At 40.6% G+C, this 72,089-nt stretch overlaps 1 protein-coding gene and 1 pseudogene across 1 annotated transcript; both read right to left on the reverse strand.

Annotated features, from left to right (window-relative positions):
- Nucleotides 1–27,958: 27,958 nt before the first annotated feature.
- LOC148030095 (adenylate-forming reductase 06235-like) lies at nucleotides 27,959–30,057 on the reverse strand (annotated as a pseudogene).
- A 6,009-nt stretch (nucleotides 30,058–36,066) lies between these two features.
- Nucleotides 36,067–51,371, reverse strand: LOC148030096 (uncharacterized; the record flags this gene model as incomplete). Its single annotated transcript, XM_087687362.1, is given in 2 exon segments — nucleotides 36,067–36,563; nucleotides 50,867–51,371. Coding segments are annotated over 2 exon segments (1,002 nt in total), but the record flags the coding sequence as incomplete, so codon positions are not given.
- Nucleotides 51,372–72,089: the final 20,718 nt, after the last annotated feature.

The following is a 72,089-nucleotide window of genomic DNA, read 5'->3' on the forward strand; positions in this document are numbered from 1 at the left end:
TCACCCATCGAACGGCGTCTTCTAATCACGGAATCATGATTATATAAGGAGTGGGGTTTAGGGTGTCTTCTTATCCAACCCATTCCCAATTGCACTAGGCTGACAACGTTCGATCCTAGGGGTTCAACCTCAATCCAAGTTTCATCTTTTGAACGAGCGATCTTTAGGATAGAAACCCTAGATCGTTTCTTGTAAGCACATCCAATTGTCCCTACATTCCGTGAATGTGGGCAAGACCCTTGGCTATGCGAGTTTCGACTTGGCAACAAGTGCGAAACTAGGTCAAGTCCTTAACGTGCTAAACCCTAGTTAGCACTTGGAGTATATTGTATTGATTTAACCATCCTATGCAAATCCTTTGCGGTTTAGGTATTTTGGGTAATCCAGTTTACTTGTCTTACGACAAGGACGAACCAATCCTGGGGATGTTGATTTGATCTAAAAGGGGAAAACTAGTCGCATTACGACATAATTCACATAAGCACGTGATTCATTGCCTCTACGTACGACTAGATTCACAATCCCTAACTTTACTTGCTAAGACCAAGACACATGTTAAATTATGGCATAATTTCCATTGATCCTACTAGGACTTGCATTCACGAATCATGCCACTAAGCTTTTAAGGTTTTATATTAAAATGAACCATGCAGCCTTTTCCTAACTACATCTCTTAATGAAATTATTCATACGATGCATGGGCATTATGCAATCTTCCCTAACTACTATGCAGTTACATGAGATTTATGCCAATTGAAGGTAGAGTTAACCTACTTCATGCAGCCTTAGAATCTTTCCATGCTTTGTAGTTTCCTATGGTTGATAACGACTTTTTAATGAATCATTACGAAGAAGATTTGTCTAAAATTGCAACATGCAATTTAATCTTTCCGTGCATAATCAAAGGTGTACTACAATAATTTTGACTTTGTAATGATAGTCATTAGTTGTTCTAGATTTTTTACTTTGCAATGCACAAAGGCTACTTGCTAAAAATGCTTAGATAGCTTATATTCTTTTTCGTTCATTCCATTGAAAAATACAAATGACCGATCTTCAATCGTGAGTTACTCCCTTTAAAATAGCCAATGTATTCCATTAGCATAAGTGCATCCTAATTCCATGAAATAACCAAGCATAATTGCAATACTTTGATGTAAATCAAAAATAGGAAGAAAACCTGGACTTGTAGGCTCGATGAGATATCCACATGAATATTAGGAGATGATCCTCCTACAGTTGCGCCTTGTGACATTTTAGGGGCCATCGCGAATTGGGCTTCTGGTTTGCCTTTGTGGGTTCGAACTTCTTGCCTTGGCTCGCAGTCTTATGATCTTGGGCCGTCTCCCTCATACGCGAAAATTCCTTTTGAAGTACCGCTCCTTGACTTGTGGAATTTGGCTTTGGAAGGCCTTAGGTTCTTGAGAAGGCCCTTGTGGCAAATGGAGGCTTGAGAACTATTCTTCTCCTTGAAATTCCAAGGGAAAAAGGGGTAGGAATGGACTTATGTGGAATCCAGTGCGGAAAGGGACTAAGGAAGCCCTCTTCTTTTCCACAAAGACCCGGGGGGGTAAGGATGGGCTTATTGGGGAACTAATGGGAAGGCCTTATAGGCTTCCTCTTCAAAGCTCGGGGGGGTAAAGATGATTGCTGGAAAGGGGGCTTTAAATCCCGGGGTTAATATGGACTTATGGAGATCCAATGGGAAGGGGGGCTTAGAGAAGCCCCCTTAGAAGCTTCTAAGAAGCTTCTAACAGTTCTGGCAGCTAGGTGGCACCGTGGAGACAGATGACTTGGAGGCTCGATGGTGGCCTTTTTAGGAAACGGCGGTGGCTATCAGGCCTCAGGCGGCCTACGACAGGCCCAACGGAGCTGGCAGAGTTGGCGGTGGCTATCGAGCCTCAGGCGGTGGTGTTCTCAATTGGTGGCTCCCTCTCCTCCTCACGGCACAGCACGGCAATTAGTTGCTACTCTCTTCCTTCCTCCATACACAACAATCGAAAGCAGCTTTTCCTCTCGTAGTCTCCCTCCTTCCTCCTCACAAGATGACAACCTCTACAATCTAACAGCCTCTCGCGTCCTCCCACAAGTCCATTACTCCCCCCTAAAGGGGGTTTTTATAGTCTGGGGGAGAGGGGACCTCCCCCCCACGTGGTGCCTTGCATGGCCCTCTCCCTTCCTTTCCTTATGGAGCTCCTACTAGCCCATCCCCTTCCCTCAGCCACGCATCAGCTGGGGAAGATAAGTAAAAATATTTTGAAATTTATTTCAATATTATCCTCTTAACCTCCTCCCAAGAGGGAGTTCAGCTGCGGTTTTGAACCTCGGTCACGGTTTACCAATGAGGAGTACTCCATTTCTCGCATACGGTTATAGATCAATTGTCGGCAAATCCTCACAAACATTTAGTAGCAGCACAACATCAAAATCACAAACCACATTTACCACACTTGCTAAAAGCTATGATTGATTAGATCTAGGTCTATTAGAATAGCCTTTAGCAATAGATGTACACACACTGCCTTGCTCATGGAAAGAATAAAAAAATTTATTCCTTAAGGCTCGCGAGGTAGCTAAGAAACTAATTTCCACTGAGATTTCTCATGAGCAACCACGCAAGAAACGCCTCATTATGTCTTACAACAAGGGCGCATTCCTTGCCACCATGATCCATGAGATTGAGGAATTAAAAAAGCTTGCTGACAATGAGTCCTCTTTCTTGCAAAAGTGATATGCTCGCGACTTTAATGGGAGTAAGAGGGCTACCAAATCATGACCAATGTTGAGCAAAGAGGTGCAATCAAGACTTCAAAATAGAGACCAAATTATGTGGCTCCAACCTCCTATAGGGTGTAGACCACCATTCGCAACCGGCCCCTAGAAGAGCACATCTCATGACTCATCTCTACTTAGATCGCATTTTGATAGAGGAAGAGTTACACATTTCAAAAAAAAAGACTCTGTTAATTTCCTAATGGATGTCCTCATCTACCTCACTCATGTATGCATCCGACCTTTCGACGTGGACCCCTATGCTAATATGGAGTACAATCCGAACTTCTACTCTTGGCTCATGCAAAGGTGAAGCACCATGAGCATGCGCTGAATGCCCTTAACCCTTCAAATACTAAGAAGGATTCTTCTCATCTCCCAAAGGGGGAGAGGGTAAAATATGGAACATAAAAGTAGACTAGAAAAAAATAATGGTTAAAAAAGAACTTGGAATTATGGGAAAGTGATATAATTTCTTTTGTGGAGATGAGGGCCTAAACAAATTCAAGTTTAGGCATATCCCAAATTTGGAGGACGTAGTCATGGAGGAGCAGGCCATAAGGCGAATCGTGAACCAATGCAAGTTAAAAAGTATGTGGAGAAGGCTGGACAGAGGCTGTTAATTACAAAAAGTGTGTGGAGTTTCCTTAGACCTTCAATAGGAATCGTAGCAATGTAACAGTGTGCCAAGGAAAAGACAATCGCCAGGTGGAAGTTGAGATAACCCTAGAGTTGGTGGAGAGGGTGTTGGGCCTAGCCAACAAGGTGGAAAGACAGCCAAAAAAGGGATGGATATAGCATTCTTGGAAATGACAAAGTTTTGGTCCACACTAATGATGGCATCAGCTTGGCAAGTATCCCTGATCTAGAGGTCTACATGCAAGCCAAAATGGTGCATGCTCTATTTTCTAGCCAAAGGTACAATGCATTGATGAGCAGGATCAATATGCCAATGTTGGAAAGCATTGTGCCCAAGTATCTAGATGAAGTAAACTTGAATGGATTTGTGTAAAAGACCACTGAGACTTCAGCAAAGGCACTGGCCATAGGAGAAAGACTCGCAGGTGGAGAGTCCCTGGCCTCCACAAGGTAAGAAGAAATACGTCATCCTCCAAGGCCTTGACCATAGGATGAAGACTGGCAGTTGGAGAGTCCCTAGCCTCCACAGGAAAAGAAGAAATACGTCATCCTCCAAGGCCTTGACCATAGGATTTGGTGGGATCTTTGATGGCCATCATCAAGGAGGCATTGAGGGAGGCCCAAGATGGAGAATAAGTCAATGAAACACCAGACAAGTCACCACCTCACCATGAGCAAGAGCACTCCAATGAGAGAACGGTGAGTGACAAAGAAGAATAGTAGGAAGCACAATCTAGCCATGGTGGAGGGGACAAGAAGTAAACGACAAAGACTCCACATGAGAAGGCTGAAGAAGAGAGCAAGAAGAAAGAGAAAGCAGACTTACAAAGAGCCCAAAGAGAGTCCAAAAACGCTGAAGAAAAAAGAAAGAGAAAAGAAAAGGAGGAGTCAAAAAGGATAAAATAGAAATCCAATAGGGTTGAAGACGAGAGAAAGAGCAAAGTAGATGAAGAAGCCAAAGAGCTCAAGAGGAGAGACGAAGAAGACATAGCCATGGCCATCTACCTATCAGTGGAGTAGCCCTCCCTAGAGAGGAGGAGATGGATGCCATGATTCATCATGGAGAAGAACACTTAAGGACAAGCTCTCAAGTACCCAAAAGCATGCCACTCTCAGTAGCAAAGGGCAAGGGCAAGGGCATGATTGATCCTATTCCACCTATCCTAGTGCCTACAACCCAGTTACCATAACCACCCAAGGCTCTACACCCAGAGTGAGCACTAGCAATATCATGGCATGGGTGCAATTCCTCATCAATAAAGAGATTGCATAGGAGGCAAGTGGAGGAATCTCAGTGAGACTGGAGTGAAAAGACCGATAGCTGCTGTGGATGCAAAATCCAAACAAGATCCTAAGAGACAGAAGATAGAAGCATCCACAATGACTACTCCTACAGCAGTGTCCTCATGCATTTACTATGATGATTACATCAAAGAGCTCCTTTCATAGGCTAGAAAGAGGGAAGAGGAAAAGAAGGTATTGTTGCTAACCTAGAAGCTGAAAAGGATGCGTTAGCAGCCTTCTAGCTCAAGAAAACCCGCCAACAAGTGGGCTTGTGTCAAAAGGAGATAAGTGAGCTGAAAGCCAAGCTCAAGGGGCCATAGAAGGAGAAGAAGGCATGTGGCAAGCAAGGCTTGCTGAAGAGACATAGAACATCATGAGCCTACAAGGACATTATGATGATCTAGTAGTGATACATAAAGACCTGCAAGGGGAGATGAACACAATATTAGTGAGTTTGAGAATCTCCAAATTTCAAAATTTTTAATACTAAAAGTTGGCACCCGAATAACATGCCCATAAGTTTCTCAAAACCATATGATGTGACCTATCATTGGAAAGAGCTTGAAAAATGGACTCTATTGAGCTATAGAGCACTCGATTTGGAGTTACAATGTTTAAGCTATGACAAATCCAAAGACTTGACCACGTGTCCCAAACTTATGAAAAATTCCCAAATTCCCCAACATGCTGTTAGATGGAGAAAATCCAAGATGTCGTGGAGGAGTTAGCAATAGAAGAAGAAGAGAAGGGCTAGAGGTATCAAGAGTACATATAAATTTTGAAGAAGAGGATAGCCTTAAAGCTAGAAGAGCACAAAAGATTAGAAAGAGAAATTGAGGAACAAGAGCAGAGGCTAATGATCCTAGCTCAAAGGCAGAGTGAAAGATTGGAAGAGATGAACAAGAGAGCAGATGAATGGGCGGGCAGAAACAAAATAAGAGTCAAAGACCTTCCGCACCGTCTAGCTCATGTAGAAGGTGACAAGGTGCTGTAGAGAGTAGGGCAGAGGCTGCAAAAGTAAGCTTAGAAGCCCAACAACACACCTTTCTCAATACTATCATGGACATCACCCAACAAGAGGAGGAGGAGGTTGTTGAGTCATTAAAAAGAAAGCTAGGAGTCACTTGTATAGGGCTCTAAGACAGGGGTTGCATATGCTACCACAAGGCAGTAGGAGTCAACCTAAGCTTATAGGATCAAAGGAGCTATTTGCTAAGGGCCCAATTGACTGTACAAGAAGTGGATGCCCTGGGATTCATTGAGGGATTACCATAGGAACAGAGAGAAGAGGAAGGAGGAGTAAGACCGAGCTATGAGATGGGACAACAAGATGATGAGCTAGTCTCATCGCCTCCCTCTCACAACAACGTCAAGTACAACATGAGGTGAACACCTCTGCTGAGAGGAAAGCAGAGCGCAAAAAGAAGAGAATGAAAATGCTATAATAGGCATGAAAAAGTCTACAAGCTCAATCGGTAATGGTTCCAGTTGTATAATAGAACCAAGAGAAGACTGCTTCCCCAACAAATTGGAATGCAGAACTCATAGTTTTGGAACAATAGGAGAATGGCCACAAAACTTTTGACTTTAACTTCCAATTTCCCACCACATTGAGTAGAGTGTTATCAATCAAGGTGGTGAAAGAGGTGATTAATGTGGGAAGGAGGTTGGGAGATAGATGGACCTCTAAAAGAGAAAAGAATCCTACCCTATGGGAAACATAGACTCTCAACTACTAGAAGAACAAAGTTCTAGAAGTGCATAGAACAGTAAAAGGCTGTGAGTGCCACAGCCAAGTCTGGGATGGCAACACGAATTCTTGGATGTCATTTTGCAACACCCTTCCCTTCGAGAGAAATAACCCTACCTACATGCCATATCCTAGAAGGTTTAGGGTGGACTACAATCTAGATATCGACGAGAGATATGATTTCCCAAAAATATACAACATGAAGGCCACCAAGCCAGAGGATGATGTGGCCTTCAACCAGAATGAATTATATACTTCTATTGACCATTTCCTTAGTGATTTTTCCTCTTGCCCAAACCCTATCTTCCTCACTACTTGTAATTATCTTAGACTCCCTAGGGTAGTGCTAAAGCAAGATTCTACCCTACGAGAGTACCACCTCTTGTCGCTCTTTTTTTATCTTAATGCCGGCATATATAGCTGCGCCATGTCTAGATTGATGATGCAAGCTACTCTCTTACCATCCTTTTGCATGGCCCTCTTAGAGGACATCAATGACAACCCATTCACTCAGCATGGCCCTCTTAGAGGACATCAATGACAACCCATTCACTCAACATGGCCCTCTTAGAGGACATCAATGACAACCCATTCACTCAATGTAACCACCCATTTCCTATCCACCACTCCTCTTAACATTCAAATGGGCCTAAAAACATACATCCAAAGTAGACAATTTCTGAGCAAATCCACTAACCCTCCAACTTCTTCCTCACGTGACCATGATGATGAAGATTAGTTCTTTGTTATAATCCAAAAAAAAAGAGAAAATAAAAGAAATGAAATGAGAAGAAGAGAAGTAAAGAATAAGAGAACAAGAGAAAGCAAATGAATTACCTCACTACATGTAGGCGACAACCACTACACCTAGGGGTCCTCAAGTTAAGTGCATTCGCTAGCCTCGGTCAACCAGCTCTGCCCCTAGCCCCCTAACCCTTTTTCAATTCCCCACTTCATGCTTAGGACACATCAAGGGCACGACACACCTCCTAAGGAAGTCACCCTCGTTGATGGTTAGACATGTCTCTCTAAACTGCACCCACCGCACCTCCCTTATGCACGAATTGGGTCCTCAAGTGTGTGAAAACACCCAGGCCTGTGGTTCAACCCAGCTCCGAGTTCCACTTGCACGAGCACAATGCACCACATCCTAAGGTAGCCACACCCCCCAAGTAGTGCACCTTTTTATATTTTCAGGTAAATACAAATGTTGCAAACCACCAACTTCCGAGGCCCACTCAATTCGCTCTTAGCCTCCACCATGTCAATTACTTAATCAGCTTCTCCCTACGATCAATCTTCACAAGGCCCCATCATCATTGAGTCACAACCACCCTTCAGATCACTGAACCCTCATCAACCCAAACCCGCAAGTCCCTTGGGACTAGCACTCCTTTAGGGGGGGGGGGGGGTAATGTTAACCCTAATGCAAAATGGGAAAAAGAAAATTCAAAAATATGGAATAATGAAGAAAAAGGTAGCCATGCAAGGAATAAAATATGAAATGCCAAAAGCGCAAGGGCAACTGCAAAGGTCAAGTTGAAGGTAAATGCGCATTTTATAATTCAAAGGCACCACTAAAACTTTGTAAAAGAGCGCTAGGCTCCTTCTTGTGCAAATTGTAAAACATAGACATGCATAGGTGACGAGATAAGGTAACTAGAAGGTAGGCAAAGATGACCTTGGAAAGATAACCCTGCCATGTAAAAATGGGATGGCTCCTAAGGGATTGAGGGCTTGTCTATAAACTGGTCCTTGTCAAGGTGAATGAATATAAGACCATCTTCATGGCTTGGCACCATGCTAATTTTGGCAAAATGGTTAGCAATAGAGTGTAGACTCATAGGCTATCAGAGAACCACTACCTATCCATTACATTATGCAACATGCGAGTCTACTATTTGCAATTATTAATCTGAAAGAAAATCCTTCACAATTAAGTGTAATCTCAAAAATGTAGACATGTGGGAAAGGAAACAAGCTCTCATCAAGGTCACCCTTGAGACAGTGAAAAAAGAATTAGGGATAAAAGGAAATTCAAGAAAGTATGTGAAAAACCCAAGGTTGGTGGAGATGCCAAAATATTGGCAAGATCTAGTTCTTATTAAAAAAATAGGAGCTATTAAGTTGCATGTAGAATGAGGAATTACAAGTCATTACATAGGTTTTTGATAATATTTTCTCCAACAATAAGCCCTAGATTGGAAAAAGTAGAGTGCCAAAGTGGCTCATAGAAGATATACTAACCAAAAAATGTGGATAAGGTAGTACCTTAACACTTTATGGATAAAATGAATCACAAAAACTCTTACAAAGGCCCAAAAGCTTCATCCTTGTAAAGTCCGTTATCTAGAAGCTAAGAATACCATCATTAATTATGGTGGTGCTATGTCCCATCTTATTGCTTTACAAGCTTGGTATATTTGATGAAAAATAAATCAAGCCTATTTCACCATTAAGCATACACTATGTAAAAAGAGAAAAACAAGAAAAGGGAGAATAACTAGGGAAAAAGAAAAGACAAAGGCAAGAGAAAAGTGATGAGGAAGAAGATAGAGCCTAAGTGGAAAAAGTTCTTAAGCTCCACGTGAAACCCTAGAGGATAAGCTTCAGAGATATAGAGACAGGAAGAATCTAAGGACACGTTGATTATGGATTTCAAGATAAGTGAGGTCGACTAATCTAGGGAGCTCCTAACCACATGATCAATGGAAGTACTTATCCAAAGTATAGAGAGATGTGCCAAGGAGTGGATGTGTCAGTTGGACATTAACACCTTTAGAATATCCTATCAGATTATGAGGGATGTAAATAGGTATGTCACCATGAATTATCGAGAACCATGGCCAAGACAACTAGAATGGAACTACCTAATCCTTGAGGGGGACAAATGAGCCTCATGCACCTTCAAGTAAATCCTCTTCTCCGTCCTTATCCTTGCTGCTATGTTGGACGATATAATATCAAAAGGAGAATGAGAGGTACAACTTTCCAAGAATTCCAATGCCAAGGCCATTGAAAAACATACTCTTTCCAACCATTTGACCTCATCCCTTCATTCGAGTATTTGTAAAGAGATTTTTCAACTCTCCACATCGTACCTTCATTATGACATACAATTACCTATGTCTCCTTATCATAAGACTCAAATATCTTATCATACTATATGAGGAGCATCTTCTACCACTCTTTTCTTGGATGTCAATATAGAAATTGCACTACAAGATACATGCCATATACGATGTCTAAAGAAATGTAGATATTTGTTAAAAATTTACCCCCATTGTCACAAAAATCGTTAGTATATGCGTCCCTACAAATATTTCACTATTTGCAATGACATAAATAATGATGCCTCTCGATGTATTTATCGATGCAAATAGCAACATGTGCACTAAGTTTGTGATGATAAATAACAATGGTTACAGATAAAAAAGAAATGGTAGGGCATGCTATCCTTCCATCCTTCCAGCCCCATGTTTTTTAGAACAATGTTCGATAGAGAAATTATACATTGAGTATAGAATTATCACCAAAACACATATATCATGAGATGCTAGGAAGAAAGAGTCATCGATTAAATATTCAAATAATTACAATATCGATGATGATAACTCATAGAACTATATAGAACAATGAAGTGGGAGCTCACACTCAACCATCAAGACCCACGGACCGCTCATTGCTTCAAGCAAGCACAAATAGCTATCTCTCACTTAGTCGATGTGCTTTTGATCCCACATGGGTGTAATGACCTTACCTTGATGCCTCAATGAGTAGCCTCCTCCCTCAAGAAAGCCAATAGCTCCATGATTCAAGATGCGAGCTCAAGCAACCTCAAGCCTCCTCCTTTCAGCTCCATCCTCCATAGTCCTGCGTGAGACAAGAGAAGCGAAAGCCCCAAGCACACACAAGAAAGCAAGAACAAAGGAAAGGAAAAGAGAAGAAGAAGAAAACCACTTTAGCCACACACCAAAGAATGAGCTTCTCATTCACTTTGTTCTCTTTCCTCTAAAGCAACACACAACTATTCATGAGTACTTTTTTTCTTATAAAGTTCAAAGTATGCTTTCTAATTCATGTGTGAAATGATTTTGTACCTTTGTTTCGGCATGTTGTCGTGTTGCTACGGGCACACTGTGTGAAAAACTCTAGAGTGTAGCTTTCTTATTAATCTAGATATAGGGGTTGGATTTTTAATGGATAATCAAGAACATGGACAAGAGATGCTCAATCACCTCATTGAGAAAGTACAACCATGATCATAACAATCATAATTGGGTATCGAAATCATGAAATTATTTTCTCCTAGAGAAATGAGAAATGGTTCTCATATCATTTTTATGGGTAGCGCCCTTGCCTTGGCCCACTTAGTCACGCATGGCCATGATGTTGTACCGAGCCTACAAATATTGTGTACCTGGGCTCATAAGTTCCATCAAGTCTATAGTCCACTTCTGGAAGGGTTGGCGTCTGATCACTAGTATAAGTTCCATTTTATCCATTGATACTCATTACAATGCTTGACAAATCACACACCATCTTTAAAAAGAGTGGGCCACCATACCTACAAATTAATGCACTTTTCTGATTGTAGAGGTTGTGTCAAAGTATCCTCTAGTGATATATAATTGGCCAACAATCAATTGGTAAGGTTAGGTTTTAATTATGATGTACGTGAGTCATTCTTTCTCCATTGGTCATTCTGATAGACATTTTTCAAGGATTTGAACTATGTTGTTATCCTACTAAGGCATTAAGTTGACCTTGAAGAGTCGAGATTATTTATGAATATGGAATATGTGAGAATCAGGGAGTTAAATAGTCACTCATGATTAATAGTCCACAAACACCATATTAAACAGTTTGGGAATCGGTTATGTAACTAAATATTATACCATGCTTCAAATTGGGACTTGGAAAGATAAGATATATAGTAATTAGGGTAGACTCCACTTTCAAGTAAGGGGATAAGGTTTGATCATGTGGCCAAATATTAACTAGATTAGAAATTCTCCCAAATTGGGACTTGGAAAGACAAGATATATAGTAATTAGGGTAGACTCCACTTTCAAGTAAGGGGATAATATTTGATCATGTGGCCAAATATTAACTATATGAGAACTCCCAAATTTCCTAATATAGTGTTCACAATGAAGTTGTTTTTTTCTTTCCATTCAACAACATAAAAATTGAATTTCAATAACAAGAGAAGACAATAAGCAATGCATCTAGTAGCACAAGGTTTGCTCACAAGATAAAGCAAAGCTTGATGGTCCACAAAAAAAGTTAAGTGCGTAGAAAGAAGATAATGTCAAAACCTCTTTACAATGTAAACCATTGCTAAGATTTTGTGTTTTATGATTGAATAATTCACCTCAATCTGACTGAGTTGTTAGCTGGCAAACCTCACAAGAAAATCCATGTTGTCATTACTAGGCTAGTGTAACACTACTCCAATTGCAATCTTGGAAGTGTGAATGTGTACATGAAATGTGATTGTCTAGTCTAGGGACCTTAAAATGGGTGCTATCATGTGAGCCTTCTTCAATGCTTCATAGAAGGCTTGGTACTCCTTAGTACATGCCCAACTAACTAGTAGATTATAAATTAGTCGAGTAATTATGGCATAATTGAGCACAAAGATCATCTATGAACACCTCAAGCCACTTCCTTTAAAACCTGTCTTTAAAACTCGTGCACATGAGTCTTTAAAAAGTTGCACATGCACTTATTCAACCCAAATGACATGACAATATATGCAAATACTCCCCATTCCATAGCAAAGGCATTACAACCAAAAATGCTTTAAAAAAGGCACTTGTAAGAAAATGATTAAGTTACTAATTAGTTGAGAGTTTGGAAGAATGAAACCATCAAATTCTCTATCACCATTCTCTTTGGCCATTCTCTATCAGTATTCTCTTCTTTGCACTTACTTTCTTGTGACATTCATTTGTGATTGATTTGCCAAAATTTTTAGCAATAGCTCTTCAAATAATTTAGATTCAAGCACATCCACGTACAGACTTACCATTCAGATAGATCCAATTTATACATCTTAGAGAGGTATAAATCATCAAGTACTAAAAAATGAGATGCAGCCTAATAGATTGTGGATATAAGGAAAGAAGCATATAGATTTGTGGGTGGATGGAAATATTTATCCCAACAACCCTTCTATAGGTAAAAATCCTCTTTTTTTCAATATTCATGACTACATAAGATATGTTGGATAAGCTTATAATGGGATGCTTGGCTATTGTACAAGGTTATATGCTCTATATCTTGTTCATACATGGCTCAAATGCAATAAATAAAATAAGCATTATTAATTCCACAAACAAGAATTTTTTAGCTAATGGATAAGATTGACATCTTGGAAAATGCTAATAATTCATTGCAAGACAATCTAACATGCTTAAAGGAAACTCTAGTAGGATTTTGATAGAGAAAGAGACCATTAAAAATTATAACTAGCTTGTGTGTGGGAGTAAAGAAAAGAAGACTAAATCGTGTAAGGAAATATATCTCTAACATATCGGCATTAATATCCAAGATATTAAGGAGAGAATCAATATTTCAAGAGAGACCATGAATAAGAAAGATATTTTGAGGATTCTTCAGTCACCTTAGAATGTGGATTTGAGAGGTCCAACCCTCAAAGAATTGGTAAAGGACTTAAAAGACACAATAAAATCAAATGAAATTATAAAAACATGTGATACTGTGGGTATTAGTTGAAAAGATTATCATGCTATCTCTAGATTATGGTTTAAAAATCATAAATGTAATAGAATACATATATTTTTGGGTTGCCTCGAGCCCTTGCAATATCGGTTGCAAGGACTGCTATGAATCGTAAGATTCCACATGTTTTTGGGAAATACATCCATATTGAAGGGTCTATGTCATATGAAAAGCCAAAAGGAAAATCTATTGTTTTGAATACAATGCACTTAACAATATATGGGTTGATCTAAGAAAAGTGCAGATTGCAATGGTCCACATTTATAAAATCACAATAGAGGAATGCCATGGTGTTTTGAATTTTTTTTTTGAAGTTAGATGAAGCACAAATTCAAAAAGGATAAAAGATGGAAAGAGTTAGTATTTGCATCATGAATAGGGTATTGGACAACAATGTTGGGGGTCAAGCACCAGTGCATAAGTTTTAGTCCAAGATGGAGATTTGGTGGGTTGGTGCAACTCAAGTACCAATTGAGAAACATCAAACATTGAAAATGTTATTTACTCATACATGTATTTCAAACATTACTAAGCCTCAAAGTGAAGTAGAAATGTTGGTCGTTGATGGGGTTGTAATTTTAATGTTGAATGGTATATGAGCGCTAACTTAAAAAGTATCAAATATATGCTTGAAATATGCAATGTAAAAAATGTAGAATATCCTTTTATTTATTGCATGAAAGTGTTGGATCTAAAGATTGGAGCAGATTGCACCCCACAAGGAGAGCCCCAACTAGAGACTCTATAGATTTGAGTAAATTTAGAAACATAGAAAACATATGGGATCCCATTCTTTCAATTTCTCTTAAAAAAATTCATATTTGTACTTTGCATCTAGAGATTAGAATAATTGACAAACATCTTAGGTTTCATCTCGACTATGCATATTGATTAAGCCCTTCTCTTTATCATATAAGTGTATTGAAAAATGTGAGACATTACTCTCAAACATGGATTTTCATGGAGGTCAAGTTCACTTAAGAAAAGATCCAACACTTTCAAGAAAAACAAGAGATGTCTTGGATGATGTTTCTATGGGAGGCTAAAAAACCAGAGGCTTTTTAGAAAACCATATAACAAAATAGGTGAGTATTACTTGGGAGTATTAGAGAGAGTTTTGTGGGATAACCATAAACGTTGGAAGCATACTGCGATTTGCATCTCTAAGGATGGAGAGTTGGAGACACCTCAATGTTTTTCTAAAGCTCCTCAAGTAACAAAATACAACATATATATATCCAGAAGAGTTCAAATGTTTGATTACAAATCTTGTTTAAGCAATAAAGGTGGCATGGGGAGAAAAGGATATCACGTTTTATTTGGTAAGAGAGAATATTTAATCCAAGTTTTCTTTGATAAATTTTCCAATGGTGTAAAATGATTGTTACTCTCTTGTATTTGTAGAATATCTTTCATATGGCCCTTACTTTGTGGATAAGTAAGGCCCCCTAGAACTTATAGTGGCCAAGGCATGAAAAAATCTCATTATCAAGCATGTACAAGTTTTTTTCAAAGCACAAGACAACATGGAGGAGGAGTTAGGAAAAGAAATGCTCTTGAGGAGATATTCAATTGCTTTTTTGGACAACAATTTTAAAGAACGAATACTAAACATGACAATGAAACATGAGATTTCATTATATTCTTCAAGATAGAAAAGTATTAAGCTATCTCTCAAGAGCTTTTATATCTTCATCCTTAGGGATCTTCCCTCTATAATATACACATTTTATTCTCTTGTAGCCAACTATGGATTTTATATTATTTTGATTTGCCACTAAAGAATAAGATGAGAGGGCCAAAAAGTATCATGCTTTTGAAGTAGAGAAATTATTACTCTAACTATAAATCCTAATTGCTATTATCTTCTCTAAAAACATCACCTTGTGTGCATTATACTGTAACCAAGAGAAACCAAGTAGCCTTGTAAGTTCCTTAATATATAATATAGGCCATGTTGCTTCCTTTGAGAAGATGTTATGGAATACTAAGAAAAGATGAGGATCAATCCTGGCAAAGTAATGGCCAAGTGCAACATCTTCCAATGAACTACCACCAACTCTCAACCCTTTGTGATCTTGTCCTAAGAAGTTATCAGAATCTTCAATCTCCAACTGCAAAATTAAATACGAATATCAAACAAAAGTCAAAATTAAACATATCAATGTATCTTACAAAATTTGAGATAATAGTACAAATTGGTTTTCATCATGCTCTAGCTTAGTTGGTTTCCATTTATTAATTGATGATGATGTCTCATTGGTATCTTGCAATTCTTTAACATACTCTAACTGCTCTCTTCCAAAATTGGAAATTCTAAGTCCGTCTTGAAGATAGTTAAACTCCTCACATCAGTAATCCCCAACTCTTTCTCCGTATCATTTGCCTTTTTGAAACAAAAGAAAGGGATTCCCCTGCATCAATAAACTTGTCATATGTAATTTCAGTATATAGTTTAAGTAACTCTTCATTGGATTCATTTTCAACATCAACTATGCCATTTGCACCATCAAGAGCCTCTGTAATGGTTACTAAAAAATAATCCTCCCTAAGATTAAAGCCTTTGGATGCTTGATAGTAGTATATATTCCTTTTTCTTAATAGGAAATTTGGAAGGGAATGGATAGTATAAAAGAAGGGGAGTGAGACACAATATCTACATTTACATGGCTTTCTTTAATTACACCCATAGCTTTGAATTGGGTGACACTAGTTTATCAACAATATATGCTTATTTTGTTGAGGGTCCAAACATTCCTCTAAATCCTTTTTATTTGCCATCTCATCCAAAAGGTAGATGCTATAAGATTTTGCTCCCTCCAATTGTTGTTCGTAAGATTCAATTGGATATTTAACAAGAAAATATACAATAAATTCATTTTCTTTCAACATAAGCTTGCATTTCTTAGAATGAGCTCCACACTTCCTTGTAAATAGTGACTTCTTTGAAAGTGAGGTCCCAATAGTTATATAAAAATATTCATTTGTATTCTTTTCAACCACAGTAATGCTAGACTTTCAAACTTATCAAAGTCCTCCACACAAAACTTTTTACAAGAACTTGCCACATGATCAATATCCCAATTAGGTTTTAGAATATCCTTTGCAATCACATAGTAAGATAACTCTATGCCATTCTAAAGAAGAAATTCTAGGAGCATTTCTAAAGGAGAAACCTCTGTGATTTGTGACAATCCAAGAACTCTCAATGGTGAGTTACCTTTGCCAAGAGAGTTCTTAGGCATTCCCACACTTGTTGTTGAGAATGAAGAAGAAGTACATAGAATTTTAGGAGCATAGGCAGCACAAATTGAACCCCTTGACCACCCTGAAGAGAATCGTTTTATTTTCCTCTTTCGTGTGTCCACATTTGGGGATCCTTGAATATCTTTTGCATCACACATCCTACGGTCCATGATGTGGCATGAAGAGAGGAACTCAAGCACATCAAAAATGCATCCTTGCTTTGTCTAGTGCAATGTCAATAGAACACAAAAATAAACTTGCACGCCTGACAAATGGCTCTCCTCGCTTAGTATCCTCTTCCAAATAACAAGAGAAAGGAAAAAGCATGAAAAATAAGAGAGAAGACTTAGAAATAGTTGTAAAATGGTAGGATAATTAAGGTGCAAGATCGGGTAAAAAAGTGTACAAGGGCCTTGCCACTTGTATTTATACTCCATTGGGGTACCTTGTTACATGGACGGTAGATCTTGGAGAAGACAAAGGAAGAGCTTCACAACCTAGTCAGGTACTCTTACTCACACACTCTCTTTCTCACTTCCTCACTTGCTCTCTCTCACAATGAGAAGCCAACAAGGCAAGGGAAAAATTGGCACACACAAGAATAGCCATTTCCATTATCCTTCAATCTTTTTATACACATTTTCCAATGTTAGGATTTCCTCTTGACCCTTGGGCATTACACCCATCTTTTCACCATAGACTAGTCTTCTTTATGCACCTAATTAGTATATCCATGCTAGTGCTTTAAATGAAATTACAATCTGCATGGGAGATAGCTGAACTTTTGATACATCACATGGTTTCTACCAAAAACCATTAATAAGCTTTTCAAAAGTTCTATGGCTTTCTTATTCTTCTCTTTATTTAGGTTCTTTCATTAAAATAGTTAACAGATGGCAATTTTCTTGAAGGTCAAAGGTGTTTCGAATTACATATGAAGGCTAAGATAAGAAGGATTAGGAGTAAACACAAAGTAAAGTAACTCATTCCCTATCCATGAGTGATTGTCAGAGATAGTATGATGATCTATTTTTACGAATTTGAATCATCACTATTGCATGAAAAAAATTAGAAAGGTTGTTGGAGATAAACATTTTTCGAGCTATATATAGCTCACCCTATCTAGGCTAGGTCTCGCATATATATATGAAGATTGTGATCAAAATGAGATAGTCTTTGGAAGTGTACATGGTGTGTTTCTTCTCTCTCTCTCTCTCTCATCTCTACATATATTTTCTCTCTACATCTCAACATGGTATCATAGCTTTCATAATCGACTATACCAATTCCTTGAAGAAGACAATCAAGAAGTATACCTATGTTGTACCTCTTCAACTCTTGATTCATGTTCTTTTCATACTTAAATTTGATGTATTGTGTATGTTATGAGCATATTATATTATGAAATTTAAGCATAGAAGAAGGTCACTTGATCATCATTTAGATTGTAGATATGTTGAATTGTAAACATGTCTTGCTTCTTGGACACCCTAAAAGTTTCTATTTGGGAAACTCTTACGGAAACACCTTTCTCACAATCTCTCTTCCTAGCAAACTGGTGCTCAATTTGGAGTTTTGTGTCAATAGTTATATCAATTCAAGTAAATTGGACTTGAAACATGAAAACAAATAGGACAACAGCTTTTTGTGAAACTGACAAACATGGAAATAATTTTAATCAAGCTTGTATATATTTGATCGAATATTCACAACAACGTAAATGATGACACATAAATCAAGAAATAGCTATGATCTCATAAGATGACGCACATTCAGAAACAAATTGACTAAGCTTTACTTGCTCTCAAAGGTGTCCCTTTCCATGCTTTACATATAGAAGTCATCATGGTGGTAGCTTCTCTCGTCTCAAGTTTCCTAATAGACATTGTTCTCATTGCAATAGAAATGGTCACACTACAAATGATGTTGGGCTTAACAATATGATGAAGAACATGGTATTACAAATAAACAACCAATTGTACCCAAAGATTATTCTCCTTGTGACTAATGCAAGAAAACTAATCATCCAACCCATTTATCTTTCAAGAAGAGTTTTGATTTAGATCATAATAGAGCATATACTACCACACATGACAACAATACTAAAGATGCAAATTGTGTAAGTTTTTCTATCTCTCCTCCTCCGGAAAGGATACGTCATGTTTGTGATGCATCTCTTTTTATTATTGACTTTGGTGCTACAAAAAACATGGCAAATCAATCCCAATGGTTACATAATGCCCGAGGAATCCACTAAGGTTTACCATATAGTACCACGTGAGTGTAAGGGAGCAGGGTTATTTAAGGGAAGAAAGGTACATTTTATAAGGTAAGGTCCCTTAACTAGGGGATAGATAAGGGGTATTTTCATATATTTCTTGTACCCAGGTGACGTCTCCTTATTACTACTAGTGAATCTCTCGTGCCTATAAGTACCTTCTCCCTTACAAAATAGTAATGCACCTCAACGTGTTTTGTCTTAGCTTGGAACACTAGGTTTTTAGCTAATTATATGTTGCTCATGTTATCCAAGTGAATGACAATTGGACCATCTCCCTACACATCCAAATCACCCAATAATTTTTGCAGCAATACCACCTCACATGATGCCATAGTAGCACCTCTGTACTTGATAAAATAATGGTAGGTTACTTTTTGCTACTCCACATAATTACTACACTACTAAGGTAAAACATGAATCCACTGGTAGATCTTCTATCTATGCTACTAGTCCAATCTACATCTATGTATCCAAATACTTGTATACCCTTAGCTGCCTCATGAAAAAGTCCATAACGTAAAATGGATTTTACAAACCTCAATATTCATTTAATTGCATCCTAGTGAGGCTTTCCAATCATCTACATAAATTAATAGACAAGGCTTACAATATAATTCGAGTCTAGCTTGTAATAGTCATGTAAATCTACTAAGAAATTGAAAGGTGACACCAACTATTGAACTTAATGCTATGGAAACTAGGTGCTAAAAAGATATTTACTAAGGTTAAGATTCCTGAATTCATGAAAATCAATGATTGACGACTCCTTTGTATTGCACACAGTGAGATAGTCACCCATCACTTTTGGCACTATGTGGAGGCAAGGAGATTGTCAGAAGGAGTGAGAGAATGGACCCATCTTGTTGGGCTAAATAATACCATTAGGATGCACATAGCCTCGTTTTGTTGATAAAGGATCCCTAGATGAGGAGTCCTTAAAGCTTTGGAAAGTAGTAAGAGCCATTGTTCTAAAACTCATTTGGACCATTAGGAACAAGGTTTTCATAAAGAAGGAAAATAAATTTCCAATAGATATTATGTTTAAAAATATAAAGCAACGCTTTGGCTCTACTGCACTTAGGAAAAATGACCAAGTCTTGAAGGTTACCTTTAAGCACCTAGGTAATAGTTGAAGCATTTTGGCTTATTTCTATTTCATACTAAAAATAAAAATTATATGAACCTATCTTAGCCTAAAATATTTTAACTCACTATAATTAAGGAAGGTAACGAGTCTTTTTTACATTAACTCTTATTAAGAACTAACATAGTCAATTTACTCAATCAAAACATTTTCTATAAAAAAAGGAACCAAATTCCATTGAGTAATACTAATAAAATAACTTACAACTAATCCTCATTAGAATTTATAACTTACAACTAATCTATAAAAGACACCTCCCTATGGTCAATTCCAACTTTAACAAATTTATAATTTTGTTAATAAGATAGATCTCAAATACCTAGAGCAATGCTTGAATTTCGTATATTCTCCTATATAGAAAATTTTGAGAGAATGTAGGCAATTCTTCATACATACATATAATTCCCTACCATTAGAAGTGAAAAGTGACATTCTTACATTCTCTTATACAAGAAATTTCGAGAGAACATAGGAATTCACTACAATGATGTATAATTCCCTACTATTAGAAGTGGAAAATCAGATTATCCTATTCTCTTATATAGGGAATTTTGAAAGAATGTAGGAAATTTTCTCTTTTGATGTGTAATTCCCTACTAGTAGATGTAGGGAATTTGACTCCTTAGTTATATGTATGAAATACATGGATACATATATGGGAAATATCAATGAATTTCCTACATTTCATAAAATTTTATTGTGCCTATTTTGTTATGCTCTATAACTTTGATAGCAAATACCACCATGGCCTTAGCCACAATCTCCATCTCTATTAGTAAAGTAAAACACATGTTTAGCCTTGCACTTACTTTGGAAAAAAGAGGAATATAAGCTAATGTTCTTCTCCTCAAGTATCAACATAGAAATGAGATATGCAAAGTGAGAGATATCATCCCTCATATTCATAAATGACCTGAACCTCTTGTACTCATCTCCAAGTCCATCTAAACATGCTTGCATAATATCATCATCATTAATTGCTATGCTGATAGATCCAATTTCTTCCACAATACTTTTAATCTTTAATGCATAATTATTGATGGACACATTTGATCTTTTAACTTGATCGCAATCTAACTTGAGCTACAACTTTCTAGGCTTTATCTTGTTGAGATGTAGCGAGAGAAGATATATAGAGACATGTGAGAGAGAGAGAGAGACCATGTACACTCCCAAAGACTATTTCATATTGATCACAATCTATATATATATATATGTGTGTGTGTGAGACCTAGTCTAGATAGGGTGAGCTATATATAGCTCCAACACCCCCACTCAAATAAAGATCTCTAGTAGCTGCGGATGAAAAAACCATTAGGGAGCACAAGGGAGAAACCCAAGCTCCTATATACAAATGCACAAACATGTTTAAGAAGGATTATTGTGTGCATGTAAATTGAATCTGTATATGTGAAGTGAAACTAAATATGTATGTATAGAGATGACCAAGAGGTTTGGAGGTGTATGTGCATGTGTGAAGTGTATGGTACCTACCAAGAGTATGTACAGGGTCACTACAATGTTATTGTAAATTAATTCCCAAAGATTTAAGTTGAGACAACTCCAAGTTTCGAGCGTAGCAAAATGAAGTGTGCTTCATTGAGTCCTTTAGTGAATATATCAAACATGATTGTGCCTTTCTTTACTTGATATTGAACATAATGATAATGCATTGCAATATGTTTAGACTTGTCATGTTCATTATAGTCTTTAGCAAGACTAACAGCACTTTGGTTATCATATTGAAGTGGTGTGCTGGAGAGAGGAGGATGGCCAATATCTAATAGAGCTTGTCGAAGCCATACTAACTCATGAGCCACTACTAAAGATGCAACTACATATTCAACCTCCATAGTGGAAACACCAACACAACGTTGTTTCATCCTAGTCCAAGAAACAAGATAACCATTGATAAAGAAACAATTTTCTCTTGTAGAATCCATAGATGAGTGAGAGCTTGCCCAATCTACATCTATATAACACCAAATTTGAAGTGAATGTAGAAAATCAAAGTTTTGTTGGTACTAATAAATTAACCCAAAATCTTTAGTGCCTTTTCAAATACTTCAAAACTCATTTAGCTACTGTAGACCAATGTTTAAGGCACAGAGAACTAAGACATTGTCCAAGAAAATTTGTAGCAAAAAGAATGGTTTCTCCTATCCAAGAAGTAATTGGTATTTTACCAGAAGGACCAATCATAGAAATATCATTTTGCACAAATGCTACTATTAAGATTGCTTCAACCCAAAAACATTGAGATAAGTTAGAATGAATCAGTATACATTGCATGTCATTGAGGATAGTCTTATTTTTCTGTTCAAGAATACCATTCCATTGAGGAGAGTAGGGAATAGTATATTCAAGATGAATACCCTAATTATTACACTAATAATCAAAATCATCTGAAATGTATTTCCCACCACTATCATTGTGAAGTTTCTTGATATGTGACGACCAGTATGAAGTTCTGTAGCCTTTTGATATTTCTTAAAAGATAATAAAGCTTCGAATTTGTGTTGCAAGAGAAAAACGGTGGTGTATCTTGAGAAGTCATCAATAAAAGTCATAAAATACCGATATATGAGATTTCGATGGAGAAACTGTCTACAAATATCACTCTGAATAAGATCAAGTAAATCTCTTGAATGAGTCGTGGTGGAAATGAAAAAGGTTTTGGAAAAATTCTTTCCAAGTGCACAATATTCATGAATACGCACGTGAGGACGAGCTTTAAATTTGACCTTAAACAAGGTCACACTGATAAAGATTAACAAGCTTAGAAAAATCAAAGTGAATAAAGAAATGATGCCATATTTTGTTGTTAAGATCACTAGAAGCTGTGACAACATTTGTAATAGCATCATTTATTTTTCTGAAGAAGAAGAAGAAGATGTGCCTTGATGGAAAACCTTCTTATCGCTGGCTCTCTCCTCTACCGTTGTGTCACGGATCTCCTTGACATCCCCTCAGGCTTCCTTCTCTACTGATCATGATGGATCTACCCTTGTGCTCCCTTCTCCTTCGTCTTCAACGAGGGAAGGGAGAGTTTGGCTCCCTTCTAAGGCGCATCCACAAAAGCTGGTTAAAAAAAACCAGCAACTTTGATACCTAGCAAAAAAAAAAAGAGTAGCCTACATACCTCTAAGAAGAAAGGAAAAAGGGATAGAAGAAGAATAAGAGAGGGGGTGGGAAGTGTGATGGAGAAGGAAAGGGAAGGGCTTGAACCAGAATGTCACTCAAAGAACTGGAATGCCCTTGAGCAGCAGGACGTGCAAAATTCTACCATCCCCCACTTGCTCGATTGGGCAAGCTGTTCACTATTGAAGAGAACAGAGAGCGAGAGCGTGAAAGTTTTATCTCTCAATTCCAAACCGTACCTTCCTCCTAGAAACCATCAAGCAATGTGCTTTGTTTTCTTCTTCACGACCTTGATGCTTTCTGCACAGAAGAGAAGAAGAAGAAGAAGAAGAAGGAGCAGCGTGGGAGCCTATGAGCTTCCATTACAAGAGTGGGTTTGGTAGATAACAGTACCACATTCCGTTCTCTTGTGCGCGTGCTAATTGAACCATCTCATATGAAAAGGAAGAAGATGGAAGGAAGAGAGAGAGTTAGAGAGAGAAGTAGTGAGGGAAGGAACGTGAATGTGATCTTGAAAAGGGCACTGTAATCAAACAAGCCATCCTTCCACCTCGATTTGGAGCTATTGAAGAGGTACGTTTAGCTGTGGCCGGTTTGACGAGCTTGACATCAGAGTCAAGGGAGCTAGGTCTTCTCTGTCCATGGTTATTCACAAGCAAAATGACAAATAAGACGATAAAGCAAGTCCATGCTTTCAAGTCGTGCTAAGATTCATCGATCGGGATGAAAGAAAGGGGGCGGCAGGAGAGAGGGGGAAAACAGGGGAAGGCATGCAGAGAGAGAAAAAAAAAGGGGGCCACAAATCGAAGGTGGGTGGAAACAAATGTCTAATTTGAACAAAGATGCCAAAGTGGCCAACAAGGAAAAATCGGATGGAAAAGCTACGAGGAAGACGTTGCGACACTAGAACAGAGACACAAAAGAGAGGGGGGAGGAGGAGGAGGAGGAGGAGGAGGAATCACCCTCCCTTTGCCATTGGCCCCATCGCACATATGGATTGACATGCTGCACCCACTCTAGTGGCATTATTATCTTCATCAGCATCAGCAAACCTGGTCATGCTGCCCGCCTTCCTCCTGGATGCCTGCTACACATTCCTCCCCTGCCGCCTTGCTCTCATTATGAAGAAGAAGAAGATGTTGAAGAATAGATAGTTCAGTCCTTCAATGGCTACTCCTCTCTTAGTCCACGGTGTTGCCTTCTCCCCTTCGTTGACACCCTACATCTATGCCTCCCTTTCAACCGCAAAGCAACAAAGGCAGTAGCAGCATATTCGAAAATGTATTATGTACTTCACAATGGGGGAGCGATAGAATTTTGCATGTCTTGGCTTTCCACAAGAAGAACAAGCACCACACGGATACAGAGATACAAAGAGAGAGCATGTAAGAGGTTGAGGATGGTGAAATGCAGAATCGAGAAATCAACGAGCACGAGATTTCACAGTCCTCCCTTGACTCCTTCACCGATCCATACAGACAACCCTAACTTTGCAGTTGTGCCCATGGATGCCATGAGAAAGCTCTCTATGCTCTGCTCTTGTTCTGTCGTCTCATCATCCCACAAAACCCAACAATTAGCACAAAATCAGATATCGAGGGAGAGAGAGAGAGAATGCCCTCAACCACCAAGAAGTACAAGGCGTCGTCATTGCATTGTGGTCTTGCGAAGGTAGAGAATACGGAGGAAGAGGATGCTCCTTGGCAAGGCGTCGAGGCTGCAACAAATCCCATCCTTCTTTTCCCTCAACCCTAATGAAGTACCAAATGCCCTAACCCTTAACTTTTAATGAAAAAAAACAAATAATATATTTAATTTACTAAAACACTTTTAAAAGAACAAAACAAATGCATGGTCCTATTCTATATTGCCTCTCAAATGAATCTCTAAGCTCAATCCCTTTGAGACCCCTTGAAAGTACCTCCATGTCCTTTCATAGTCCCTTCATCCCCCTCTCTCAAACTTAGCAATACTACACTATTTCTCTCGAGTCTCCACCATGGCACCATCTTCATCCTCCTCTATGGTGGCCTTTCCCTACTCTTCACCTCTCCATCCTTGCCAATATATTCCTCCCACACTGAAGAGTAGGATCCCCAATATTTTCCCCCTTTCATTCTCTCCAAATTCCCTTGTCCGTCACCATTCCTAACTTTCCCTTTCCTTCATCTCAAATTGGCAACAACCATAAGGAAGTGCAAGAAAGAATAACCTTTTTTTTTTAAATACACTCTTCAAAAAAAATAAAAAATAAAAAAAATAAAAATAAAAACTAAGCTTATCTCAAAAGGAACAACCAAGCCCTATTCCCAAAGTATCCTTGGGCCTGCATGATGGAGTCTTTTTCCTTTCTACATTGGACAAAGAAGCTGTTGTTGTGATCATTGTGAAAGGCAGAACTCTATCCTTTGAAGACTAGTAAATATTTTCAGTGTGGGAGTATTTGAGGTAGGAGTTTCCTTACTCTGGTGGTCATGGATTTGGAGTCCCATACCCTACCATGGCTAGGCCTCATCCTTATGATCAAAGCTGTTTTACTAACAATTTTGGAAGTTGTTTGTGTTAGACAATGGTTCTTCTTTGACAAGGTTCGCGAGGACGCTTCACGTTTCAGTGTGGGAGGAATATGATGACACCCAAAAGAAGCATAAAAACAAGGCACAAAAGAATCCAAGCATGCATCATATTTTCATTTTTTGTCAAGAGAACAACATTTACATTGTTTCAAAATCACTAAAATACACACTTACATGAGGGGGCCACATCCACATCCACATCCATCATAAATAAATGATATACACAAAAGTGTTACGTGCATGCATTTGTGAAGGGTCAGAATACTCAAAATTAAAGGCCAAAGGTCTTATAATATCAAATGTATCAAAGTTTCAAAGAAATAATAAAAATACGAAGGGGTGTGCTTTTTGGGGAAGAGGTGGGGTGGAGTGCACTAGTGGTTATGTGCCGCTTTCCCTTCCCTCTCTTGTCGAATTCACATTCTCTTTTTGGTGGTGCAAAAAGTTGTCCTCTCTCCTCTATCTTTTGTGCAGAAATTCTTCTTTTCCCTTTTGTTCTTGTATAATGGTTGAAGCTATGGATGAAGATGATGAAGATAACGAATCGGTTCATTATTAAGTGGAAGATTTATGGTTTCTTTTCAGTTTTGAGATTAATGGCTCAGTCATGTGCATAGATTTTGCACGCTTCTACCTTGGTTTCATGTTCATTTCCTGGCATGGGAGGGTTGTTGCCAAGTAATGATATCATTAGGGTAGTTGAGATACTAAGATGTATTAAAGGGTAACATTTCTCAAATCATATCTACATACTATGCAGATGCAATTTTTGTTGAAGATAGGGATCATTCAAATGTATTAACCTAAAAATGTAGTCCTTGTCCATGCATGGATGTGTTTTATTCCAAAAGATATGGATCATGCAACGTTATCATAGATATGTTGTTCACAAGATAGAGATCATGCAATGTTATCGATTTGAAATGCAGGCACACACTCAGATTTGAAATGTAGGCACACACTCAGTTGTGGCAGAGAAAACTCTTTTTGATTTACACATTAAAGATACTTAGGAGCACTGGAAAGGTGTAGCAACTTTAGTGCCAGGCTTAGTTTGACTTGATTTTAGATGTCCCAAACTTGAGTATATCTAGCAACAAACCTGGAAAATAGGACTTACATGTTTTTCCATCATTATGCACATATCTTTGTAGTCAAGTAGTGGTTGAGTATCATTTGACTATTTATGGTTTCCACCAACTAATTTATATTAATCATAACTTCGTGTTGATAAAAGTATTTCACTTCATTGATTCTCACACTAACATTTTTGTATTATTCATAATTTAGTGCTGATAAAAGTGATTGCTTTTACTAATTCTCACACTAACATATTTGTGTGTAGGTTGATGTGTTATAGCTATATTGGAAATATTTGTATGGCTAGAAGCTAACCATTCAATTGGTTCTCAATTGTTTTATGAACATTTATATTTAATGTTGGAGTTAAATTATTTATTTTGGAGGTGTGTTCATAGGTTTATATTTGTAGTATCATTGATCATTTATATTTATACAACTTTGCACAAGTGGATTATTGTTTTTATTAGAAACTTTCCCTAGGAAACTCCACTAGTTATTATATTCCATACAAAGGTTTAAAACTTGATTTTGATAAGGACACATATTAGGATCGCTTGCTGTTTTCTTCAAAAAAGGATATTTTTAGAATAAGCGTTTTTAATCTAAAAAATACACGTATTGAGATGATCCCTTTTATCAATGCATGGGTGGAGATTAGACTCTATGGAAGTCCTAGTTGTGCTTCTTTGTCTCTAAATGTTTCTTGCATTAGTTGTAGGAGAGAGATAAAGGGAGGGAGAAAGGCTAAGTTTAAGTTTCAAATACTAAATATGCTCTCTTTCTAGTTTTCCAATGTTAATAACCTAGGCCACAAGGCAAGGATCTATGTACTTGGGTTGAGTCTGCTAACTCAAAGGCAAGGTGCTCATTAATCAAATGAGTGCCAAAACAAGAATCTATATAATTGGATACATTTGACTTGAAGCAATAATTTTTCTCCAAAAGCAAAAATGTATAGCATAGTTTCACAAAATTGTGTAAGGATATATAGTATTACACCATTTTTCTAATTTGTTGCACTATGTCAGGAGGAAGTTTGAGCTTGATTTTGGCTAAGTAAGCATTTTGGTGCAATGGTAGTTTGGCTCACGGAAGGAGTAAAAATTGTTTTTGATGAGTGTTGCAAGTGTGAAGTATGGAAGGTTTGTAGACATTTATAGAATACTAGCTTATTAAGTATGGAAATAGCAATTTGAGTTTGAAAAAGACTTCTAGAAGATGGTGCAAGATGAGAGCTATGATCCTACTAATGTTAATGCAAAGTATGAGCCAAAATATTGCTATGTTCATGTTTATGAGTCCCAAATGGGTCCAAAAGCAGGTATGTTATGGGCATGACATGCTTCAACAACATCCCTCGTGCTAGAAGGATTGCTTGTGACAATGACCACCTCTGCACCTCACTTTTGCGCTGCACTCACAATAATGTTTTTGACATTCGGTCGACCACCCATTGTAGCAGTGTCACATATTTGCAAGCGTTCTGTAGGATACTTCCTCACTAGATTGATAAGCTCTGCACCGTATGTTTTCTCAATGGATTTAGCTACCCAGATTAGGTAGATATGTGCTTCACTTGGTTGTAAGAGGAAAGAAAGAAATACGCATATGCTTGAGCCAGTTGCGACAAAGACAACTTTGTGGAACATGTTGGCAAGGTAGGGTAGACCAGCAAAGTGGAGACGGCGCACCCAGATGTGATTGGGAGGCTTGGAGACTAGCTTATTGGTGAAATCTCCCACTGCACCTGCCAACACCATGTGACCTACTTGTCCATCGGAAATTGTCCCAAAGGCATGCCACTCTGAGAGAGGAGATCAACTGATCCGAGTAAGAAGTCCAGGTTTGATACCATTGCCTGGGAACTTAATAATGCTAACACTAGATGAAGGCACTAATGTTTGAATGGGCACCCTTTGGAGGCAAAGCCAAGGTGTGATGATGACAAGAGTTATGACGCATGTGAACCAAAGCTCTTGTCGAGAAAGCAAGATGGATGCTTGTAGGACGTAGGCTTTCTTGTTGGCGTCGTAGCTGTTCACTAGGAAGATAAACACCCACACCAATGCTAAGGAGGTCCACCCTGCAAACCTGAATCGAAATGAACACATTAAGGATTTTCATGTTAGTTCATGGCCAATATGCCCTGAATATTTAATGGTTTGCGTTTTGAAAATTGCAATTAGCTTGACACTCGGTTGTTGATCTTCGTAGGGAGGAAAGGGGTTGTGATATATATTGTGCCTGAATGATGAAATTTTAAAACATGGTATCTTGCACGGCATTCACTGTTGGCAGTATATTAAACCTGTGAACTCGCTCGAAGACGTTGTGGTGCAAATGCCGGAGAACCGGGAAAGCAGCCAGCGAGCTTGCAAGCAAAAGCACCAGGATGCCTGACGCAACGAGCTGGATGGCCAACGGAGCAGCGACAGCAGTGTCACGCCTCATGAGAACAAGGGCGTAGACGAGCCAGGCGATGGAAGAAACCCCGCAGCCGCTGTGGATGCCGCCCAGGCTCTGAAGAAGGGCCGTCACCCACACCTTCAACCGGAGAGGGACGCACCCGCTCCATGGGGTGCGGCAGCTCAGGAGAGCCACAGCCAGCATGAAGACTACCCTCAGGAAGGCCTCGCTGCGGCACAGGACGACGGCCAGGATGTTGCCCACCGAGAACAGAGCAGCTCGCTCCTTGGCGTAGTCCAGCTGGCCTCCGACAGCTGCCCTGCTGTGTGGAGCTCACTCGCGACCCGAAACTCCGCAGCTTGCCGTCGGCCGCCGCGTGCTTCGAGGTTCCGGAGTTCTGGACCCCTTGATCAGCGCCCACCGAACCAGCAGGATTCTCCTGATGATCGCAAGGTTTTCCCTGACCCCCCGTTTCTCGTTCATCACTAGTTCTGATCCCCTGATCACACCTTGCTCCATCCACTACCACTGCCACTGCGACCCAACCCCGCCCCTTCGACCATCGCAGGTGATCAATGGATGCCGAGCGTGACTCCTGTAGATACTTGGCCGGCTTAATGCCTGCCGATAGTTCCTGACTACAAGACTGGGCCAGCCCAGCTCTATCAGTTGGCCTCGAATGCTGGCGGTTATTATCATCATGATCATCGTGATATAATTGATGTCCGGCAGCATTAAAACCATCGTCGTCATTACCATCTCCTGGGGCTACTGCGCTTATCTTACGGCGTACTCGGCCACGAGCTGCTGCTGCCTCCAGATCATCATGTGAACCAAAAGCCGATTGGCCTTCGTCGCAAAATGCATACTCGAGCTCGGAGGCTGTCATGCCGTGCCAGCTAGAATTTGCTCGTCTGCTCATTGGTCGATGGCGTCCATTCGTCCTCCTCTTCTCATCATGATGATGGTCACTAGCTTCCGCCATGTCGCTCAATCTCTCCTACCACAGATGTGGCTACAGCCTACGTGCTACCTGCTCAACGAGAGAGGATTCCAAGAAAAGGAATACAAAACTTAGGGCGGATTCACAATGGGGCGGCGGAAGTGAGTGATGTGGAACTCCTTGTCCAGGTGGAAGACTTTACATTTTTCTCCTGCCGCTGCCCTTCAATTCACACGGAGACGGCGGTAGAATGGTATTCACACTGCCGCCGCCCCTTGAATTCACACGGAGGCGAATGAAGCAAACAAAGTGATTTGGTAATTTGAAGGTCAAAACTAACAAAAAAATAGCAAATCACAATAAAAATTAACCGTAATGAGAGACTAGGATTACAATGCTTATAGACCAGAAAAACAAACAAGGTTTAACCATAATGAGAGAAAAGGATTATAAGGCTTATAGACCATAATAAGAAATAAAATACTATGTCCACCAATGTCAGTCAATACTGATGAGAAGTTATTACAAATCATGAAACTTGAGCTTCAGAGGAAGATGAGGATGTATCTGCATCGGAAAGATTATCACCAAAGAATTCTTGAACTCGTTTCTTTGAATGTGTCCTATACATTGATCTTGCAATGTTGTTGCGTCGTTTAGTGTAACGTGTCCACTAGAATCATCCCGGACACGTCTTAGCAGTCCATCGGGAAGGATGTCTAGAAAGCTCCGCCCGGCACTCCCATGGAATGTTACAGGACTTGCGATCTAGGTCTTCCCGCGTCTGCCACGTAGCGGAAGTATCCTGGCCGTTCCCACTTAGGATCGACCTGAGTTTGGGTTTTTCTGTTTGGTCATTAGCTAGCAACAACTAGCGTCAGACCCGAGCGAACTACTTTACGCAGAAACGCGAGGTCCGAAGCGGATTTACGCTGCACTTGGTTCAAGGAGAATGGGAAACGAGAGGGATGCAAGGCTCGACCTCTCTGCCATAAGGCATAGTCCCATTCCGTTTCCCTAAAACAGCGTGAATCGGGTAATAGTTAATTCTAAGTCATCGTTCTCGTTACTTGTTTCGGAGATGACGATCATCCTCTGTTCGTCGAAGACTTTGAGAAAAGTTCCCGGCTAACCGGGACCACCCATCCATAGGACGGACCCATGGTCCATCCTCCGCACTTTCCTCGGTTTGTTTTAGTTATGTAATTACCTACCACATTAGTTTGACATATACAAACAGCTTCTTTGATTAACCCTGTTATGCACCGGTTCCTTCACGTAATCTTATCACAGGACATAAAGAAAACAATGCCAAACAACTTCTTTATTATCATTTTATCCTTTTATCTTTGAAATACAAGGAGTTCTCGCCCGTAGGCGTATTCATAATCCACCCGAAGGCTATCCAGTAATCCACCAGGGATCACTATTCCAAGCTTCCGCCCGTAGACTAGTATGCGGGCCTCGAGATCCAATCCCGAGTCACGTTAGCCTCTTGTGCAAGACCCGGAAGGCGAGGGATTTACGGCCAGAGCCCCCCCTGGCACCCAAGCGTCCTCCTGCTCCAAGCAGAACTCAACGGAGAGACCTCTCACGGTGAGTTCGGTCCACGTTCCCGGCGCGGTTAACAACCCCCTTGGTTAGGGTCAGGCAGGCAGTCGGGGGTAACTGAAGCTGCCTCTCCCTTCAGGCTTCAACCTGAAGCTTTAGATATATTTTCATCCTTTAGTTCATTGAGCAAACAATGCAAATAGTGCTTTCTAAACTGTTACAAGCACAATCAATTTCCAGTGGTCGTTTAGCTGGCAAACTGTTAAGGAGTGACTCCTTTTCTCCGAATGCAACCCGCATTCGCTCCGGAATCAATTGCAACTTGGCAAGATTCCTATCATTCTTGGGTTAGGGTCATACCCTACCAATACTTTAGGTTTTGTTATGGTAGATTCCAGCGACCATGTCGCTTCAATTTATTGATTGGTCAATTGCTTCCAGGCAAATACCTAACTTTCCTTTTCCTTGGCAATTATTCCCCCAAGAAAAGTGATGTAACAGGATGATTACCCATCCCTTTTGTAAGTTATCTTAGCGCAATAACTTGCCAACATCATTTCAAAAAATGACAAAACTCTCCCGTGGACAAATCTCAAGTCTATGTGATGTTGCAACTTTTTGCTCATGTGTTGTATCTATTCCACGGGATCATCTCACCCATTGAATGGCGTATTCAGGTCACGGAATTAACTTCAGGCAAGTAGCAGGGTTTAGGGTGTCTTCTTACCCAACCCATTCCTAATTATATTGGTCCACGGTCCTAGGAATTTCCAACCCAGTCGGAGTTTCATCATTTGAACGAATGATCCTTAGGATAAAACCTTAGATCATTTTATGCATGAGCATCCAATTGATTCGACATCTCGTGAATGTGTGTAAGATCTTTGGGTTTGCGGGTTTTAACTTGGCAACAAGTGTAAAACTAGGTCGAATTCCTATCGCACTAAACCCTAGTTAGTACTTGGGATACTTATCATATCGACTGAACCATGCCCATATGAATCCCTTGAGGTTTAGGTGACTTAGACAACTCAATATACTTGTCTTGCGACAAGGATGAACCTTTCCTAAAGGTAATAAACTAGATCTAATGGAGAACAATAGTTACAACTACACCAATACGGGTAAACATGCGATTCACTGCTTCTACGCATCACATGGTTCACAGTAACCCTATCCTTCCTTGGTAAGGTAAAAATGCCTGATAATCTGGACACTAACTTTCCTAGGTCCTACTAGGACTTACATCAAATAGTCATGCCACTTGCAAGTCCATAGATCATTTTCGTGCCCTTCTATTCCTTTTCGAATAACATCTTATGGGTGTTAGCTTTTCCTCATGAATCATTACAAGGAAGATTTATCTAAAAATGTGACATGCCATTAATCTTTCCATGCCTAGTAAAAAGGTGTACCTCAACAATTTCAACCTTGTAATGAGGCAACAGTTGTCCTAGGCTCGTCACTTTTGAATGCACAAAAGGAAACTTACTAATAAGGTCCTGCAAATGCATAGACACCTTATGCTCTTTTCATTAACTCCATTGAACGTACCAATGATCAATTTTCATATCTTAAGCTATTTCTAATAAATGTTCAAATAGCCAATTCATTTTCCAATTGCATTTAACTTGACTAGTTGCATTTGACATGCATGAGTGCTTCCTAATCCATGAAGTTATCGTGATTAATTCAATACTTCTGTGTGGAATCCAAATAGATAAAACCTGGACTTGTGGGCTCCGGAAAATATCCACGTAAATACTAGGAGAAGATCCTTCCGCAGGCGCGTCTTGTGACTTTTTAGGGGCCATTATGACATAATTACAGACTTCCAGGTTGCCTTTTCCCTTACGCAATCGGTGAATTTGCTCGCCCTGGTACGCAGCCTCAAGATCTTGCTCTTTTCTTCCTGGTACGCGTGAGATCCCTTTCGAAATCTGGATCCTTGAGAATACTAGCTTGCGGAATTTGGCCTTATGGAAGGCCTTTATACTTAATTTCTTCAAAATTCTGGGGTAAAGGTTCTTGAAAAAAAAACCTTAAGCAACCCTCTTCAATGGGCTTATGGGGGAAAATCGAGTGGGAAGGGCTAGAGAAACCCCTCTTCTTTTTTTATGAATAACTGGGCCTAGGGCCTTAGTAGCTTCCTTCGCATCAAAGGCCGGAATGGGCTTATTGAGGATCAAAAGGGAGGGCTTTAAAACCCGCCTAGGGAATGGCTTGTGTGAGATCCAAGGGAAGGGGACTTAGAAATCTCGGGGTAAAATGGGCTATAAAGGGACTCCACGGGAAGGGGGCTTAGAGAAGCCCCCTTAGAAGCTTCCTAGAGAAGCTTCTAAGAAGCTTCTGGCAGCACATCCACGTTAGGGGGGGGTCCCAACGATCATGGGAGGAAAGGGTGTGGTCGAGGCGAGGACGGCGGCGGCCTGGCGGTTTCATGCGAGGTGGCGGCAGCGTGGCGGCTTCACGACGGCGACGGCCTGGCGGCAGCAACGTCCTCCTTCAACACGGCGACCTTCCCTCCCCTTCACCCCTTCCTTCACGGCAGCCTTCCACCACATTCTCCTTCCCTAATGGCGGGCAGCAGCGACCTCTTCCCCCCATCTCACAGCCGTCCCTCCCTCCACACGGGGACCCCTCCTTCACACGGCGACCCTTCCTCACGGGCGTCTCCTTCACGACAGTCTTCTGCCGCCTTATCTTCCTTTCCCCCCCCCCCCCCCCCCCCCCCCCCCCCGAAGAGGGGGTTCTTATAGTCCAAGGGGGGGAGAGGGGACCTCCCCACGTGGCCCGTTGCATGGCTCTCTCCCTCCACCTCCTCATGCTGCCCTTACTAGCCCATCCCTTTCCCCCAGCCACACATCGGCTGGGGAAGATAATAAAAAAATTTGCAATTACCTTATCCTCTTGACCTCTTCCCAAGAGCCTGTTTTCCCGCGGCTATGCAGGTTTGAATCCCCGGCCTTATTTTCCTAAGGTGGAGTGTCTCCATTTCCCGCGTGTGGTTATAGATTAGCTGCTGGCACTAGTGATAATCTTTGCACGAGATTTACACGACGTGCGGGAAGTCAATATTTACGGTACGCAGTGTGCGGAAATATTACATTTAGCACCAAATCCGAAATCATGTTGTACGGTTCTTCCTCCACAGTCGTCTCCTTGTTGTGCTCGTTGAATTGCATCTTTTGGTTGGAGGGGACGGATAGCTTGAATTTCGGCCATAGAAGTTACTGCTGTTCTTTGATCCTCTTCCATCGAACTGCCAAGTTGTAAGCACGCTTCTGCTTCACGCACCCAATCCATGTCAAAAGAGTCACCATGACACATACAAATATTATGTAAGACAAGACATGCAGCTACAAGACTAGGCACGTGGTGAAGGTCCATATCACATCTTTTGAGCAAGATGCGAAACCTTGCCTTCAACCTGCCAAATGCTCACTCTACAGGCATCCTAGTGCTAGATTGTATGAAGTTCCAATAATACTTCATGTGTGATAAGCCTTCCTTACATCCCTTAAAGGGCACCAACATGTATGGTCGTGCAAGATAAGCACAATCGCCAACCAAACAGTAATTGCCCAACAAACCCCTAACACATCTTCGCCCGAGTTCACTTCTTGTGAAGTTCAAAGGGTCGTGGATGGAGCCAGCCCAACCCACATCATAGTCCCAAATTGAGCAATTTGATGCAACCGTTAATTGCAAAAGGATTGAATGAAACCCTTTGCGATTAAAGTAATCCTCATGGTTCTCTCTTGGTGCAATAATAGGAATGTGCAAGCCATCGATAGCTCCTATGACATAGGGGATGCCTCTAATGGCCTCAAAGTCTCTTGATAGTTTCTCAAATCTAGCTCCAGAAGGCCACTTGATATACATATCTTTTAGGCCTGATGATAAGAAAGCTCTACAAAAATCTAAGACTATGCCACAAGCTGTGCTAGTGGCACATCCATATAGGTCACCTAAGACCTCCAAAGTTGTACCACTAGCTAGCCTATGCAAAGCAATAGATACACGAGTCTCAATGCTCAAGGTTTCACGCATATTGATGCGTTTTTTCTTCAATTGTGGAGCAAGTTTGCCACACAAGTATTGGAAGGTCTCTCTACTAATGCGAAGGCGTTTCTTGAACATGCTTGCTGAGTAAGAACCTAGCAAGAAGTGCTCAAGAAAATGTTTGGCCCGTGGATATGCCCAAGCTTTTCTACGGGTGTGCCCTATCCAACGATTTATACTTTTTTTTGCATCCATACATCGACCCATACACTCAACTAAGTACAACCACATTTGTAACATAGACTCCATCACTCATGGGGGGTGGTGATAGAAGCTCAGTAATCGCAAGAAATCATAACCATGCACAAAACAATGCAATTCTTCTTGGGATGGCCATGTCCACCTACAAAAATATGCAACACACATTATTTAGATTTCTCATTGCTTACAACATTTCACACCAACACACTAGAAGATATAAATAACATTGCAACATCATTTTGATGCATTCAAAAATTCGGCCATGGTAGCATGGAGGGCAGCTAGTAGATCCAAACGTTTGTTTTCGGTGGCCTCCTGACGAATAGAAGACTCCTTCAAATGATCAAGTAGAGCACGGCCTGTGTTGGCCATCTCATTCAAGGAGTCCTCTATTTTGGCAGGTCCCTGACGTCCTGATGGAGGTGTAGGTTGAACCTTGGCAGTGGAGTTTTGTGGCTCCCCCTCCTCATTTTCCTCATCTATTTGTGTGTCTAGGGGGTCATTACATGACACAGAGCTAGCATGTGATACACTCTTTACCTGTGCTCTATTGTGATAATATTCGTCTACGACATCAAACCATTTACAAGTGTATTTTCTATTGTTACCAGACACACTATTGTGAGCTTTGTCTACCCTATATTGGCCTAAAACATGTGCCCACTTCTTCCTACATGCTTCGCTATCTTTGTCAAAATCATGATAAGTAGCAGATAGTTTATAAAATGTACCTGAAAGAAAACAAAAAAGAATTAGTCATGATAAAAAATTTATCCTTCAAACAAAATTACAAGCATAAAAAAGAGAGGCCTTTGGTGGAGAGATGGGAGAGAGAGAGAGGCCAAAGAGAGGGCATATGGTGGAGAGAGAGAGAGAGAGGCCACATGGTGGAGAGAGGGAAAGGCCATATGATGGAGAGATTTCCCATATGGTGGAGAGAGAGAGAGAGAGAGAGAGAGAGCAATGCCATTTGGCGGATAGAGGGAGAGAGAGAGAGAGGGTGTATGGTGGAAGAGTGAGAGGCCATTTGGTGGAGAGTTGTCATGTAGAGGATGTAGAAGCCAAAGAGGGCCAAAGAAATTGGCAAGTACCTTCGAAACCTTGTTGGTTTGCACCTGCACATCACAATTGAAGCAAATGCGTTAGTATGCTATTGAATAAATCAATTGGGCAATCAATAAAAGCTTGAAAAAAAAAAGCTCAAACTTCAAAGGTGGTCACCGAAATTGCTTGATAGAAGGGCAAACAAGTCTTGATTTGGGCAGAATTTCCTCACAGCAGCTTTTTCACAGTGGCAAAGGAAGTACAACACAAAGCTTCAATTTATAGGAAAAAAATGCAAGAGCTCCTTGAACAATGTGTAGACGTTGGAAAATGCAACCGTTGGAACTTGGAACGTGGGTGTTTTGGTTTGTTTGTGTGAAGAGAGAGACAAACGTTCATTTCTGGTGATGAAACGTTTATATTTTTGAGGAAAAAATCGAATGGTCAAATGGTGCCATGGTGGCTTTCGAAATATCGAAATTGGAAGGGGGGGGGGACCAATCAGTGGTCACTGGTCACTTTCAACGTTCATGAGTGAGCTATGAATGCCGAAATCAGCGCTTGCATGGCATCTTTGTCAGGCGGCAGCGCTCTTGGGCGAGGGGGGGGTCGGTACAACTACATGGTGCGCCTGCCGGGACGTGGCATGAGCAAGCCACTGTTGCCGCCGCCCACTGTGAAAGGGAGCAGGCACGTGGCATGCTCTGGTTCGCAGGATCCGAGCGGCAGCTGCTGCCGCCGGCCCTTGTGAAACCAGCCTTGTACAAGTTAGCAATGTCCCAAGTTAGCAATGATCCTGCTCCCACTTTATATAGCCCGGGGGCCCGTGCTCCTGCATTTTGCCGCCAAAATAAAAAAAGTTTTTTTTGTGATTTCTTCATCTTTTATGCATCTGCAAGTCCAATGTCCTGATATACACTGCCAAAATATTTCACTACATTGGATGAGATTGGCCGGCTATACACTCCGCAACTGTTTGATATGATCACAGCCAACTACAAATGACTATTCACTGTTTACTGTTTAGATGAGAGCAGGCCGGAATTTACTAGGGTTAGCATCACAATGGATAATCTCTACCAACTACAAATGACTATTCGCTGCTTGCTGATTAGATGAGAGCAGGCCGGCCTTTACTAGGTTTAGCATCACAATGGATAATCTTGACTCGATCGGGTGGCTGTTCTTGCCGCATGTTATGACGATTCTAGGCTCTAGCAGTACAGGATTTGTACAGATATGCATGGCAGCAACATTTGGACACATTGGTCATGAATTATACTTATGACGATTCAATGAGATACTAGGACTGAAAACCTAGGCGATAATCACCACAAAGTTGAACATATAGTGCTTTTGATGTTAGGGCCTTTTTTAATAGATTGCGCAAAAAGTTCAGTAGCGTTTGTTTGTATTTCTCTAGAAAGCATTCATAGATGTCACATATGCCAACCACATGATCAGTTTTGGCTTGGAAATGGTCAAAATATACTTTACTTTGAGGAGGTTGCTTGTGTTTTGCTAATTGTGGGAGCATACCACATAGGCATCCATACTTGACATTAAAGTGTTTTCCTGCTGTAATATTCCGCGTTAAGAAAATAAATGGGACTTATGGAAAATTTTTTAATTCCCCCCTTATCCCTCCAGTCGACAGATGAGCTGGAGGGGGAGGGGAATAGAAGGAGCTAAGCTCCTTGGTGGAGCCTGAGGAGGGAGGGGGACCATGCATGTTGACACGCCGTGAGGAAAGATCCCCCTCCCCTCCACTATTTAAACGGGGGGGGGGGGGGGGGCTGGTGAAAGGAGGCTGAGCCGTGAGAAGTAGGGAGAGAAGGAGACAACCCTGTCGTGATGGCGAAGAGGAGAGTGCCGGTGCTGCGTTGTGTGGAAACCACGAGAGAGGGAGACGCTAAGACCTCGCCGCTGGATCATTCCGCCTCCACTCTCCGCCGTAGTGCCTAATAAGCTCCCCCCCCCCCCCCTCCCACGTGGAAGCTTCAGAAGCTTCCTGGGGGGGAAGCTTCTAAAGAACCTTCTTAGCCCCCTTTCACCCCCCCCCCCCCCCCCTCCCCCTTATGTTTTTTTAAACCCCCTTTGTTTCCCTCCCCCTCCCGGGGTTTTAATTCCCCCCTAAGGCTTTGTTTCCCCCCCTCCCGGGGTTTTAATTCCCCCCTAAGCCCTTGTTTCCCCCCCCCTCCCGGGTTTTAATTTTCCCCTAAGCCCTTGTTACCCCCCCTCCCGGGTTTTAATAACCCCCGTGTTTTATTCCCCTAAACTTTTTTTTCACCCCCTTATAACCCTTTTTAACCCTTCTTCAACCCCCTAATAACTCTCATTTTCCCACAACTCCCTAAGATTTCTTCCTAATCCCCTGTATCCCCATTATTATTCCCCCCCCCCCCCCCCCCCCCGAACCTAACCATCATCATGGCCTCGGATGGTACCCCGTAAGGGAAAAATAGCCGCGAGATAAAAGATAGGGAGGGAAAGAGAAGGGAGTGAAAATAAGGAGTGAAGGAGGAAGAGTGGAAAAAAAAAAAAGGACAAAAGAAAGGGAAAGAAGGAGAAGACGGTGGAATTCCAAAAGGCTATCTCACATTCGATCTACGATGCCGCCGAAGAAAATCCAAGGTGTAGCTGCGGGAGGGTCATCCCCCGGTATCCATGTGGATATCTCACCTCAAAGCCAGGTTTTTCTTCTTAGCTTTAATTCGGGTTTAAGTCGATCATATAAAGGAAAAATGTTAAGGATATATTTGTTCGAATTACTTGTAACGAAGGAGTTTAGCTTAGGAATGACAGTGTATAGAACTTAGCTTTCTTCAAATTGCATCAAGCATTATAAATTACGAGCAAGATTATCCATTTACTATAGTAATATATTTTAGTTAAATCCTAAGGTGTAGAAATTATATCTTGCACCATTAGTCTTATTCCTTTCATGGTAAATGGCTAAATTCAAGAAAGGTTTCTTTCGATGCTTAAATTACGAGGGAGTTATCTTTGCTAGTTGCACATCTTAGCAAGGAAATTGTTGTTATTTGGCATGAGTTCATCTTTAAAGAAAACGGAAGTTAAATGTTAGGAATTAACAAGTATAAAAATTAGATATACGAACTCATTTGGAAAGAAAATGTAATGGGAAATTGCTAGATGACACTCTATTAATACTTCTCCCTTGCTATTTGAGGACTTGGGGACTAATAAAGTGTGTATACACCAATTTCACAGCTAGGCCTTTTTGTCCCAAGGAGTATTGTCGCTCTTTGTATCACCTTGGCATTATGCTATATGCCAAATTAAACTGTATTGATTGGGAAAGTAAATTGTCACAAGGATAGCAAAAACCGTGACAAGACGATTAATATTACCTTCCAAAAGATAACTGAACCAATCTAAACATAGAAACATTCATACCCTAAACACTTGACTACTTTCCTTACCATAGAGACAATAAATTCATAATGATAAGAAACTAGGGTTTGTCCCTAAGGTTCTTAAAAGAAGAAACCCTAGGCCTGGCATACGTCAGCTTAAAGAATCTAAACAGATTATTCCATCGCAGGACTTGTGCAATATGTATGAAATCATTTTAGTCTTGTGATTGATTCACACGGGAAAAGGGTAAAAATCCTCATCAAGGACATCAGATCCCTACGCAAGTTATCTTGCAAAAAGACGTATTTTTGGATATCCTTCTAAATAAGAAAAGTTGTAAACCAGAAACTAGCATATCCAAGGCACTTTAGGGATTAACCAAATTGGGTATGCCCTACACTGGAATGTAAGAGATCTTGCCAACTTACAAGATACCTTGCGAACGAGTGCTGATACACTCAAAAAGGAAAGAACACTTCCTTAGCAGTTTTGCCAAACAACTCGGTTGATTAACGGAAATGTTTGTGCTTGCTAGAGATTTTAGAGCTTTGTTTGAATTATGAATTACAAATTAAATGAGTACCTATACTTTAGGTTAAAGGCCTGAAGGGAGAGGCAGCTTCAGTTACCCCCGACTACCTGCCTGACCCTAACCAAGGGGGTTGTTGACCGCGCCGGGAACGTGGACCAAACCCGCCGCGAGATGTCTCTCCATTGAGTTCTACTTGGAGAAGGAGGATGCTTGGGTGCCAGGGGGGGATCTGGCCGTAAATCCCTCGCCTTCCGGGTCCTGCACAAGAGGCTAACGTGACTCGGGATTGAATCTCGAGGCCCACATACTAGTTGTCGGGCGGAAGCTTGGAATAGTGATCCCTGGTGATTACTGGATAGCCTTCGGGCAGATTATGGACACGCCTATGGGCGGAACTCCTTGTATTTCAAAGATAAAATGATGAAATGTTAAAAGAACTTGCTTGATATTGTTTTTCTATGTCACGTGATAAGGTTACGTGAAAGAACCAGTGCTTAAAGGGATTAACTAAAGAAGCTGACTGTTATATGTCAAATTAATGTGTTAGATAATTAGATAACTAAAACAAACAGAGGAAAGCGCGGAGGATGGGCCATGGGTCCGTCCTACGGTTGGGTGGTCCCGGTTAGTCGGGAACTTTTCTCAAAAATCTCGAAGAGTAGCGGAATGATCATCATCATCATCAAAACGAATAACGAGAACAATGACCTAAAGTTACGTCTTAACCGATTTACGCTGTTTTAGGGGAACGAAATGGGACTATGCCTTTTGGCAGAGAGGTTGAGCTTTGCATCCCTCTCGTTTCCCATTCTCCTTGAACCAAGTGCAGCGTGAATCCGCTTCGCACCTGGCGTTTCTGCGTAAAGTAGTTCGCTCGGGTCTGACGCTAGTTGCTGTTAGCTAATGACCAAACAGGAAAACCCTAATTCCCGTCGATCCTAAGTGGGAAACGGCCAGGATACTTCCACTACGTGGCAGACGCGGGGAGACCTAGATCACAAAACCCGTAACATTCCTTGGGAGTGCTGGGCGGAGTTTTCTAGACATCCTTTCCGATGGACTGCTAAGACGTGTCCTGGATGATACTAGGGGACACGTTACACCTGCAATGATATCTTTTTTGTGCGAATGTCGTCGTCGTGCCAATAATAAGAGGGGGAAATCCCAAACACATCCTACAAGAAAAGACAAGGAGCGTTAGTTATGGTGTTGTGGCTTGGTATTTAGCCTCAAATCACTTGGATATCAACCACAAAGAATCCCTCTAGCAACCTCTGTGGATACAAAATATAAGAAAATTGATAAGATCTATCCCCAAGACCTCCACCTAGCCACCACCAAAGGAAGATTTTATAATCCAATAATTGAAAGATATCTTATGTATCATGGCATCAAGGTAGGCAAATGCATCTAAGTTGTGAACCTACCCTCTCATGAGATCTAAGCATAAAACATACTATATACTTTATGTATTCTTTCTTGACTATGCATACATGAGAGAAGAGACCATAACTTGAGTGCTTTCATGATGCAAGAAGAAACTTAAGCTCCTCAATTTCTCATGACAACATAAACATGGTCACATAGTGAAGGTCACAACATTAATTCACTGGCTAGCCATAAGCATCAAATTCATCAAATTAGAATCAGAGAATCCCACTCTCCACATATCTTTTAAAAGATCATAGAGGGCAATGTCATTATAGGCACATGGAGAATTGAATTTGAGAGGTGAAGGAAAGTTAAATCTTATATTGTCTTTAAACAATGGAAAATGATATCTTGGTATATGCTTTAGCCCTTTTGAATAGTCCTTAGCAATTCATAAGATGGATAATTCATTGGGCTCTACTTTGTCATTTGTGCTAGGAGATCAATAGTAGCTGGTTTCGAGGGGGGTAGGTAGGTGTGCATGCATATAAGTATCAAACATAAATGCAAATGGAGAACTATAGTGTTCTGTTAAATACAAATTAAAAGGTCAATGCTTTTGTTGATTTGTGCTATGCCATAGCAAATGTATCATGGCTTCATTTTGTGTAGGTTGCGGGTTTGATTCTTCCCCCCAAAGGTTGCTCCATCTCAAATTTTGGTTATACTGTATATTAAATTTAAACATTTGCAAATCTTTTTCCTCTAAGGCAAACTATTGATATTGAGCATCCTTGTTGGCTTGAGAATATAACAAGCTTTACCCTGACGCTAAGAAATTTATCCCCACCCGCAATTCATAGACTTGCTACAAGCGTTTCCAAATCAAATGATGGTCTTCTTCATATGATTTTGCGAAACCAATCAAGACATTTTCATTAATACAACATCATATATTGAAGAATTGTTTGGCATATGGCTTGAATAAGCATGCATAAACTCATGTAGGCTATTGTATAAGCTCCCCTTCTTTCTTTGAAGATTGACATTGGTATCCGTGATTGTGTAAAAATGGTAGTTGGCATGCATAGAATAATAGGCGTTAGCCCTCTCCCAACTCTAGCTCAAACTGCAACATCCTTGTTACTCTCTAGCTTGCTTCTCCCTTCCACAATCACTCCTAATGTCACAAGAGCTCCTTCCTGGTAATGCTTCTCATTAGACTCAAATACAAGCCTCATCAACTCCCCTGAAATTAGTGTTGATCTCCTCCCTCAATACACACATGTATCTTTTTCCAAGATAAGACGCTTCCTCAAATCTTGATGCGCTGCCTTAATGATCATGTAGGTCACCCCTACTCTTTAATGGTGTTATGCTACCAGCAACCTCCTTTGAGGATTGCACTACTAGGCAACCTTTTAGTTTATTTTGGTCATCCTAGTCTACAATGTTGATTGCTTTCCTTTAATCTTCCAAACTTCTTTATTGAGCTCAACCCTTGCATTATTGTTCTTCTACTCTTTGGTTGAAGATGATGACCATGAGTCTTCTTTCCCTGAATCTCCTTGTAACTATTGATTGTTACATGCAGCCATCCTTTGTTGTAGTCCTCATGCTCCTCCCTATTTTTCCAAAATCTTCCATGTCCTTATATCCATCACCCCAAAAACATGATGTCTATAAGTTCCTCTTATTGAGTACGTGCATCCACTCTTTTCTCTAATGGTGGAACATAAGCGAGAGAACATAGTTTATAATGTATCTAGCTATCATTGAAACATTATTACTCCTTTTTCCATGTATTTCCTCCTAATTATTTTCAAGACACTCTATTCTTGGGTATATGACTTGAAAACATTAGAGGATAACTGAATCCAATGAGATGGAAAACAATTACATGAGTCTAACACAATACACCACATTATATCAATGTAGCCACAAACTCAAGTGGGGACTCTTCCGAATTGATAATCAAGTAATAGAAAATTATATTACATCCATAGTTTCATTTCTAGCTATTTGAACACCTTTGTGCTTTCTTTTGTTTGAATCAGTTAAAGTTGTGTACATAGTAAGGTGTACTTACTTTACATTTGCAAAGGTAAAGTGGATAACAGAGATGCATATGGCTATGAGCATATCTATATGTGCTATGATTATAGTCATTGAGGTTTTTTTTTGGCCTTATTTGAGGGTAGATTTAGTTTTGCTAGAGGACATATTTATCCCTCATTCCTAAGTTTGCAACAAGCATTCATGCACAATGGCGAGCTTGGGTCAAAAATGAAAATAGTTGCACTCCATCATGTTGCTTTGCCTTGAAAACTTTTGCAAGTGTTGAATCAAACACAAAGATGATATCCTCTCCATTCCAGGCAAGGCATAAAAGTAACATCTAATCCATAGACATATGTTTCAATCAATGGGCTTTTCAAATAGCAAGGCTCCACATAAACCCTACCCTCATAAGCTACATTATCTTGTTAAGACTTAAATATGTCTTTAAACTCCTTTGCATGCCTTTCAAGATCCTTAAGAGCTTTTGAACATCCAAGTATCTAAAAATCCTGAAAGAAATTTTGCATTCTAACTTGCATATGTAGACCAACAAGTAGCTTTGCTTCCTTTGGCATGTTTTCCACCAACTCATAAGGCTGATCACAAACATCTTGTAGCTTCTTTATCTCATCCAACAACAAGCTCCCTTAATATGCTATGCACATTTTCCTAATGCCTTTTCTATTACACATCTTTGTATATAAGTTCCCAAGAAAAATTATTGGCTAAACATTAGAAAACAACCATGTATTTTGCATACCTTGGCATTGCTTGTTGAGAGAAATGTTCTTTTGTACCTCTTCCAACATAACCATAGGCTCTAGCATATGCTTGGAGCCCCAAGACAGACACCAAGGAAACATGGTTTCTACTATAAGAAAATATATCTTGTACTATCAACAACCATCTTTTTCATATTTGATATGGTCTCAACCAAGAAAAGAACACAAAGAACAAAAAATTGTCACGCAACTTCAAAGAAACAATTCTCCCACAGCTTTAACTTCAACAAAATCCATCATTCTCTTCATATTCTTCATAGATCTCATTGAAAGACCACAAAAACACAAAAGAAAAATCCACTTTGAATGGAAAGATATCACATATGATTCATCTTCAACAGTTTCCATAGCTTTCTCTCACAATCTCTCATAGATAGATACATTGTTTTGCATAGAATTGGCTATCTCTGACTCTCTCTCTCTAGTACATAATCTCCTCACTGCAATACTCAATAATCACTCACAATAACCCTTCTTTGGTCGTGGATACCCCACTTAAGAGGTGTGTCCGATATGAAAGGTCACCAGAGCCACTACAATAACTCTTCATAGCTCACTACTATCATTTCACTCCAGTCTTCTCTTGAGTCTTTAGTAGATACTTCTTCCACTTCCTTGAGCTCTTTGGAGCTTTTATTCACATCTTTCCAAGGCTAGAAAAAAATTCCATACTCCACCATCATCCAATAGAACACTTACGGAGGCATATAGCATAACAGAAGAGGAACAACGGCTCTATAGAAGCTTAACATAGGGTTACAAAATATCAACAAAAAGCATCCAACTCAACGAAAACCAATCAAAACAATAAAAAACTATTCAATGATCTTTCAAACAACCTTAAACTTCATTAATCATCATTACTCTATCCTTCATATATAAGAGAAACAGAAGCAAAACAGAAACAATCAAACCCAATTAGACACTATCAAGACATCATTAGAACATAGCTCTACTAAAAAACATTCCACCCTATCGAAAACACTTCCAAACCATTCAATCGTCATGTCAAATCAACGATTCAACCCTCAGAAACAACAAAAATCAACCAAAATACATGTCATTTTAGCATTCAACATATCCCCACGCTTAATAAGGGAGCATCCTCGTGATCAAGGAAAAAGAGAATACAAACTGTTAATCAAATAGCTTAACTTGATCTTCTTTAGCATCTTCAAGAACACCATTCAATCACAACCCCATCTTTTAACGTGTATAGATGTTGATGTGACCATTGAGGATGATGATTCTCCCCCACCTCTGGTCATTTAGAGAAAGCACTTGAAACGAGCTATTGAATCAGTGACAGTTCCTACTCCTCTAGATTCAGTTACAATTCTTGCTCAATCTTGCACCACATTGTCTACCTTTCTTCAAATACCAAATCTTTTCAGAGCCCATAGGGATGGTATGTTTGACAACATTTCTATTCCTTCTATGTAACACCTTGCAACAAGAGATACCATTCCTTTTTTGTGCAAGGATATTCAAAGTTCAATTGAACCTTTAGTTATTGCCTATATCCAACAACTTTCTTCTTCTTTTTATGAAGAAGTTCAATAGTATAAGGAGGATTTGTATAAAGCTAATACTGATCAACTAGCTTTTTCTCAAAAGAAATTTTCTAACCTCTGTATACAAATGGAGTAGCAAACTAAGGTCATGGAAACATAGAGTGATGATATCTCTACTTTGACAGCAGTCCCAAGTCCTTATTGTATAGGGGAGAGGGATAGGTTACAAAAGGAGGTTGAAGAGTTGAAGGTTGTGATGGTTGCCCAAACATAGAAGCTTAAATCCGCTACATATATCCTAGACCACAGCAATGCTCAGATTCAACAACCAATTCTCAGCAACTTAAGAATTAGTTGGCTCAGTCGTACTCTTCTTTACAGATTCCTATGTAGCTAGTTCCTTCTTTCTCCCTTGCAAATTTAGCAGTTCTTCAAAGACAAGCCACATTATGCCCTTTGTTCTAGGCTAAGGTCGAAAGAATTCAATCTCGAATGGATTTGATGTGGTCTTCATTTGAGTAGTTCCAAGAATATGTTCCTTCAGATCACTCATTTTTCATGCATTATCAACAATAGAAGTTGGCCTTTTACATTAAGCTTTCAATGATGGATTTACATCTTTGAGAGGATAGATGGAGTGGGACGTGGTCTTATGGATTGTTGACTAAAGTAGTCTGAATGGTTTTTGAAAACTCTGTGACTTCAAATATTATGCTTTTGTCTTATATATATTTGAGAGGTGATTTGCTGATTCTAGACAATGAAGATTTAGCTTGGTATGTTGGGGATGTGGTACTACAAGCTGCATTATTTGTTAGACATTTGGAGTTACGAATAGATGAGGTATTTGAGTGTTATTCCTCCAGAGTGGTTGATTGTCTTAAGAGTTTGTAGCATACCATGATTGACTCTATCATTTTGAATCAATGACAAATCAACCTCATACACAAAATATTAACCATCCGAGGGTGGATCTTTCAGCCGATATGTCCAAGCAACCCCCATTGGATTCCTCCTATTTTGAAGCTTATCATCATATATTGGCATTAGGTCCATCCATACCTTCTTTATCTCATTATCAACAGATGGCCCATAGGTATGACACTTATCTTTCCCTTTATCAATCTAACCCCCATGTCATTTTGCCCCTTCTCTTCCAACCTCAAAGTGCCCCTCAAATTCCTATCTTTACACATTGTTCTTTTATTGAAGATCATGTATTTTCCCTCCTATATCTTGTCCCTCCCCATCTATAGTTTTTCTCTCCACTTTTCCTACGTATCTATTAACACCTTTCTTAACAGATTCTTGTAATTTTAAACTAATCCCTCTTTAGGTCATTCCTCATTTTACGATTTTTCCTACCCATCTCTCCATCTTCTTTTACTGGTTCCTTTTCCATCTCCTACCACTTCTATTCTTTATCCCCCTCAATTGGTTAGTGGATATGTAGGGTTTGAACAAAAGATACCTAGAAGATGGGGGTGGAGCTCAAGTGATTCTATTACTAGACCTCATATTAATTGGCCATCAATTCCAGGGGAGTGGAGGATGCTAGTCAAGAATATTAGAATTATCTATATTTTTCTCAACAACATTCTCAGTCTATAGATCCTTTAGTGAAATTAAGGGCTCACTTTGCTTGGTACCTAGCGTATATGCACATGCATTCACATAACGATCCAAAGGCCATTCCAAAGTTGTGCATAAATGTAAATGTGAACACTGATCTTCAACAACTGGACGTATTGTATTTTCATGCCCTTTGTTTACCTAGCAAATACCTTGTCTTGCTAGATAGGATGTGCCCCCTTCAGTTTTTTCAAAATCCTCCAAAAACGTTTGTGGATGAAGCCTTATCCATGGATCGTTTTTGCAATCACTAAGCCTTCAAGGGGGAAAAAAAAAGGTTTTCCTTTTGTTTTATTGATTTAGACATTGATCCTTGACGTGGTAATAACTTGTTTGGATCCAAAATATCCAGAGTTTGCCTTTGTAATAGCTTCAAAATATCCTCATTGGAGAACAACTGACATGCAATAGGGAAAGACTCCTCATGATATGGCAAAGAAAGAGCATTCCACAGACTCTTAGATGTAATATGAATAGTGGTATTGCAAACATGACCACACCTCTTACTATAAGAGGTTAAAAATTGGTCACAAATGTCAGGATCATCTAGAACTAGTAGTAAGAAAGGCCCACAAACTTGGATAATCCTGCTTTAGCAACAAGGTTTGAATCTAGTAACAAAGAATAATCATGAGATACCAAAGGCACATACTAGATCAGGGGAGGGGTTCAAGGCACCATTTAGATAGTTTACACACACACACAAACAGTCAAAGTGAATGCCTGCAAAATAACAGGATAGGAATAGATAAGATATTGATCATAATAAACTCACATGACTGGACCGACTAACTAACTACCCCAAGCAGTCCACATCCTAAGAAAAATCCAACATGATCTTTACACACGTGCAACCAAAAGCTTCATGCAATAAAAATAAACAGACACTCTAAATCCTCGTAATCACGTAGAAAAAAAAATACCTACCATACCCTGACTTGCCAATATGATTTTTAAAAAAATAGAGAATCACATAAGAATAGATTATACCAACATGACACTTGAACTGTTTGACCATCATCGATAAGAGGAACTAGACCAGACTCCACCGTTCCCATCCCCACGAAGTGCGTTCATTAAAAGGGAATTGTGTATAGTGTAGGGAAAATAAATATAATGAAGGATTCATTTTAATAAAATTATTAATAATGGGTGAAATTTATTAGGTAATAAACCTTAAAAAGAAAACGGAAGTTTCTTCTTATCCTTTATTTAAAAACTATTAAGATTGAAATAGTGCTTTTGGCATAATCCGAACTTCAAACCTTGACTGAAGATTTCTAAATGAAAATTCATTTATTAAAAATTAATTACGTGTTTGACACTTATTTGCTAGTGCGTGCTTTTTGGTAACAGGGACTGGCTCATTTTTAATTAAAATAAATGTGTTCATAGTGCACAAAGCATGTGCTAAGTGAATAGTGGATTGATTTCTTTCTTTTTTTAATGTGTATTTAGCGTGGACGTGCATGAGAATGTGGTGATTATGATTCCTTTTAATAATTAATTATGACTTTTGGGGTAGCAAAAATAAAAACAAAAGAAAAGAAATACCTAGGAGGGGTGTGTATGCAATAACAATCAAAATGTGCTATCAGTAATGGAGAGAATGCAACCATAATGTAATCCATGAACAACAAAATCCAATGAGCTTAAAAAGTTTACCAATATTAATGGATTTAGATAAGTGTTGGAATTATTTTTTTCAAAAAGAATTCGGCAATCTGAATTTTAAGTCAAGAACAAAGCTCTAATAGTTTTTTCAGAAAAGTTTCAAAAATTTTTAGCCATTTTTAGAGTGGAAAAAGAAAATTTCAAAGAATTTACATGGAAAATAAGGGGTTTTTATTCAATTAATTTTTTTCCATGTAATGGAGGGAAATACCTAGTGTCACACTAACCTAGGTATAAAAGGTGTGAAGGACATTGGCATGGTACCATTTTATGAATATACATCTGTCCTTTCACCTTCTTCACCTTCTTCCCAATCCTTCCATGGCTGCTAGTCATTTCTCTCTCCTCTTCTTGTCTTTCTCTCTCTACTCCTAGTCTTTCTCTCTCCTTATCACTTTCTTTCTCTCCCTTTCTCTTCTCTCTACAGTTCTTCTCTCTTTTCTTGCACCTCTTCTCTCTCTTCTACAGCCCCTCTCTCTTCTTTCTCTCTCCTGTCCTCTCTCTTACAAGTGGTATGAGAGCACTAGTTCAAATCCATTTAGTTACCTTACATGCTCAATTACCATCCTTTTCAGTCTCACAAATCCAAGAATTTTAGATACACAGGTACAGACATGGCAGGCAGCATTGGAGTGACTAATGGACATTTTTCAAGAAGAAAACTAATAGCATTGAAGGCCAGTGGACATCTCCAAGAAGTAAGACAGGTAGAGCACTGAAAGACCACGGAGCAGATAGCCTTTCTTGGAAATTTCACCATGACCAAGTTGGAGACTCATAGGACTTAGAGGGAACTTTGACTACAACTACTTTTCAAGGAAAGCTTCTTCTTGATTGGTATTCTCCCTTTCCCCCTCTGAGTGTTGCATAAGCCTCCATAGCCTTGCATAGGCTTCTTTCTTGGCCAAGGCTACGATCTATGCCAAGGTCGTCTTCAGCTCCAACATTTTAAGGAGGACATGAACCTTGCCATCAAGCTAGACTCTGAAATTCTTGCCTTCTCCACAAGGACCTTAGTTTCCCTTTTGCAGAGTGACAACAACACGTCTTCTCCATAGAGATGACCGGCGTGTAGGACGAAAGCATGAAGTGGATCCTCAGGTACGGCACCAGGTTGGTTTGGAACTCAGTCACGTCCACATTCAGGGCTCCATCGAAACGGAGGGAGGCTGTCAGGGACGAAGTGAACTGTGACACAAGCCTGTTCAAATTGGTGTACGTCAGTCTGTCGATGTCCAAAGAGTGCTTGCACATGTCGTAGATTGCCTCATTGTCTAGCAGAACAACCACATCAGTGTGTTCCAAGAGAGAGTGAGTAGACAAAACGATGTTATAAGGCTCTACAATAGAAGTTAACACTTGAGGAGATGGATAAACGGTGAAATCGAGGTTGGACTTCTTGCCGTAATCCACAGAAAGTCACTCCAAGAGCAAGGATCTGAGACCTCATTCCGTTCCACCTCCAACAATGTTGAAAACTAGGAAGCCTTGAAGCCTCATGCAGTTGTCTGCTAGCTTGTGGATCCGGTCTAGGCAGAGATCGACAGATTATAAGCTTGCTGGCCAGATAACCAAAACTTTCTGTAAGCTTCATAGCACATTTCAAGTCTGAGCTGCAATAAAAGCTTTTGGGGCTTGTTTTATAGCAGGCCTTGCAGGCTCCTCGTCACTTTCAGAAGAGTCCTCGCTCTCTGAAGAAGTTTCCCGCTTGCTAGATGGCTTGCCATTCTTGGCAATACTGATCTTTGCAGGAGGTGCTTTCACCTTTGTCACAGTTACAGACGGTTTCACATGCTTTGCTTCTTCTTCGTCATATTCACTTTCCTCAGAGGTTTCATCTTGCGTAGGAATTAGACTGATTGATGTTTATCTTCCACAACTCCGCAACTTGGAATGAGTAACGTAAGGCTTTTCCACTGCCTGAGGTGTCAGAAAATCTTAGCCACAAAGTAAATTCGTGAACCTCATTCTGTCATGTCTATAGCATGTTTCTTGGTCCACGAGTTTCTTTTGTGGAAAAGTCTAGATATTCAGTGGCTCTGCTTTAGAATCCCTGGTAGCAAGAGCTACCTAGTTGTTGCTCTTGGGCTTTTTTTTGTAGCAGCCATTAAGCGATTTTGAAGGACAGAGGCAATGAACAACAAGAACTGGCGTAGTTGAGAGAGGCCTGCTTAAACCCCAGGCAGTATAGGTGAAGAAGGGAAGTCTATGTTAGAAATCCCATCCCAATGATGGGGTTGCAGATGCTCTCTAGCCCCTTCATCTGGTCACATCAAAATCCTCGGAACGAGCTAGTTGGTTGTGATCCAACCATTCAATCGTCTGTTCTTAGTAGTGAACAAGCACCTTACAGCTGTGGTGTGCTTCTTCTTGAGCTTCTCACAGTATTGCAATGGAACATCCCCATTTTGGGTATCATAGCCACAGGCACATTTGAGGCATTAATTCCATATGCCACTGTAGCAGGTGGTACAACCAAGCTTGTAGCCACACTATTGTTGTGTGCAAGGAATAAAGATAACATTCCCATTTGTAACTATTCGCTGCTGCCAAGTCCTTGCTCTACCTGATTGTTTGATGTTGGGCCCTTGCTTTGAACGTATTGAATGGCCGTGCCCATATCTTCTTCCAACAGACTTGCAACTTCATGTGCAGCTGTTGCCATGGCATCTTGAGAAGACCCTGAGTTTTGGATTGGAGAGAAGGGCATCTCAAGCATTAAATACACCCATCAATTTTATATTTGGCTACTCAGCCAAAGTAGTGTTACCACGATTCATAAATATTTCAAGATCTTCCCCTACCTTGGAAGTTTCTCAATACAAGAACACTTTGAGTCCTTGTAGAGAAGATTTCTGATGGAGACTTCTAAAATCTGAATTGCAGAGCTGTAGATGGTACTTCCTATTTTCCAGTCTTGAACTGTATGCAGGGGTTTCTTTTGTCTTTGCTAGTAGTACAACCAGAGATCTACTCTCTACAACACTATTCAGACTGCTGCCAGTGCCTGCCTTGTATCCAATCCTGACTAAGAGGTGTCTATACACGATATTCAGACCTTTCTGGTGCCACTTCTGCACCTCATCTTTGATCAGCAAATGTGTGCCTTTGTCATCAAAATCGTCTAGTACTTGGACAAGTAATCTATCTCTAGGCTAGTCTAACTGTGCAATAGCTCCAATTGATTGTTGATATACCTCCCTTTTGTTGCACATAGGTATCTAAATGAGCACCTTTGGATAGCCAGCATTGAGTTGCTCCAGATCATCAGATTGAAATGACTATACCTTTGGCATAGGTTTGATCTTCTTCAGCTGATCCACACCACACCCAGACATTGTGTTAAAGTGCAGACTGGAATAAAGAGTTGATTTCAGACCCCTTTTGGTAGGGAGCATTTATAGAAACATTCTGTGACTGGTCTAGAAGGTTGGGTTTGATGATTGTATTGAGACAAATGCCTTGCTCTCAACTAAATTTAGGGCTTGATCATAGCAATATTGTTCCAAAGTGTGAGAACTGATTTCAGGCTCCTTTCTAGGACTTACTGGGCTGTGAATAGCAGTTCCTTCTTTATTTGCTTGATCTGCCATAGTATCTTCTAGAGGAGACACTTGTGGTACTGTTTACAAACATTGGGAAGCTCATTAGCTTGGCATATTTCAGGTTCTTTGCCAAGTCATGGCTTACCTATCATACAAGGGCAACAGTAGCAGCACAAGTGGCAGAGAATGCAGTGGAATGCAAGTGGTAGTAGTGGAATACTCTAGATTTTAGTCTTGGTTCCATCAACACTAGTTGTAGACATACTAGCAGCAGTAGCAGATTCAGCAGAGCAGCAGTTTTGAGGCTTGAAGCACTAGTGGGCAATAGTTGCTTATGTGGTCTAAAGTTTAAAGCAATAGTGAGCAACATTAGTAGAAAACATGTATGCAAATTGCAATGCAACTACCTGTGCTGAGACATACCGTGAATACACATTGGGGTGGAAAAATCTCAATGCCAAATTTGCCACACTTTTCAACAAATTGAATCAATTACTTGCAATTGAAGAAGTAGAACTAGAGAAGAGAGCAAGCTTTACATCAGTGGAAGCAAATGCATATACTCAACCACATTGTCCCTATGGACAACAACATGGTTCCTATGAGCAACGTGCTTATGTACGTGAGCAACAAACAACAGTGGAAGCAAATGCATATGCTCAACCACATTGTCCCCATGGACAACAACATGGTTCCTATGAGCAGCATGCTTATGTACGTGAGCAGCATGAGCATAAATGGGGATAGCATGATGTTACTCGAGGAAAGATTCTCACCCATGTTGATATAAGATGACTTCATGCTCAAGGGCTATGCTACGGATGTGCTGAGCCTATGTCCTCCAATCACAAGGATACATGCAAGAAAAGGAATGCTAAACTAGCAATTGTTTTAGAGTTTTTGGATGACGAGAACAATGAAGAGGAAGACAAACAAGCGGATGACATAATGGATCATGAAGATCATGAGCAGATCACTGATCAAGTGGACATTCCACTACAACCCCATGAGGAGACCCTTCAATCCAAGGATGTTGTGTTTGTATGCTCGGTAATTGCCAAGAATGCTGGGATCATGGACATGCAATACATCCGGAATGATGCAGGAAAAGTTTCAAAGTATACAACACTGTATATTTCCAACAGCATCCATGCACATGCCAAGTTTAATCATATGATGCTCATCAGAGACTTGATGCAAAAGTCAACATTCATGATCATTCGAGCTTCACTCATGAATGATAATCCACTGCATGGAAGGGATCACCACTTTCCTTTTGATCCCTGTGGCAGTGCTGAGACCCACGTTTGTATAGATGACCTGTACGCTGGTGATGCTTACCATGCAAGTTATCCATTTGATCCCGAGGGTTGAAAGAAAGCTCTATCTACATCAGCACTCCCCAGTGTAGTCCCCTCACCTTGAGGCAGAAACCTTGGCTGAAGACGATTCGATTTGGGCTTGTTTTGCAGTAGGCAGCCATCTACTTTCAAACAATTTTGGGCTTGCATTAAGTGCACCCTTGCATGACCTACCTAAGCTGAAAATACACTCAACGAGCTTCGTTTTGACATGTCACACACCTCAATTGGAGATGCCCATAGGAATTTATGACCAGTTTTCTCCAGCAGACTTGTTCTGGATAGCATACTGTCCACTGTTTGTTAGTCCCTAATTGTCAAGAATTGGAAACCAAACTCATATGTTGTCAACTTGCACATGTCATATACATCATATCCACAATTATATGCCCCAATTCCACATGAGATTGTACTCCACCATACCCATATTCTCCTTTGTAATGCTGTACAAAGTAGTACTCTGTAGCTCACTACCTAGCCATACTACCTAGCTATACCAATAAGTCCAATCTTTGTTTTTTAGGACAAAAACTTTATTTTGAGTGGGGATGGATTGTAATGGAGGGAAATACCTAGTGTCACACTAATCTAGGGTGTGAAGGACATTGGCATGGTACCATTTTATGATTATACATCTGTCCTTTCACCTTCTTCCCTGTCCTTCCATGTGGCTGATAGCCATTTCTCTCTCCTCTTCTCTTCTTTCTCTCTCTACTCCTAGTTTTTATCTCTCCTCGTCACTTTCTTTCTCTCTCTTTCTCTTCTCTTTACAGTTCTTCTCTCTTTTCCTGCACCTCTTCTCTCTCTTCTGCAGTCCCCTCTCTCTTCTTTCTCTCTCTCCTGTCCTTTCTCTTACATTCCAATTCAATATGTGGGTGAGATTTTTAAAAAATTTCTTGGAAATTTTTTACTTTTTAAAACCATTTGTCAAGCATTTTAAAGTAATTTTTCATGAAATCAAAGGTTTTTAATTATTTTATACTTTTATTTAATGTTTTTAACTGAGAAAAAATTTAAAATTTATCGAGAAAGTATCAAATTATTTAAAAAATTTGGATTTTAAAAATGTTTTTTTGGCACTTTGTGGAATTTTCATAGGTTTTTAAGATGTTTTTGTAAGTTTTCAAGTGTTTTTTAATTATTTTTCAATTTTGAGAGATTCAAAAATTCAAAAAAATGTACGCGGATTGTGTGTCAGCTGTGTGTGAACATCAGCTAGTGCGTCACCCCACTAAAAAACCACATGTGCATCCTCGCACGTGAACAACTGCAATTACGAACACGTGTCACAAGATTTAAAAAAAACCCACATGCATGCACAAATAAGGCCTAAAAAGGCACACACGTGCACAACACGGAGGAAAAGAGACAGTCACGCATGGAAAAACGGAGTAAGTACCCTAAGGCCAACCAATGCAGGGTAAGGTCAAAAGGAAGAAAGGTGTAAGTAATGATGAGTCAGTGTGTTGTTTTAGGGTTTTTTTGTTTATGAAAAATGAATCAAGGAATATATATATATATAGATGTGTGAGGAGTGTGGGGACTGAGTTGGTGGGTTTTGGAATTTTGTATTTTTTTAAATTGGAGGTGGGTTTTATGTTTATCTATATGTTTTCTAAATTGTTAGTTTTTTTTTGTGTTAGGGTTATATATATATGGTTTGTGTTGTTCTTTTTTAAAATGAAGTTGAAAATGGGGGGGGGACCCTTTTTTTCAATTCCCTTCAGATCTTTGTATGACCATGCAAATATATTCAAGTTCTCCTTCAGTAGGTCTTGCATAAGACCAATAGTTCTTCTTCAGGAAGGTTTATACCCACCTTTAGGTGATGTTTAGTTTCTTCTGCATCCACGAACATTAATTGATTTTCTCCTTTCACTTTGCGGATGAATGTCCTACGAGATTGCTTCTGGTGATGGGTAGAGATCTGACTTCTTCAAGGGAGTGGTCTCCTCTTCGAATGATTTAGTGGAACCAACTTCTTCTTTCGTTGGAGACTTAGCTTGCTCCTTGGGAAGCTGAAAGGATATTAGAGCAACTTCAGGTTTGGTTTGGGGATGAGTTACTTCTTGGCTCGAGGACTTGTCTTTCGAGGATGCATCTAGGAATGTAACATAACAAGAACATTTTAAGTTCTATTTAGACTTCCATGGTTGGCACGATGCATCATCATCATCTTTTCGTAAGAGGGTTGGATTAAGGCGGAAATAACCACTACTAAAGGAAGGCTTATTCTTCTTAATCCGTTTCTTATAGAGGTTCTGCATATAACATGACTCATTTATTAGTCCAAAGGATACCATAGTCATTCTGTCAAATAGTAAGGGATCTTTGGCTTCTAGAACTTTCACCTCATCTCTGCCCTCTTTTGCGAGTAGGATAGACTATTCTAGCTTGCTTTCATAGTCTTCTTCTGCATTGTTATCTTCGTCCTCTTCAGATTCTATTTTTGCCTCTATGAGGGTTCTATAAGAGAAGAAGACTCTCTGTTATGTCCTTTGCTTATGCTTCTATCTCTATCTCTGTCTCTACATCTTTCTATATCTTTTTCTCTATTTCTTCATCTATCTCTGGCTCTACTATGGCCATATAATAGGAAGAACAATAGATCCATACTTCTATCTTGTTGTCAAATGTGACTTCAGAAGTCAATTTTGGTTCACACATGAGGTATTCTCCCATGGACAAAGACTTTTCTTCCTTCGGTAGTTGGCTTACAATGCCCACTCTCAAGGACTGGACCTCTATTTTCTTAGGAAATATCTATTTGGCAGCTTCTTTATCTCCTCATGTATCATCTATCACTTCATTGGAGTAGTCTATTAAGACTTCAATGCACATGGATCCAATTCCTTTTTGTGATCCATAATACTTCAGCACCACTTTGTTGGCTCCTCTTCCTAGGGTTAGGGTACCTTTGAACCAATCCATCCTCGCTCGTCATTCAAAAACCTAAGGTCTTCCGAGTAGCAAAGGGTATGAGGTCCCATAGGAATTGGGTTTGATCACTAGATATGTCAACTCCAAAAATCTCTTCCTCCAAGGCTTGTCTTCATGTATGGGAGAATGCCTAAAGGCTTGATTTTACTTTGGCCTACTAGTTTGATAAGCCACTGTGTAGGTTGCATTCCTTGCAAGCCTAGATCCTTCATTGTCACATATGTCATTATGTTTACTAATAAGCCTCCATCAATCAATGTGTCTACTATAAAGCATCCTTCCATCCACACAAGAACCACTGGGGTTGGAGGATCCAGGAAGGCGTTAGCTAAATCCACTTCCTTCACAGACTCTAGGGATTTATTGGACTTGGTTGTTGTGGAGGAAGCAATTCGTAAGCCTCGTCTTCTCGTCAGTATGCTTTTGAAATTCTTTTGATAGCTAGGAGACAATATCAGCAATTATCAAAACGTTAAGTTAGGCTTAAAAGTGTCTAGATCTTTAACCAGGTCATATTCTTTGATAGGATTAACAGACTTCTCCAATTGGTGAGGAAATAAGGCCACACCCACTTTTATCTTCCCTTTTTCTTCTAGGAGCGGCAACATTAGCTCTTCTTCTCATTGAGGAGGCACTTCAACATTCTCTATCTCCTGGACCTCTTGTCCTGTCTCTGCAACTCTCTGTAGCTCTTTGTGGCTCAGCACTCCTCTATACTACATTGGTATGTATTGCACTGTTCTGTTTCTTCCTAGGAAGGTTGAACTTCACAGTGTTGGTAGAGGTAATGTTCTCTTTTGGAACTATGAGTTCTCCTTTCTTTGCACATGTTATTGGGGCAACCTCCACTTCCACCAAATTGGAAGTAGACTCTTGAGTATCAGGAGTAGCTTTCATAGGAGTTGAACTTGGATAGTCCTTTTTGCAGTGTGGCCTTCTTCATTGCATTGACTTCATAAGGGCTTTTATTTCATATACCTTAAAGGTTTTTGACAATTCGATGAGATATGACCCTTTTCTCCACATCTATAGCACTCCACTTCTGATCTTTGGCCATCGCCAGACTGTCATCCTCTGTAACTCTAAGAGGGAAGCCTCCTTGGACTGAAATTAGGACTGAATTCCCTAGATTTTGATCCAATATGCTGGGTGGTCATCTTGGATTCCATCAAGTTGAATCTTGCTTCTTCATCTTTCTTTCTTCTATCATGCATCTTCTTCAGAGAGCAGATATCATCTGTATGGTTCTTCCTCAAATAGTACGAACAAAAGGCTCTAGGAATGGTTGGTTTTCGGGTAAATTTAGTGGCTAAATGTCTTGCTTGATGGCACTTTCCACACCATGTATTAGAATGCATCACATCTCTCCCACATCCTCCAAGAGTAGATATATTAGTTGTATTCACCTTTAGCATCTATAGCTATTCTATAAATACATCCATAAGTTTCTTCTTGATGCTTGTGACTAAATGGGACAAGTAGTCCTTCAAAATTTCACCTCTTGGAGTACCTGTAGTAGCTTTTGGGGAAGCTTTTGTGATTACTACATACACTTGTTGGGTTGATCCGGATGGTCCTCTGTTCTAGTTCTGATTTAAAGCTCTTGTTGATATTGGGGGTTGCTAATTCCAATTGGTAGGATTCCACTATTGTTGACTCACCATTGGGGGAAGTGTATGAGACCAGTGCTATTGTGGTTGAACCATCATTTGAGGCATTGTCATTTGCGACCACTCTGGATTCGGTGCACTGTAATGTGACACTCTTTGCATCTAAGGGTAGGGGTAGGGAATTGTCACATGAATTGCATTTGGTGAGTATGCCATTCCTAGCATGGGAGGAGATAGGACTTATCTTCTTGAGGTCATCAATAACCTTGCTTCAACTTCATCATACAATCATACACCTTACAAACTTCTCATTGTAGGCCTCTAAGGAAAACTCCCTTCTAGATGCCTTCATCCAAGTGATGGTTGGTCCATCCCTTAAGTCTTGATTCCATTTATGAGACATAAGCTTCTACTCATTTACCAGAGGACTTTGACTTAGATTCATAAACTCCTCTCGTATCGGCTCTTCAAAACCTTTACGCCTGAGTTTAGTGAGGAAGGTCCCATGTGCCAAAAGTTCATGCTGCTTGTCTCTCATGCCATTGAAATATCGCACCTTTAAAATGGCAAGGAATATTGCTGATAAATGCTCAGGGGTTCAGGAATTGTTAGCCACACATGCTATCGTAAACTCTGCTACATGAAGATTAGGGTCTTCATTGTACTATCCCTTAAAGATGGGTAATGGGACTACATTAGCATGCCTATCATCAATGTTTCTAGGATGGATCTGACTAGAAAGGGGACCTTTAGTCGCCATGGGGACTTCTCTAAAGAGTTTCACTAAGCCATCAAAGGAGGCTTGTGCTGCTAGCTCATTCTTGGCTTTGATTTTTGCCTTCTTTCTTCTCATGTACCTTTGGACTCATGTACCTTCTGTCCTCTGTCTTCTCATGCACCTTTGGACTCATTCTAGTGCTTACCTCTTGATTGTATCATTCATCATGGAGTTAGCTCAGCCAAGTTGGTCTGTACTCAACAAAACAGAATGAAAAGGGCACTTTAGTCTTTGGAGGATTCTCTGGCCAACATTTCTTCTACTTCCTACTTTTCTACATCTCTGAATTCGGCTTTCAGGCCGCTATAGAGGGGAAGATATTATGTTCTAAAAGTGTCAAAACTCATTCTTTTGAGGATTGTTGTAGTGCGATCATCATAGTAAATCCAACTTCTAATGGTCTCAATAGGTCTGGTTACCTCAGGCTATCATGCATGTCCATTGTGCGGGCCATATTAGACTCCCGAAGGTAACAAACCATGAAGAAGATGGTATTTCGAGGACACGCCGCGCTTTCTTTCCCGAGGGTCATGAGCTCAGTGAAGGTTTTCTTGGACGACCTCCAACATGTATAAATGCCCAAAGCTAGTATGAGTTGAAAATGTCCACACAAAGTCACATCCAAACGGAATGCGACGGTTCTCAATTTTCTACGTGTTGCCATGTTGGACCCACTTACAGATCAACCACTTGTTGGATCCCATGTATATTTTCAAGAATGTGGGCAGCTTGCTATGGGACCACATCAAAGGAAAGAGAGACACTATAGGGGCACGAATGGATTTGAAGGAGGTAGGCAAGATGGAGGCGCTTTAGCCGCAGTCGAGTGCTGATGGTTGCTTGCAGCTACCTCGCGCTCGTTGGGTTTTTTCCACTAAAGAAGAGCGCATCGTGAAGCAAATAGTCAAGTCTATTTGCACTCCGACGGGTATGATGCATTCTCTCAGGTTTGTGTTTTCTAAAGACGAGACCAATTATCAGGGCTAAAATCCTATGATCTGCAAAAGATATGTTAGGTTTGTACTACGAATGGATTGTAAGTGGCCTGCGTATTTTGTACTTTCTCATTTGTGGCAATTTGTACTACTGATTGTGATCGTAGGATGCCTTACTCTAGAAACACATGGGGCAATTTATAGTTTGTCGACTTTAGTGCAATGGATCTCATATAAGGAGATTAAGATGCCCTCTATTGAATCCGCGAGGCAGGGAGTAGTGAAGATGGTCTGTCTCTTTGAGAAATACCTGCCTACCAGCATGCTTACGATACAAATCCACCTTTTTGTACATCTTGTAGATGAAGTGGAGATTGCTGGACCTGTCCATATGCAATGGATGTTCTTCTTAGAGTGCTTCATGAAAACCCTGAAAGGCTTTGTGCAACAACGGGATCGGCCAGAAGGTAGCATGGTTGAAGGTTGGTTGGTGTCTGAGGCACTAGTGCATATTTCACAATGGCTACCAATGGTGGATCCAGACAACAATATGCTATGGTTGCTGAAGGATGATGATAGACTAACTGGAGATGTGGTGGTTGGAAATGGGATAGAAAAAAGAATGGATACTGCAATGGAGGAGAAAGTGAATCGCTTTTGTATTTTTCACCATGCCTCTATCGAGATATGGCTCGCTAGGTATCCGCAACCTAGGCAAGATCGAGAGGAAGCACGATCTGAATTTTGATGTAGTACGCACCATCAACCAATTTGATATCCTAAAGGCATGGAGGAGATGCCATGATTTATGTCAATGCAATGGTTGCATGGAGCTTTAACCGTAGTGTCTCATGAAGGGATGGAGGTCTCAATCAAGGAGTGGAAATTCTCGAGGAGATGTAGTTCAAAGGTGGTGATATTTTTAGGGTTTGTCGTATCTATATTTTATATGCGACAACTAATTGAGTGTTTCAATGTACAATACAAAATATATAATGCAGCGTGGTCACGCAGACTGAAAGGGAGAGAAGGACCAAAGCTTGGACTTGAGAGCTATAGCGGGAGAGCAAGAGCAAGAGAGAGAGAGACAAGAAATGGGAACTCCAACAGTCACAATGTGTGACTGGGCCTTCCTTTATTCAAACTGCCACTAAAAGGATAAAGAATAAAGTGACGGTCATCACGGGCGCCCGTCACCTGCAGTGTGCAGTGGTGGTGACTGTCAGTGTAGTAATACACGGGTGACTAGACGGAGGTGCCTTTACCCCCAACAACCTCCCACTTAAAGGCAAATATGTCATAATGAGGAGTGAAAAGAAAAAAAGAAAAAAAGACAATACAACATGTACACATGTACAACAGGATGAGGAAAGACGTCATCTCATCCCACGCCCATCAATCTCCTGAGGAAGGCAAAGCGCTTTGTAGAGAGGCTTTTCGTGAGCACATCTGCAAGATTTTGGTCAAGGTCAACAGATTTGTCCTCAACGACCCCATGTATGAAGTGATACCTCACCTCAATATGTTTCGTCTTTGCAAGGAAGACCGGATTCTTGGCTAACTGAATAGCACTCATAGAATCCGAATGTAGTGTAGGGATAGCATCAATACTAAGGTAAACACAACCAAACAACCCAACCAAATGGCCTCCTTACAAGCCTTAGTGGCTGCAACATACTTAGCCTCTGTAGTAGAAAGGGCCATGTGTTTGTGCACCCTAGACATCCAAAAAACATCACCTCCAACATATGTGAATACGTAGCCGGAAGTGGACTTCCTACTATCTGCATGTCTTGCATAATCAGAGTTAGTGTACCCCACGACTCCTGTATCCTAGCTGCCATAGTATATGCACATATCTGCAGTGCCCTTCAGGTACCTCATGATACCCTTCACGGCATCCCAATGCTTTTTGCTAGGTATAGCCATATAGCATGCCACAATACCAACTGCATAGGCAATATCTGGACAAATGGCTATCATGGCATACATAAGACTCTGTCCACTGTGGATGCATAGGGAATCTTGGCCATCTTGGCCTTTTGCTCTTCTATCTGTGGACAATCATCCTGTGATACCTTTACATAAGAAGGCAATGGACAGCCAATAGGCTTTATGTCCTGCATGCAAAAGCGCTCAAGGACTTTATGAATATACTCCCTCTGTGACAAGTAGAGGAGTCCCTGATGCCTATTGCATATAATGCGCATACCAAGTATCTGAGTGGCATGTCCCAGATCTTCATCTCAAAGCTCTTCTTGAGCTGAGCCTTAAGAGCATCTAGCTCATCATGAGCTTTTCCTACTATCAACATATCATTCACATAGAGCACCAAAATCAATAAAGAACCATCATGAGCTTTCTTCGTGTAAAGACACGGATCCATAGCACTCTGGCTGTAGCTGTGTGACTGCATAAAGGCATCAAACTTATGATACCACTTCCTAGGTGCTTGTTTCAAGCCATACAGACTTTTCTTCAATTTGCACACTAGGTGCTCCTTACCAAGTTCTACAAAGCCCTTAGGCTGCTCCATATAAATCTCATCATGCAAGTCCCCATGTAAGAAAGCCGTCTTGACATCCATCTGGTATAAATCCAAGTCAATCTGAGTAACCAAAGACAAGACTAAGTGTAGGGTGGTCATCTTAACCACAAGAGAAAAGACCTCATCAAAGTCCACTCCATGCTCCTATTTAGAACCCTTTGCTACCAATCTAGCCTTGTATGCTGGCTTGGGGTGTCCAGGGGTACTTTTCAGCTTGTACACCCACTTGTATGGCAAAGCCTTCTTGCCTGTAGGCAAGGAAAAAAAATCCCAAGTCTCATTCTTATGAAAGGAGTCTATCTCAGACTGCATAGTCCTCTCCCAGGAGTGACTGTCACCCCTACGCATAGCCTCATCACAAGTGAAAGGCTCTCCTACATCTGTAACTAATACATAATGCATCGAGGGTTGAAATATATCAGGTGGACGTCTGTCTCTAGTAGACCGTATCACCATAGGCTCTGCTGCCTGCCGAGCTACCTGTCCAACGCCCTGACCATGAGCATCTACTGCAGTTGTAGGCTGTCCAACTGGCTGTGCAAGAGCTCTTGGCTCCTCCTGAAATATGACCCTACGGATCTCAACAACTCTCTCAGGATGTCTATGCATCTTGTCTTCATGGAAGACTACATCATGACTGTGGATGACTTTCCATGCACCTGCGGATCGCAAAGATGATAACCCATCTCGCCTGCATCCCCATAACCAAGGAAAATGCATTTGACACTCTTGGGATCCAGCTTACTTCTCTTGTCCCTAGGCACATGGCAAAATGCCTCATATCCAAAGACACGGGGATGCGCATAAGAGGGGGGTTTTCCAGTCCATACCTCCTCTGCAACCTGGAAATCCAAACCACTAGAAGGTGATCTGTTTATGACATGCACAGCTATACTAACTGCCTCAGTCCAAAAGCTTCGTGGTAGGCGTGCATGGCTAAGCATACTGTGTACACGCTCCTAGATGGTTCTATTCATCCGCTTAGCCAAACCATTCTGGGGGGATTTAGGGGGCGGTCGACTGGGGCTTAATACCCCTCTCATCACATAATTGCTCAAAAGCACATGAGACACACTCACCCCCATTATCTGTCCTTAGGCATTTTATCCTATACCTAGAGTGGTTCTCAACCAATGCAAGCCATCTCTGACACACAGCCAAGACATCGGATTTCAACTTAATGGGATAAGCCCAAACTTTTCGTGAAAAATCATCTATGAACGTAACAAAATACTTTGCACCACCTATACACTGACAAGGCATGGACCCATAGACATCTGAATGTACCAATGCCAAGGGCTCACTCATGTGTGGCCTACCGACTTCTCATGCATAGACCTAGTCTGCATGCCATAAAGACAATGCTCACATGAATCAAAACATGCATAATCAAGGGGCGGTAAGTACTGCAAACTAGAAAGCATTTTCATTTCCTTTAAAGACATATGGCCCAAAGGGGCATGCCAATGAGATACATGTGGGATAGAACCCATAGAAAAAACATGATCAAGGGAAGAAGCTGATACAATCAAGGGATAGAGGCTGCCAGCCTTGGCACCTCGCGCAATCACAAGTCTGCCACGAGTGATCTTCCATGCAGAGTCTCTAAAATATACATGATATCCTGCGTCATCAAGCTGTCCAACTAACATGAGACTGCATGTCAAAGCAGGTACATGACGTACATCCTGCATAACAAAAATGCTACCAAAAGGAAACTGCAGCCTAACATCACTAATGCCCACAATATCAAGAGAGCTATCATCACCCAAGTGCACAGTACCTGAAATAGTATGTTATGAATGAAACCACTCTTGGCAAGGTGTCACATGAAAGGATGCACCTGAGTCCAAGAGCCAACACTGTGCATACATAGAGTGTATCTCTATCATCTGCGAAGCACTAGAAGAAGTTGCAAGGATATAATCATCATCATCAACATCCTCAGGTTGCATAACATTGATCTCTTCAATTTTAACACTGGACTTTGCAGGCACTATGATGCAATCAGAAGACTTATCCTGCACTTTGTCTTTCCCCTTATCTTTGCGCCTTTCATTGCACAATTCATGGCATTGTGGCCTAATATGGCCCTTTTTCTAGTAGCATCTGCATTCTTGCCATGGGATTTGCTACCTGACTTCCCACGAGACTTGGATCAAGATTTTTGAGAATCCCATGCACGGCCACTGCCACTACAATGCTTTCCATATCCATCATTCCTACCTCTAACTATCATAGCATGCAACACACGAGAGGCATCCAAATTCTTACTGTTAACCTCTTCTTGTAGAAGAGCACTCTCAACATCAGATAATTTCAAGGTAGTAGTAGAGGCACATAATACAGTGTCGAATACATCCCATGACTCATTAAGAGTACCAAGCAAGAAAAGAGGAGTGACATCCTCTACAAAAGTGATGTCTTGCGAAGTCAAGTTCTTGAGTATAGCATGGAACTGGCTCAAGTGAGCAGACATAGTCACATTCTCCTTCATGCGCAGATCCATAAGCTGCTTCAACCAATACATTTGACTCGCTTGACTTTTCTTGTCATAGAGATTCTTGATTTTATCCCACAACTACCATGCACTCAGATCTTCCTCAAATACATTGTAGTGAACATGTTTTGTGAGAATACAATGGTGGACTTGCATAACTCATCAAGCTCAAGCCATTCCTCATCTGGCACAGTTGCATGCAGATGCCCACTTAACCTCAAAGATTTGATCTGCAATTTCTGCACCAACACTTGCCAAATCTGGCTCTTCCAATAAGAGTAATGTTGGGGCTAAAGGCGCCTCTGCCTAGCTGCCCGTATATTACTACATTGACAGTCACCACCATTGCACACTACAGGTGGCGGGCGCTCGTCACTGTCACTTTTTTCTTTATACTTTTAGTGATAATTTGAATGAAGGAAGGCTCGGTCACACATTGTGACTGTTGGAGTTCCCATTTCTTCTCTCTCTCTCTCTCTCTCTCTCTCTCTCTCTCTCTCGCTCTTGCTCTCCCACCATAGCTCTTGAGTCCAAGCTTCAGTCCTTCTCTCCCTTTCAACTGGTATCAGAGCTTGGCTTTCCAACTCTTGACCTTGGTTCATGGCATTCTCAGCTTCCCATCGACTCCCCACTCGCATTGGATCTCCTTCTTGGCAGCAATAGCTCATTCTCTTGAGCTCTCGTCACTCCTCGGCTTCCCGAACTTCTTTCCGACCTACTGAGGCACCATCAAGGCATTGACATTGAGTTATTGATTCATTATTTCAGCGTTTTACTTCAGTTCTCAGGTCTCACAGGCTGTAAACAAGTTGTGGGCAGCCATAGCTCACACCTCTTGGAGCTTCCTTCACCTGGATCTTACTTCTAGCCTATCAAGGCTTGCTGAGGCTTGGTGTAGGCCTTCTTTGGCCCTCATTTGTGCCCCCTTTCCGCCCCATTGTTGACACATGAGACAACAAACCCCCTGCCAGCTCACATTTCTTTTGCGCCTGTTTCAAAATCTGGCCCAAAAATCACTCTTTTTGTCATATCTCGGTCATTCGGAACCTGATTCAGGCAAGGTAAGAGTCTAAGTTGGGATTTTGGCATGGTCGAATGCAATGGTGATGTTGGGTTTACCAAATTCTGATGAGAGAATCTTCTGCAACAGATTTCAAGTCTGAGACAGCATGTATTTGTATGCATATTCTTGTTTGGGCATGACTACATAACCGATTTGATGCCTATTACATCCTAATTGATTAGGGGATTGAAGCTACATGTAATGCTATGATTTTGGCCTGATTTTGGGGCTGGAAATACACAATTTATAATAGTAAATGCATATTGAATACTGTTGGACTGAAGCTATCTTTCATGCTTTGACATATGCCTATTGGTTTCGAATGTATGTCTTGGGTTATGCTATGATGTATTGATCATCGAGGGACAACTTTGAGCTTGTCATTGAATCCGGATGCTTTTGGAAGCTTGAGCTTATTTCAGCCCGCACTTATTGACATTGGTATATGCTTTGACAGTGATGCTTCTTGGGTTTATGGATACTCGTTGCCTACGGCTTGATGCTCATGTCACGGTTGATTACCCTATGTATACGTTGAGCTTGAGTGCTCATTGAAGTTCCACCTTGGATGCATTTTGGATTATCTAGAGTAGTCTTGGATGTTACTTGGCTTGTCAGAGTTTTGATTGGGATGTATTTGATGTCTTACATGCTTACAGATGCTCTACCGTCTACATGTTCGGGATGCACTATTGATGTATTTTCTTGGACTTATGTCATTGGCACTGTGTCTTGCCTTGGCTTGAGCTCTTGAGTTTGTACATACAACTTTTGTGCCAATGGGAGAATTCTTAAATTCTTATCAAACATTGAGCAGGCGGTATTTTTATGCATTGAGCCGTTACATGCCATTGAGCAGTTATAGACACTTGAGACTTTGGGACTTCTTACCTTCTGGGATGATACATCATATGTCTTGGTTTAGTGTTTGCTTATGAGCTAAGTCTCAGTTTTGGATCCGTATCTTTGTAAACTGAGACCTACTTGTGCCAAGTTTTGGTAGTGGCATGACTACTTTGCCCCGTTGACTAGGGGGTGTGCCTACTCACTGGCAGATGTTTGCCCCGTTGACTGGGGGGTGCTGGATTCATACTTATCGACCCTCATATGCTTATGCTATGCCCGCATGATGCCGGCTTTGGTCTTGGCAATATCTGATTACCTTGGGATCCGATTTTGGCATTGTTAGCTCTCTTTTACTGAAATCTGAAATTTATTATAGCAATCATATATCTATGGACTGACATGGATTTTTCATGCTGAAACACTCTGAAATGATGTACCTTCACTAGTGCTTGGTGGGCAGCAGCTCTGTTTCCACTTTCCTTGCCATTTTCCCTCGATTTTGGTGATTTTTTTGTCATTTTCTGTAGTAAACAACAAGCAGTTTTGAACTGTCTACAGTCTTCCAGCCTGAGTTTGTCCACTGATCATGCTATTTTCAACATCACTAAGCTTGATGGTACGAATTACTCTTATTGGAAGAGCCAGATTTGGCAGGTGCTCGTGCAAAAATCACATATCAAACTTTTGAGGTTAAGCGGGCATCTATTTGCAACTATGCCAGATGAGAAATGGCTTGAGCTTGATGAGTTATGCAAGTCCACCATTGTATTGTCTCTCCCAGAACAGGTTCACTACAATGTATTTGAGGAAGTCTAACAGAGTGCATGGCAGTTGTGGGATCAAATCAAGAATCTCTATGACAAGAAAAGTCCAGTGAGTCAAATGTATTGGCTGAAGCAGCTTATGGATCTACGCATGAAGGAGAATGTGACTATGTCTGCTCATTTGAGCCAATTCCATGCTATACTCAAAAACTTGACTTCGCAGGATATCACTTTTGCAGAGGATGTCACTCCTCTTTTCTTGCTTGGTACTCTTAATGAGTCATGGGATATATTCCGCACTGCATTATGTGCCTCTACTGCTACCTTGAAATTATTTGATGTTGAGAGTGCTCTTCTGCAAGAAGAGGTTAACCATAAGATTTTGGATACCTCTTGTGTGTTGCATGCTATGACAATTAGAGGCAGGAATGATGGATATGGAAAGCATGGCAGTGGCAGTGACGAGATTCTCAAAAAATCTCGGTCCAAGTCTCATGGGAAGTCATGTAGCAAATCCCATGGAACACAATATTAGTAAGTTTGGGAATCTCCCAATTTCCATTTTTTGAATACTAAAAAGGTGGCACTTGGATAACATGCCCATAAGTTTCTCAAAACTAAATGATGTGACCTATCATTGGAAAGCTCTTGAAAAATGGAATCTATTGAGCTATAGAGCACTGAATTTGGAGTTATAGTGTTCAAGTTATGAAAAATCCAAAGATTTGACCACGTGTCCCAAACTTATGGGAAATTTCCATATTCCTCAATATGGAGTTATGGCAGGAATGCAGATGTTACTTGTCACCATTGTGGAAAAAAGGGCCTTATTAGGCCATAGTGCCATGAATTGCACAATGAAAGGCGCAAAGATAAGGGGAAAGACAAAGTGCAGGATAAGTCTTCTGATCACAGCATAGTACTTGCAAAGTCTAGTGTTAAAATTGAAGAGATCAATGTTATGCAGCTTGAGAATGTTGATGATGATGATTATATCCTAGTAGCTTCTTCTAGTGCTTCGCAAATGACAGAGATACACTCTATGTATGCACAGTGTTAGCTCTTGGACTCAGGCACGTCCTTTCATGTGACACCTTGCTGAGAGTGGTTTCATTCATACCATACTGTTTCGCGTTCTATGTGCTTGGGTGATGACAGCTCTCTTGATATTGTGGGCATTGGTGATGTTAGGTTGCAGTTTCCTTCTGGGAGCAGTTTTGTTATGTAGGATGTACATCATGTACCTGCTTTGACATGCAGTCTCATGTCAGCTGGATAGCTTGATGACGTAGGATATCATGTATGTTTTGGAGACTCTGCATAGAAGATCACTCGTGGCAAACTTGTGATTGCGAGAGGTACGAAGGCTGGCAGTCTATACTCCTTGATTGTATCCGCTTCTTCCCTTGATCATGTTTTGTCTGTTGGTTCTATCCCACATGTATCTCTTTGGCATGCTTGTTTGAGCCATATATCGGAATGAAAATGCTTTTTGTTTTGCAATACTTACTGCCCCTTGATTATGCATGTTTTGATTCATGTGAGCATTATCTTTATGGCATGTAGAGTAGGTCTGCGCATAAGAAGTCTGGTAGGCCACGCATGAGTGAGCCCTTGGCATTGGTACATTCGGATGTCTCTGGGCCCATGCCTTCTCAGTCTATAGGTGGTGCAAAGTATTTTGTTATGTTCATAGATGATTTTTTACGGAAAGTTTGGGCTTATTCCATTAAGTTGAAATCCGATGTCTTGGATGTGTTTCAGAGATGATTTGCATTGGTTGAGAACCACTCTAGGTATAGGCTAAAATACCTAAGGAAAGATAATGGGGGTGAGTGTGTCTCACGTGCTTTTGAGCAGTTATGTGATGAGAGGGGTATTAAGCGCCAGTTGACCGCCCCCTACATCCCCCAGAATGGTTTGGCTGAGCGAAGGAATAGAACCATCCAGGAGCATGTACATAGTATGCTTAGTCATGCACGCCTACCACAGAGCTTTTGGGCTGAGGCAGTTAGTACGGCTCTGCATGTCATAAATAGATCACCTTCTAGTGGTTTGGATTTTCAGGTTGTAGAGGATGTATGGACTAGAAAACCCCCCTCTTATGGGCATCTTCGTGTCTTTGGATGTGAGGCATTTTTCCATGTGCCTAGGGACAATAGAAGTAAGCTGGATCCCAAGAGTGTCAAATGCATTTTCCTTGGTTATGGGGATGCAGGCGAGATGGGTTACCGTCTCTAGGATCCGAAGGCACAGAAAGTCATCCGCAATCATGATGTAGTCTTCCATGAAGACAAGATGCATAGGCAGCCTGAGAGAGTTGTTGAGATCCGCAGGGTCATATTTCAGGAGGAGCCGGGAGCTTCCACACAGCTAGTTGGATAGCCTACAACTGTAGTAGATGCTCATCGTTAGGGCATTGGATAAGCAGCTGGGAAAGGCAACAGAGCTTGTCGTGAGACGGTCTACTAGAGACAGATGTCCACCTGATAGATTTCAGCCCTCGATACATTATGTCTTGGTTACAGATGCAGGAGAGCCTTTCACTTATGATGAGGCTATGCGCACGGGTGATAGTCACTCTTGGGAGAGGACTATGCAGTCTGAGATAGACTCCCTACAAAAGAATGACACTTGGGATTTGGTTTCCTTGCCTACGGGCAAGAAGGCTTTGCCATGCAAGTGGGTGTACAAGCTAAAAAGTATCCTTGGACACCCGGAGCTGGCATACAAGGCTAGATTGGTAGCAAAGGGTTTTAAGCAGGAGTATGGAGTGGACTTTGATGAGGTCTTTTATCATGTGGTTAAGATGACCACCCTGTGCTTAGTCTTGGCTTTGGTTGCTCAGCTTGACTTGGATTTATACCAGATGGATATCAAGATGGCTTTCTTACATGGGGACTTGCATGATGAGATTTATATGGAGCAGCCTAAGGGCTTTGCAGAAGGGCTTTGCAGAACCTGGCAGGGAGCACCTACTGTGCAAATTGAAGAAAAATCTTAATGGCTTGAAACAGGCACCTAGGGAGTGGTATCATAAGTTTGATGCCTTTATACTATCACAAGGCTACAGCTAGAGTGCTATGGATCCGTGTCTTTACACGAAGAAAGCTCGTGATGGTTCTTTATTGATTTTGATACTCTATGTGGATGATATGTTGATAGTAGGGAAAGCACATGATGAGCTAGATGCTCTTAAGGCTCAGCTCAAGAAGAGCTTTGAGATGAAAGATCTAGGATAGGCCGCTCACATACTTGGTATGCGCATTACATGCAACAGACATCAGGGACTCCTCTACTTGTCACAGAGGGATTACATTTATAAAGTCCTTGAGCGCTTCTGCATGCAGGACGTAAAGCCTATTGGCTATCGTTG

Source organism: Lygodium microphyllum, chromosome 10 (genome assembly GCF_053477565.2).
Source record: "Lygodium microphyllum isolate KBCC chromosome 10, Lygodium_microphyllum_v1.1.10, whole genome shotgun sequence".
In the NCBI taxonomy this organism is placed as follows: domain Eukaryota; kingdom Viridiplantae; phylum Streptophyta; class Polypodiopsida; order Schizaeales; family Lygodiaceae; genus Lygodium; species Lygodium microphyllum.